Source organism: Phaseolus vulgaris, chromosome 10 (genome assembly GCF_000499845.2).
Source record: "Phaseolus vulgaris cultivar G19833 chromosome 10, P. vulgaris v2.0, whole genome shotgun sequence".
NCBI classification, from domain to species: Eukaryota; Viridiplantae; Streptophyta; class Magnoliopsida; order Fabales; family Fabaceae; genus Phaseolus; species Phaseolus vulgaris.
In genome coordinates this window covers 36034619-36089918 of record NC_023750.2, presented here as the reverse complement: position 1 = coordinate 36089918, position 55300 = coordinate 36034619, and the positions used below count along the sequence as shown (strand labels likewise).

The following is a 55300-nucleotide window of genomic DNA, read 5'->3' as shown; positions in this document are numbered from 1 at the left end:
AATTTTTTTCTTATATTATTTATATATGTCTCTTCTACAGTAATTATTAATAATTCATGAAATCCCAATAAAAAAAATGAGAAAGAGAAGAAAGTAATTAGAAAACGGTGGGTTTGCCGTGTGTGGTTTTACCATTGTTGTGTCGGTAATTACACAACAAGACTGTGATGGCTTGCGTCACTTGTGTTTTTTCTCACATCCATCTCTTAGATCTTATCAAGTTTAATTATATAATTAAATATTTTTTTTTTACTTTTAAAATCCAGAGTTTTAAAAAAGATTTAGGTTTCAAAATTAATATTTTTATTATATTATATCAATTTGATTTAGTAGAAATCTAAATCATTAGTTAAGATGCTTCACGTCAAAATTGGGTTTATTTTAGGTCGAAAGAGTGTTATTTGCCGAAGAAATGGCAGCAAAATGATTACTGATCTACTCTAATTGCAAAACACAAACAAACACTTTAGCTAATTTGTCTAAACCTTTTATCTTTTGGATCTTTTATAACGTGTTATTGGTCGAATCACATAATTAATCTCCTACCATCTATTAAAGTTATGGAAAAGGTTTTACTCCTATCAATCATTTTTTTAACAAGCTGAATGCAACTAAGAAATACTTTATAATTACAATATTACTTTTAAATTTAAGCAAAATAAACTCTATTATTTTCAAGTTTATTGATATTGTTATTATAAAAGTTGAAATGATTCAAACAATATATTATATAACTGAGATTAGTTGATTTTCGACAATCTAAAAATTAAGATATCTTAAAGTTAGATTTATAAAAGATGATTTGAATAATATAAGGATTAACGGTAGTATTCGTGTTAATCTAAACCAACTAATTTAGAAGATCAATATATTTTTATGATTAGGTTGACGTTAAGATAAAGTATACATCTAATAATATGTATTATCTTCATCCATCGAACACTGACTTAAGCGTTCAAAAACTTTTTACAAATACTCCTTACATTCTAACCGAGAGACCTATTAGGAGTAGATGTCAAAAAGTGAAAGTGTACGAGTAACAATAAAGACAAAACATTCTCGATCCATACAAAAATATTTAGAATATTATTCACTTTAATATTCAATAATTTCATTACAACTTATCCATGTTTTTTATGGATTAAAAACGAAAAATCTTATAAATTATTTATAATTTTAGTTCTTAAATTAGATACAATTTTTTTAGATACTAAAATACATCACTTTAACAAATGAAAATAATTTTTATTTAAATTCAATTTTGTTAAAATATATGATTGTTAGTATGAATAACTTTTTTTCTCTTAGTTTTTGTACATGTTTTTTAAAAACAAAACATTAAACCTTAAACATAATTGATTTCAAAACATTCACACCATTTGTAAGTAAACAAAATTACAGACAATTTTTCTATCTTAATCTTCCAGTGTAAATTTGTTTCAATAATGCTAAAAGTTCTCATATTACCAAGGAGTGAAGGTAAAAAATTGTTTATAAACACTCTTCTTTCTTAACTACTAAACTATTTTTTTTTAAATGTGACTAAAATACTAAACTTAAACAATACTTCAAACATTGTGATTGAATGAAATTAATAATATTTGAGAATTAATTATAACAGAGTTGGTTGTGTGAGTTGAAAGTGAAGAATTGGTTGTGCCAACTGGTTTAGTGAAGATAGACAGGTATGAAAGTTTGATTCTTAAGGCTTTTCTCTCCTTTTGGGGAAGAAGAAGAATGTTATTAAGCTGTAATAGTTCCATTTTTCTTTTTGTTTTTTGCATTATTCCCATGGAAGGTGGTTCCTTTGTGATAAGTTACGTGCAAGCACTAATTATTGATAATTGATGTTGACCAGGCAAAAGAAAAGAGAAAGTAGCAGTAATGTGGTTGGAGACAGAAAAATTGCGTTGGAAAAATGTGGAATTATTAGATTCGAGGAGTGTTTTGTTTCAGTTCCCACCTGTTTCGCCGTGTGTTCTTGTCTTTATTATAAACTACAAACACAAGTTTCCCTGCGTGCCCTGCATGATCATCACCTCTCAGTTTTCGTTTCAAATTTAATTATGCTCACATAGTATTATGATAGTAATATTAAGGTCAAATTGTTGTATCTGAAATATTATTTACTTCAAAATTTAGAATTCTATTAATTATTTATAATTTAGATTTATAAAGAATGTGAAACTATTAGAAATATTTGAAACATATTTTATTTTAAAAAAAAATTAGTCAACAAAAACAACATTTTTATTCATAATATGAAAACAATATGATACACATAGACAATCCATTTTTGGATGCATGTTTTTTTTTTTTTAAATTATAGTCTTACTATAATATATACAATCACAATAATTTATTAAAAAGAATTAACTTCATTATTAAGATTTCTTTTACTTGCAAGAAGTCTAAACACTACCTTTTTATTTCGGCAATAAATTAATAAAATAAAATGAGACACTTTAGGGGTGTCTCAACCCATTATACATAAGTCATACCTGGTTAAAACTTTCAACACACCAAGACAAAGAAAATAGATGCTCCACTTACACAAAGAGCATAAGCTTTGAGCCGCCCCTACCCATAACAACACTCTTACACAAAGAACCTTGTCTTTCAGAAAACAGCCCCCGCCCATAACAGAATTGGTTCTACAAAAAACCAGCTGAACACAAAACTTAAAAGTTACAAACATAATGACTAAGTGAGACTCTATCCCTGATGTCCTTTTACATCCTTGGTCTCTTAACACTTTGGCCTGCTTCCAAAATAACCTGCAACATTTAAAGCTTAACAAAAAGATTCCTAGCATATGATGTAAGGTTAGCTATTAGAAATTTAGCAAGCTAACAACAAAGTGTTTAAATGCTTCCTCCCTTCTTTCAACTATGAGTGATGCTTGCTTCCAATAACTCCATTCCACTCCCTCGTAAAACTTTGTTGGTGGGCAAGCTACAGTAAAGCATAGTCCTTCCATTCTGATTTTAGTCTTGATTACCTGCACCAAAAGAGCATACCTTTCACGACTCGCAGCCATCACAAAGACTAAAATATGATTGTACCACTAAGTGATCAAAACACAAGAGGGAAAAAAAACAAGGCAAACAAGATCGTGTAAGGTAAATCATGCTTTCAAACCGAAAAAGTTACCTAGTTGCCATATTAATGCAAGTTTGCGGGGATAAAATCCAATCAGAAAAGGAGAAGTTTACATTCCTTATTTTATGTTTCATCCATGCCTAGGATTGTACCTGTGCCAGGGTGAAGATTTCATCTGCATCACTCTTTGCTTGGTTAAAAATAACTCTATTCCTATGCTTCCAAATGCACCATATCACGGATTTCCACAGACTTCTCCACAACTTATTACCCTCTTTGTTAAAGCACGAACAAAAGAATTGGTCAAAGTGGTTTTCCAGGACATTGTGGTTCACCGTACTAATCCCAAGCCAATTACTGCACATGTTCCATACTGAATTTGATACCTTACACGTAATGAGGATGTGTGAGGTTGACTCTTCCTCCCTCCCGCATAGGGGACAATATGTATCACTCATTACTATCCCTTTTTTGTGAAGATTCTGCTTCGTAGCTATCCTATCCAACATGGCCCTCCAAATGTAGAACTGAGATGAGGGCATTACTTTTAGATTCCAGAGATCAGCGAAACGACCATTTGTATTCCTATTCCCATTATATGCTAACTTTGAGTATGCTGATTTTACCGAGAAGTTGTCAGAGGATAAATCATTCCATAGCCATGAGTCCTCCTTGTCTGAATGAAGGGATACATGTGCTATACTTGTCATGAAATCTTCTACCATAGGTTTTTCCCACTCAAACCACGCTCTTCTCCAGCTGAAATCCCACTCCCAAACCTCTGAAGACCATTTTCCGAAACTGACAATTGGTTTATCATTTAACAAGGAGTTTTTGTAGATTCTAGGATATCTCTCTTTGAGTTGAGTATTGTCTAACCACTTATCTTCCCAGAATTTAAACTTTGATCCATCTCCCACTTGCCAAATCATATTTGATTCGAACCAACTATTGTCCTGATCGAAGATGCTTACTTTGGATAAATCCGTCCACCATCTAGATTTGTGCTTATTTCGAGCCGGTATATTTAAGTTTAACGTCCTCCAAGATCCATACTTTGATTCTAAAACATCCTTCCACAAGCCAACCTCTGGGGACCTCAGTTTCCATAGCCATTTTGCTAGGAGGGCCTTATTAAAAAGGTCAATGCGTTTAATACCAAGGCCACCTTCCTCTTTTGGTTTACATATGTTCTCCCAACTACACCAAGCAATTTTCCTCCCTTCTGCTCCCCAGTCCCACAAGAAATTCCTTTGTAGCTTAATAATTTCCTTGCACACCCCAACCGGTGCTTTAAAGAATGACAAGAAGAATAATGGTATGGCATTGATAACGGATTTTATGAGACAAACTCTTCCCGCGAAGGATAAGTTTTTGCCTTTCCAAGCCGACAATCTCTTTCTTATCTTTGATAACACTGGTTCCCTAAAGGAGCATTTAGATGGATTGCCTCCTACAAGTAGACCTAGATAGGTGAAGGGTAGTTCCATTATGCTACAATGGAGGATTTCAGAGTACATTTTGACCAAGTTCCTATCCACTCCAACTGCGCCTATTTTACTTTTGTGGAAATTTACTTTAAGGCCAGAACCTAACTCAAAACATCTTAGCATAGCCTTAATAGTCAAAATGTTTTGCATACTTGATTCACAGACGAATAAGGTATCATCAGCAAATTGGAGCAGATTCACCTCGACATTTTTGTCTCCAACTTTAATTCCCGAGAATAAATTTCTTCTGGTTGCTTGATTTACCAATCCGGATAGGCCTTGGGCCACAATTAGGAACAAGAAAGGTGCCATAGGATCCCCCTGTCTTAAACCTCTCGAGGGTTTGAATTCTTTTGTTGGACTACCATTTACCAGTACTGAGATAGTAGCAGATTCAAGACATTCCCTAATCCACTGAATCCATTTCTCACAGAATCCTAATTTGCCCATCATATAGAATAGAAACTCCCAGTTGACCGAGTCATAAGCTTTTTCGAAATCCAGCTTCATAATTACCCCACTCCTCCTTTTTCTCTTTAATTCATCCACAACCTCATTGGCGACAAGGACACTGTCTAAAAGCCCTCTATTTGATAAAAAAGCCGATTGTGACACTTCTATGATCTTCTCAATGATTTTCTTAATCCTTATTGATAACACTTTTGTCAATATTTTGTATAAGCATCCGACTAAAGAAATGGGTTTGTACTCCTCTAAGGATTGAGGGTTCTCGGATTTTGGAATCAACGTTATGAATGAGGCATTACATCCTTTCGGTATTTTTCCTTCTTTATGAAAATATTGTACTGCACCAATAACGTCATTTTCTAATAATTCCCAGTACTTCTTTATAAAGCTGAAAGATACACCGTCTGGACCAGGGCTTTTACTGCTATCACAGTTCCATATGGCTTCCTTAATTTCTTCCTCCTTAAAAGGTTCAATCAGCAATTGATTATCTGCTTCTGTTAAAGCTTTGAATTCAACATTATCCAATCTGACCCCGATGTCCTCTTGTGCTGACTTCTTTGTTTTGTAAAAATCCTTGACTATTTCCTTTACCTTAATCGGGTCTTCCTCCCAGGATCCCGAGATCAAACTATGTGCACCTTTAATCTCATTTCTCATCCTCCTCCATTTAATAGACGCATGAAAATATTTGGAGTTTGAATCACCCTGTTTGAACCATGTTGCCCTTGATTTTTGTTGTAAAAGAGATTCATTTCTCATGTTAATAACCTGTAATTGGCTCAAAAGTTCCCTTCTTTCCATAATCTTATTATCATCCAGGTTATCTACATCATCCAAAGAATCTAACTCTTGTATTCTATTAGTGAGCTCAAGCTTAAGCTTGTCTGTATAACCAAACACCTCTTTGTTCCACCATTTTAGATCACTCTTTAGCATTCTCAACTTGTCCATTATCATTTGGATATTATTTCCATGAACTCTATAGTTTTCCCACTTCTTTTTTACAAAGCTATCAAAATCCTTATCTTCTTGCCACATATCTAAAAATCTGAATGGTTTTGGCCCCCAATCCAATACCTTAGATTTTAAAATCAAAGTACAGTGATCAGAAATATTTCTATCCATAACATATAGTTTGCAGCCCGGCCAATGTTGTAGCCAATCAAAAGAGGTTAAAAACCTATCAAGCCTACTCTTTGCCTTTCCATTAGGTCTATACCATGTGTATTTTCTACCAATACTAGGAATGTCAACCAGCTCCATACTATCAATAAAGTTATTAAAAGCTTGCATTTCTTTCTTATTACTTCTGCCACAGTTAATCCCTTTCCTTTCATCAACCTTCCTTATTGAATTAAAATCCCCCAATATGCACCATGAGTTGCAGGCTTCCCTTAGTCTTATAACTTTCAATTCATCCCACATTTGAATTTTCTTAATTGTTTGCGTTCTTCACGCTTGATGTGTTTGCTTGATGCCACGTAGGTAAGTTAGGGTTTTCGAATACCTTCTTTTGTGAAAGAAGATTTCTCTGGAAGAAACTTTCTTCATTCACGCAATCACTACCTGCCCTATACGCTACAGTAGCCTTTTCCTTTGCCATATTTGTGCTGCCTACGAGCCTAGATGTAGAAAGTGACCGTTTCTTGTCACCATCTCCAACGGCTCCAACAAGGATGTTCACCGATGGTTGTTCAATAGTGTTTTCCGGTGAGATAACGGTTGCGTCCTCCGATTTGGGTTTTTCATTAGCCACTATTCTCCCCATTTGTTCTGAGCATTCTGATTGCGATGACAATTCCTCCATGGGATCCCTTATGGAAAGTGAATTTGTGACTGAGGAATTAACGTTTCCGCAACGGCACAAACACGGGCTTTCTTGGTTCACCTCTTCTCGGATTACCACGTGATAAATGATGACATTGATCCTAACCTCTTGTATGAAATCAATTTTGTGTCCTATTATTGTTCTCATTTGGACCCTTACATATTCAAGATTGATTCTGGATGTAGCGTTTTGGTCAATTGAGATGAACATTCCATTGGTGGACGCGATTTTTCGAAGGCAGTCTTCGTTCCATAATGAAATAGGGAGACCCCAACATCTAGCCCATACCACTCTGTTGTGCGGATATTCGCCTTCTAACCATGGTGTTATCGAATCAAAAACGGTTTCGAGCCATGCTCTGTTATCTTCAACGATCTTTTCAAAGTCGCATTCTTCGTCACTAGAGATAAGCACCACATTGTCGCCCAGATAATTCGTTTTTAGAGTGCCCATACCTTCCAAGATCATATTTTCTTGCAGATTGACCAAATAACTATATTCACTTACTTTGCCCACCAAGCATTTGTCTAACCATTCCTTATTACTTACCTCAGAGGTTATATCCATACCCTTCCAGAAAACCCCCGAATCTGCTCTTTGATTCTGTTTCTTAACCACTTGTGCATACATTTGTGTTGGTTCTTTTCTACGCCATACTTTCGACACCCTGTTCACTGTTGGAATTTGTTGAGCCCTCATTTGAATTGTGTTTCCTTCCATATTCACGTGGATTTTTTGATTTCCGATGGTGACGGCGTCTAGTTCTTTTTGAAGTCTCTCTGCGTTTCCCACATCAAAGAAGCGAACAAAACCTAACCTTCTACCTCTTCGGTCAATCTTCCTAGGGATGAAAACTTTTTTAACTCTTCCCCATTTGTGAAAGATCCTCCACATCTCAGATTCACCATAATTGTTTGGGAAGTTTGTGAAGAATAAGGGTGTTTCGTTCTTATCGTTATGCTCAAAAAATCTTCTAGCATTCATGGTTGCCGAGACAGTTTTCACGGCCGGAGATGACGGTTATGTCTAGACACTACCTGTTACTGGTTGGATAATTGATTTTTCTTTCTCGACATGCTTTCCTTCTTCTCGTGTTCAGGCTTCAACTCTCAGTTAAGTACACTTGTAAAAGGTTTTTCGATACTCAAGTGAGTATTTAATATTTGGTTGCGGTTAATGTTGTAACAAATATTTGTTTTGTCTAATGTGTTGTTTATACCATTTGTATGGGTTGTATCATTGATGAATTGTATTTAATGTGTATGTCATAAAAATGGAACTACCTGATTTGTCACGTATCTCTTTTTACCATTAGGTATCTATACTAGCCGATCGAATGACCTTCGATATTGAGTATTACCTGATCGTCTGACCTCGGTAAATTTCTAAATGGGGTTATTACTAATTTTTTTCATGTGTAGTATTATTTGTTGTAAAAAATAGTCCATACACCACAATAAATAGTTGTTATTCAACCTAAAAGAGTTGGTGTGTTTTTGGAAAAAAATTCCATAACCTAATAATATATTTTCCTTATATTAATTCCTATAAAATCTTATTTTTAGTTTATGGAGAATTTTTTTTGTCTTTTTTCTCTCCTAGAAATATTTTGTGGATTTTTTTTATTAAAATACGTGTAAGCATTTGTTAAAAAGTATTCACGGATTTTATCAATCTATGTTTGTATTTATGATAGTTAGTTAAAATAAAAGCTTAAAAGTGAACAAAACTGAAGCCAAAAGTAAATTATTTTTTCACTGAAAATAAAATCATTGATGTATTTTTTTTTTTACACAATTTTTTGATAAAATATTAAATATATATATATATATTTTATTTTATTTTGTTGAGTCTATTATGTTGGACCTGTATGTAATCTGTTTTACTCATAGGCCAGTTAGTTTTTACTTTCTCTGCAACCCTCTTCTATATAAGACACAACTTTACTCTTTCATTATTCATTGAATAAGATTCAGCTTTCACACGAACGTTTCCTCTCCTCTCTTCTCTATTCTACTCTGCTTCACTACTTCCTTCTGAATCACCAAAGTTTCCTTTTCCCTTTTCTGTAATTGCCACTGATTTCCTATAATATGGTATCAGAGCTCTTCATCGTGAAGAGCTTTGTTGCATTTACTCTAATCTCTCATTCATTCTTGATATTTTGTTCTTCCGCAATTTTTTTTGGATCTTTTTCTCCTTCTATTGACTAACGAGTTTTTCTTTTGCAATTTTGAAGCTCTGGTTTCAATGGCTACGGAAAACCCCGATCAAAACGAAAACCCTAACCCTAACCAGAATAAAAATCCCGCTCAGGGTGACAATCTTGCTCAAAACTTCTTATACTTGCACCCGAGTGAAAACCCTGTGACTCCTCTCGTATCTCTAGTTCTTGATTCGAAAAATTACCACTCTTAGAGCCCCTCATTTATCACTGCGTTAAGTGCAAAGAACAAGTTAGAAATTATCAAAGGTGTGATACCTGAACCCTCTGAATCTGATCCCACCTTTGCATCCTGGATGCGCTGCAATAACATGGTAACGTCTTGGCTTGTGCATTCGGTTTCTGTCCCCATACGTAAATGTATCATATGGATGGAAAAAGCATTGGATGTCTAGAATGACCTTAAAGCTCGCTTCTCACAAGGTGATTTGTCTCGTATTTCTGACCTTCAAATGGAGACATCTTCTCTCAATCAAGGTGATCTTTCTGTTACTAGTTATTTCACCAAACTTAGGGTTATCTAGGATGAATTAGATAATTTTAGACTCGATCATGTTTGCAACTGTAATGATTTTTCTGTTATTGCCCAAAGTAAAAGAGAGGAGCAAGCCATGCATTTTTTACGTGGCCTTAATGATTAGTACAATAACATAATGCCCATGTTCTTCTCATGGAGCCTATCCCTGCTATTACTAAGATTTTTTCTCTGGTTGTTCAGCAAGAGGTTCAATTTAAGAATAGTGTTTTAGTTGCTCATGTAAAAAACAATAATTCTATTATTCATACCAATGTCAATTATGTGACCTGTTCTTTCTGTGGAAAACTGGGTCACAATGAAACTGTATGTTTTAAGAAAAATGGCTATCCTAACCAAGATGGTAAGGGGTTAAGATCTGACAACAATAATAAAAATTTTTGTACCTACTGTAACAAGAATGGGCACACTGTAGATTTTTGTTATAAGAAGCATGGATACCTTCTGGGTATAGATCTCAATATGGTAATTTTTCTCATGCCAACAATGTTGTTGCTCAACTGTTGGTGGTCAAGATCAGAATAAAAATAATGGTAGTGGTGACATCCGTATTACCCAAAGTCAGTTCCAAATTCTTTCAAATTTTTTGAAGAATGTAAGTGTCTCAAATAGTCAAACACAAGTGAACCAGGTTGGTACTATTTCTGTCGATCCTCAGGATCAAAATTCTGTTGGGACAGGTAATCTTAATGGATTTCGAAATGTTATCTTCAATAAGCATGCTTGGATTCTAGATTCTGGTGCACCAGATCATGTTTGTTTTGACCTATCTAATTTTGCATCATATAATCCTATTAAACCCATTATTATTAAACTTCCTAATGAAAATTTTGTTATTGCTTCCTACTTTGGTACAGTCTTTTTCAATGATAAATTTGTTCTGAAAAATGTCTTATATGTGCCAAACTTTTTTTTTTAATTTGATTTCCATATCTTAATTGACTACATCTCTTAAATGTGAGCTTATTTTCTCTTTTGCTAAGTGTTTAATACAACATTCCATAACCAAAGACAAGATTTGTAGAGTTGATGTTGTGGTTGGTTTATATGTCTTCAACAAAGCTGACAGAAATATTCTAAGCTGTGCTACAAAACAAACAAATATCTGGCACCTCAGAATGTGTCATCCTTTAGAATAAAGGTTAAAAGTTTTACAAACCTATTATCCTAATATTCATATTGATAAAGACTTCATTTGTGATGCTTGTCATCAAGCAAAACAAAGAAAACTTTATTTTTCCCTAAGTGATACTAGAACTACTCAGTCTTTTGAATTACTTCATATTGACATTTGGGGTCCTTGTTCGGTTGTTTCTATGCTTGGTCATAAATTTTTTCTTACTATAGTAGATGATTTTACTAGGTATACTTGGATTTTTCCCATGCATAATAAGTTTGAAGTCAAGACTAATGTTACCTGATAAGTGCCTAATTTTAGTAATATTTCATATTAAAATATAGGCACTTATGAGAGTTTATTGCTAATTTACATATAAAATAATCCTTAATTTATGAATTTATACATTTTTTACAATTTTTATGATCTTTATTTGAATAAGAGCATTTTATTCCCAAATTTGGTGTTAATTGTAGGTTTCTGGGGAGGATTGAAGATTTGGAGTAAAGGGGAATGATTTGAGCTAAAAAGAGAAAGTTGGAAGGTCCCAAAATGGAGAAAAGCGTCGAAAAAGCCAATTTTGCAACAGGAGTATCTTGCTTGAGCGAGAATGCTCCAGAATTATTTTCGGAAATCAACGTCTTTCTCGCTCAAGCGAGAATTCTTTGCTTGAGCGAGAATGTGTTAGGCAAATTGGGCCTTTTTATGTTTTATCACTTAAGCCATCAACGCGACACAGGAAGCGACTTAACCCTAAAAAATTAGGTTAAATAGGGGGTTAAAGGCTCAACCATAGGGTACGAGATTGGGAGGAAAACACCATAGAGTGAATTGTAACCCAATTGGGAGAATGAAATGTGCTAGAAGTATGCGTGGCTAATTCTACCCTTTGGAATTGGGAGTAATCTACTCGAACTCTTATGTATTAAGGTGATATTTATATTATAATATTTAGTTCTTGATTGTTTATTGGTATTGTTGTTTTACTTCTAAATTCCTGTGACAAATTGAGAATCTTAAATCTGATTAGAAATTATTTTTAGGGTTCTGACCTAAACAATAATACTTAACATATTTGAGTGTTAGGAATAGACTTGAAATGTTAATTGCCATTAATGTCTGAGTTTGATTATAAGTTGTTCTTATAATTATGAGAGAGATCGATAGTTAGGAAACATTGTTAAGGATTTTATATGCGAGGAATCAATATAAATGACTTTTATTCGGGCATCAATTTCAATCAAAGAACTTAATATTAACATGCTAATAAAAATATGAGAGTGAGAGAGATGAAACCTAATCCCTATTTTTCCAACTTGAAGCAACTAATTCTTTGTCTGTTTTCTTATTGATCATTACCAACACAATCACTTCAACACTCTTTTTAATTGTTTTGTTTTATATTTAACGATTATTTTACTCGATAATTCACTGTTCCTTGTGGGATTGATATTCGTCCTTAGGGACAATTATTACTTCTGACAACGCGGTGCACATGTCGTAGAGAGTCATCATTACTAATTTTATAACCTATGCTGAAAATTAGTTTTCTACCAAAGTTAAAATCATTCGCACTGACAATGACATTGAATTTTCCATGAATGATTTCTTTTCATCCAAAGGCATTATCCATCAAACTACTTGTATTGAGACACCTGAGAAAAATGGCATTGTCAAGAGAAAACATCAACACCTCTTGAATGTTACTTGTGCTTTACTTTTTCAATCTAGTCTTCCTACTATTTTTTGGTGTTTTGTTGTGCAACATGCTGCTTTTCTTATTAATTGTATAATGTTACTCCCTATGAAAAAATTTACAAAAAATTGTGTGATAATTTCTCATCTGCGTGTTTTTGGATGTTTGTGCTACTCTTCTACCATTCTTGCTCATAGAAAAAAAACTGGATAATCGTGTTGTTCCTGGTGTTTTCCTTGGTTTTAAGCCTAATACAAAAGGTTTCCTCTTTTTAAACCTCAAAAAACACAAAATAGATTTATCAATAAATTTTATTTTTCATGAGAATTGTTTCCTTATTACTCCAAGCATGTACAAAAACAATGATTCCAATAGTCTCTCTTTGCCTATTTCCGGTCATTATGCCCAAACTTATGATGATCTTGACATGCAATCTGGAAATAATGTTCATGATGTTTTACTTGATAATACTATTGAAACTAATGTTGAGATTGAACAAAGTGAGAATGTTACTGCTTCTCCTAGAAGATCAACTCGCAACAAAAGAATGCCAGCTTATTTACAAGACTTTGAGGTATCCAATATCAGTAACAATACGATAAGTACTAAATGCCCAATTAATTCCTTTTTAAATTACAATGCTTTGTATGATAATTTCAAACATAGAATCATGTTGATTTCATCTACCGAGGAGCCTCAAAATTATGAGGAAGTTATCATGCACCCATCTTGGGTCCAAGCAATGAAGGAAGAACTTAAGGCACTTGAAGATAACAAAATCTGGTTTATAAACGAGCTCCCTCTAGGGAAAATTGCCACTGGATGTCGTTGGGTGTATAAAGTTAAACACAAAGTAGATGACTTTATTGAACGTTACGAAGCCCACCTAGTAGCAAAGGGCTACACCCAAATCGAAGGTCTTGATTTTCTAGATACTTTTGCTCCTGTAGCAAAGTTAACTACCCTTCGGTTGCTTCTTGCCTTGGCAACAACTAACAACTGGACACTAAAGCAACTTGATGTTAACAATGTTTTTCTGCATGGGGAGTTAGATGAAGAAGTATACATGGTTCTGCCTCCAGGACTTCACTCTTCATCTGCCAACCTGGTTAGTTGCCTCAGGAAGTCACTTTATGGCCTCAAACAAGAAGAAAGGCAATTGTATGCTAAGCTTTCAAATTTTCTAATTTCTCTCAAATATAATATTTCCATTGCTGATCATTCTTTGTTTTAGAAACATGATGGCAAATACACTACGACAATTATGGTCTATGTGGATGACATTGTCCTCACTGGAAACAACCTCATGGAGATATCTAATATAACAAAATTGTTGAATAGTTTCTTCCACATAAAAAATCGGGGTGACTTGACCCATTTTCTAGGCATTGAAGTAGCACCCAACGTCACTAGCATCCACTTAAGTCAAAGAAAGTACGCCCTGGATTTACTCAAAGACGCTGGAATGCTTGGTTGTGCCTCTATACCTACACTTATGCTTCACACATCAAAACTATCAGCAACCAAAGGTGTCCCTCTTGATGACAAGGAAGCCACTGTATATAGGCATCTCATTGGATGTCTCATCTATCTAACAAATACCCGCCTGATATAGCTTTCTCAGTAAATCACCTCAGCCAGTTCATCTCTAAACCTACAAATGAGCATCATCAGGCAGCCATGCATATTCTTCGATATTTGAAGAATGCTCCTGGAACTGGTATAATTTTTTATAGCCAAACTCCTATTCAATTAAAAGCCTATAGTGATTCTGATTGGGCAACTTGTTCCGAAACTAGAAAATCTATAACTAGTTTTTCTGTTTATTTGGGAGAATCTCTTATCTTTTGGAAAACCAAGAAACAACAAACTATATCAAGAAGTTCATTTGAAGTTGAGTATCGCACCCTAGCTGCCACTACTTGTGAGATCCAGTAGATCACATACCTACTAGCTGATCTTCACATCAAGCATCTGCAACCAGCTTTGCTCTATTGTGATAATCAAGCTGCAATTCAAATTGCAAACAACCAAGTGTTCCACGAAAGGACAAAGCATATCGAAATCGATTGTCATGTGGTGAGGGAGAAACTCAATGTTGGACTTATTAAAGTTCTTCCAATATCATCCTCTCTTCAAGCTGCATATTTCTTCAGCAAACCTCTTCCTACAACCCAATTCAACATTCTGCTTTCCAAGATGGGAATGAGAAACATATACTCCCAGCTAGAGGGGGGCTGATAAAATATTAAATATTGTTTTTTTATTTTTTTCTATTGGACTTGTATGTAATTTGTTTTTACTCATAGGCTAGTTAGTTTTTACTTTCTATGTACCCCCATGTATATAAGGCACAACTTTACTCTTTCATTATTTATTGAATAAGATTCAGCTTTCAGAAAAACGTTTCCTCTCCTCTCTTCTCTGTTCTTCTCTGCTTCACTGCTTCCTTATGAATCACCAAAGTTTCCTTTTTCCTTTTCTGTAATTGCCACTGATTTCCTATAATAATTTTCATAAGAAGTAGTTATGTGTAGGTTAATTCCAGACTTAATAAGGGACACCATGGAAGTAGTTGAGAAGCAGCTCATATGTTCAATGGTGAGTGACAAACAAAGTAGAAAACAAAAAAAGAGAGAATGAGCAAATATTTATGAGTAGTTTCTATTTTTTTGTTTTTTTATAATTTTTTATATATTTTTCAAATTTTATATTAATTATCCATCAAACAATTTTGAAAACATCAATTGACAATGAGAGTTTGCTGAAGCAAAAGTCAATCAAGCAATTTTTGTTTTCTTTCCAAAATCAAGTTTCAAATTTTGCTTACTTTTTAAAGCTAAAAAAGATCCACGAACCTTTAGAATTTATGCAATTACATTTTCAAGTTTGTGATTTGTGATTTTGATAATATGGTTTAGGAAGAATTATGTGAACCTCCAATCATTCAACTCAAGGTTTTTTACTTAATACAACTCCCAACTTTTAACATCCTCCCCATAAATTTCAAAATGACTATTTTACCCTTGTAACTTTTAGATTAACTATTTTAAAAATTTGTTTAGAATGCACTTTTTGAAATTCATGAAATACATTTTGGAACAAAAATTTTATAATAAAATTTTTAATACGTATGAAAAAAATTTCATAACAATTTTTTTAAAATGTGTATAATATTTTTAGAATACATTTCTTGAAATGAATTTTTTAGAACAAGATGGGGCGCAATGTGGGAGAAATAGACAGAACAATTTGGTCATTTTACCGATTTAGGGGGGTGCAATTTAAAAAATATGGAAATGCAGAAAGTAAAAGCCTAAACTCAATTGGGTTACTTATTTAGCCCAAACGGAGAAGAGGATATTATTGTTGGGTTTGAAGAAAAATAAATGGCTACCTAGTTTCTACTCAACAAGCAAAAGGAAGATTTTGACTAAATTGCCCCTCTATTATTTTATGATGAGATAAAAAGAAACTTATTATAATGTTCCAGTTAATGACAATCAAATCAATAGTTGAATTTTTAAAGTACACTATTTCGAAGGTTTAAGTCAAATATACTGAAAAATTTAAGTAAGAGTTTTAGTAATAATTATAAAACTTAATATGAGTCAGTGTTATTACTTGAGATTTTTTTTTGGGAATTTTAGTACTGTTTTTTATTATATTTTTAAATATACGAATTTTGATATATTAATGTTTTTAATATATTTTAAAATATTAAAGTTGATGTAACTTCGAGCTAGAGTAAAAGTAATAATAAAAAAGTTCAATTTTCATCTTTCTGAACAGAATTTCAAAGTGATTAATAGAGTGTTATTATAAAAGAGGATTAAAATAAATAATTCATTTACAAGAGGCTAGATTTTAAAGTCCAATTGTTATTTTTTACACTAATTATTTTAAAAATTAATTTGTGTACTATCGCATTACATAAGTTTTGTATACATTTTCTTTTAAAAAATCGTAATTAATTAACATTAACATTTCATTTAATAATTAATAAAAAACGGAGGTTTAAACCAGAGTTGTCGGGTTTTCTTCTCCGATTTGTCACCACACAGAGTACAGAGTCACACTGCATTGGGTTGGTGAACCTCAACCATGTCTATGGCGGCTTCAGTTTCATCTTCTGAGGAGAGTAATTGGGGCCAAAGGGTATCCGAAAAGGTTCTTTCTTTCTACGCTTCTCTTCCCAAAAAGGGCAAACCTCAAGGCCGTGAAGTCACTGTTTTGGCTGCTTTCCTTCTCTCTTCTCCTTCCAATGGTTATCTTCTTCCTCTTTCCATCATAGCAATCACCCACTAACCAAGTTTCACTTTTTTTTTTTATTTCTCTCAAAAATAGAAGAAAAACAAGCCGCTTCGGGTTAAAGAATTCACTTATTCATTTTTTTTCTCCCTAGACTTGAAGGTTGTTGCAATTGGAACGGGAACAAAGTGCATTGGGCGTTCTCTCTTGCGAACTTGCGGTGATGTTGTTCATGATTCGCATGCTGAAGTCATTGCTCGAAGAGCTTTGATCAGGTTTCATTCCTATATTTTTTGAAATTGCTGTTTTTTTTAAGAGCTTTTTTTTTTCTCTCTCTTTTGTATCATAACTATGCAGCATTTTATATCAATTAATGTGTCAGTTTTGCATACCGATAGTGGAGATTTGTCTTTGTGTCATGTTCACTGGTACATGCTATTGCAGTACATTTTACTTAAGTTTTGTAAAATTGTAATGCTGGTTACTACTACTCTTTACGATGAATTATAAGGTCAAAACTTAAATACAATTCCTTAGGTTGTTTGTAATGTTCTCTAATTAGAATTGAATTTTTGTCTTGAATATTTGCGGAATAAAGGTTTGCATTACCGAATTATGTGGATTATTGTGATGAAACTCTAATTATGATTGGAGAGTATGCAAACTATACCAGTAAAAATGTATATAATTTTTGTCCTTAATATAGTGTCTTGCTATGTGAGGAGATGTTGTTTCATTTGTTTCTATTCACACCAGGTTCTTCTATACACAGATTCAACATCTTACTGAAACTAGTGGTAAGCACGCACCTACCAATGGAGGCAAACGGTTCAAATTTGATGATGGAAACTTGCCGTTTGAGTTGGATGCAGGGTGTCTTAATAAAGGAAAATATACTTTGAGAAAGGATTGGAAATTACATATGTACATATCACAGTTACCATGTAATTTATCTCTCTGTCCCTGTCTTTTATTCATCAATGTTCCTCTATCTGTGACTGTATGTTGGTTTAGTTCAAGGGTAATTGTCATTTGTGTTCCAATTTGTAGGTGGAGATGCTTCATTGAGTTCACTTGTCTCTCCTTTGGAAACTGTTCCTTTAAGAGAAAGAGATTCAACTTCACATTTGGGTAAGCTATTTGATTCCATGGTTAAGTTTTACAACATTATCATTTTATGTGAAAATTATAAAATGGCCAAGGCCTAGAGGATCCTTAAAGACAGATGAGATCGAGAAAAGTTTAAAACACCTAAGAACTTTTTTAATAGAAAATATATTTTCTGAACTCTCTTTCCTTCTACACTTCAATTACCGGTGTATGATCACCATTCTTATCAAATTTTGATGTGTGGTGATTTTTTATATTTCATGGATATTTATCATTGAAAGATTGCTGCTGTTTATTTTGGTCTAACTGTCTGAAGAAAAAGATTTTCCTCATTAATTCCAGACAACGGTTTAAACCAACAGGGGGTGGTCCAGAGGAAGCCAGGTCGTGGTGATACAACACTGTCGGTTAGTTGCTCCGACAAGATAGCTCGTTGGAATGTTGTTGGTGTTCAAGGTTAGATATGCTTAAACCATGGATGTTTACATGTTGGTAGTTCTTGCTTGAAATTTAGTTGTGATGTGATATTTTCGTACACCTGTTCTACAACGACAATTTAATACAGCAAATGGAACATCATGGAAATTGACGTTTTTATTGTTTGTATACTTGTAAATATTCAGCATCAACTATACTTGGCTTATGATTTTGACACTTGTTTTATATTTACTTGTCTGTTTTCCATAAATCTTGCACTTATATTGCTAGGGCCTAGATGTCTAGTTTGATTGTAAACACAATATTGAGGTTTCATGTATATGAATTTAGTCAATTTTGCAAACATGAAAATTAGAGTTTCTGGTTAGTGTGATAGTGTTAGATATGTGGGTATGACGTGAACTAGAATAGTGTGGTTTGATTGTGTTTCTGTCGTGTCAGTGACATTGTTCCTCTTAGTGCAGGAGCATTGCTTTCGTACTTTCTTCAACCTGTATATCTTTCTTCAATCACTGTTGGTCTTCCCCTTAACATTCCTGAGAATTTTCATTTTGAGGATAACTTGAGAAGAGCTTTGTATGAACGTATACCGCCCTTATCGAGTGAACTGACATCTCCATTTCTGGTGAACCAGGTCTGTGGAATATTTGGTATCTTAGAAAGAAAACTGCATTGTAGGATGCTGACTTTTATGTCTTTTTTCATTTCATAGCCGATATTTCACGCCGCACCAGTACCGCCAAAGGACTTTCAGCAATCTGAGAGTGCTGCCAACACTTTAACATGCGGGTACCTATGCCAAATGTTGGACAATTGTAAAGTTAATGCAGCTTTATGGATGGATGTTGCATTTAATTGAATGATTAACTTTGCAGATATTCTATATGTTGGAATGAATGTGGGTTGCACGAAGTCATCCTGGGAACCACTGGAAGAAAGCAGGGCACCTCTGCAAAAGGGGCACTCTACCCATCTACACAGCCATCTATATGCAAGTGAGTGCTGCTGACATGTATGTGGTGGAAATTTTACTTGTGAAGCACTGATAATATTACACTTAGTAAGTTAGTACTACCTCCAAACCTATATAAATAAACAAGTAACTAATTTACCAAGACCAATACAAATGGTTAAGTTAATTGGAATTGGTAAAAGATCAGAACTGGTAATAAATTTATTATTTTTCCAGACACAGGCTGCTGAAGGTTTTCTTGGCACTGAGAGGGGAAATTTCGACCAGTTCTCTGGCCAATGGGATTACCTACCGAGAACTTAAGGTATTCTTGATGTTCTTCACATTCTCTTTTTCATTTTGATGGTGTAAGTTGTCTTGTTTGATAGGCCTTGGGAAGTTTATGTGAGAAGTTCTTTGGGTGGTGGTCATGGATCTGAATTATTATTTGTGTGCAATGTTTGTCTTTATGTAGTTATAGAATGATGTGAGAACCAGTGCATGATGCTTGATGTGTATGGTATTTTGTAAAATTGTCTGTGTCTTGTACCATAATTTGTTCCTAAAGCCAATTTTTTTCAGTAATAAATACACAACTAATTGTGCTAACTCTTGAGTTTAACACACTCTGCAGCAAATAGAGTGTTGAGATGTTTATGATGTGTCATGTCCTAACTTGTTTTGCATGATTAATCATTTGCAGGATGGAACTGAAGAATATAAATTGGCTTCTAAAATTTTTAAAGGGAAGGCACCTTTTAACAGGTGGTTCTTGAAACCCTTAGATTGTGAGGCATTCCCTATTTCAGAATAATACTTCTGATTATATCTCTAAAGTCCATCTTTGGTTATGTCATCCAACTTCTGTAATCTGAGAATGTAGCCCAATTGGACATTGTTGCACATCCAAAGAGACAGAGTGGTAGAATAGAAGTTTATTAAGAAAAAAAAGCGGTGGGAAGGTGAAAAGTGGAGGGGGGGGTGTTGAGAGTATTTGCCGAGTGTAAGAGACATGTATCTCACCCTGGGCCTATTTTTGAAGTCTGTATTTTTGGGCCAACAAGGACCATGATTGCCTTTTTCTTTCATGGCAATTGCTTCCTGCACCCAATTAATTTTGACTCGCACCCAATGAAAATTTTAAAACTCCATTATGCCATTTTCACACATTTGCTTACGGATTTCAATATCTGGAAGTCATTTTTATACATTTTGGATTTCGAAATCCGGAAAGTCATTTTCATATTTCATTTAAGTTTCTGGATGGTCATATCCAGAAGTGAGTTATGAGTTTTGGATTTTCATATCTGGAATGGTGTGCTGTAAATGTTGTTGAGGATTGAGATCCGGAACTCATTTATGTTTGCCTACAGATCTTGACATCCGGATGGTCATTTATGCTATCCAAATAAACTTTAGAATGGTAAAATCCGAAAGTGACATATTAGTTATGGATTTGTATATCCAGAATTTTGTAATTTGACTTACGGATATGAATATATGGAAGAATGGACAAAATCATTAAGGACAAAATGGACATTTCATTTCATGTAAGTGTGTTGGGTGCAGAACTGAATTGATATGGTGCAGGACGAATCAACCTTCTTTCATTATTACCATACAAATATGAGTCACTCCTATAATAAACTTTTGGGGTATTTCTTTTAGCATCTCCATATCTTCCCTTCAACTCCATACCTTCTTCTTAACACTGTTCAAATTATCCATTGAAAATATTTTGGATTATATAATTTGAAAACTTATCCTAAATTATGTAAATATCAGATTACATAATCTAGAATATCTAGAATACATTTATGTAAGAGAATAGTTCATAAAATTCACTAGATCGTCTATTAACATAAATGAGTAATAGACAATAACAAAGAACTTGCAAGAACAATTAAGAAACATATAGAAATTTAACTTAGTCTAACTAAAGTATAAATTAACTTTCCACAAATTGAAACAGATATTACAAATTTATATTTTTTTTTTCAGAGTGAACTTTTAACTCGGTTGATTACAACAAATTTATAAAAGGTCCTATTTATACATAAAATTATTATCAATATTAATTTATGTAAATCATCTTAGTGGTTGAAGAAGATACATGAATGGTATTTAACTTTTAAGTTCAAAAAGTTAAACCAAGCGGACTCGAATATTAGATGAAGAAGTTATAAGTGATGTAAAATAAATGGTTTGATATCCCTAATGCTCTAAAGATAGATGTATGGAGAAGACAAATAATCTAATTAAGACAAATGATATTGTACATGCTCTTAAACTATCAAATGATCTACTCATACTAATGATATAAAATCTACAATTAATTTTTTATTAAACCAATCTTCACAATATTGTTAGGATTTCAGGTGAGTTTGATTTCATATTGGGTATGAATGATTTTGAAGAGTAGAATATAAGAAAGACCATATCTTCAATGACTTAAGGTTTTGAGTTGGAGGTGATGTCTTGATTTGCTTATATGACATGGTCAAACCTTTTCAGTGTCGAAAATCTCTAGTGTTTTCCCTTAGAAGAACTTGACAAATGGTGTGGTGAACATGAAACGAACACGTGAGTGGTTGAATCTTGCATTATTAGTATTCTTTGTATCAAAAGTTTTTATGACAAGGGATTTCAGGCAAGCTTGTCTCGTGCCAAGTACATATAAGTGTTAGAATTTCAAATGAGTTTTTAAATTGCATAATTTAAAAATTCATTATGATTTATATAATTTTAAATGTATTTTCATATTACATACTTTGAAAATATATTTTGGATTATACAATTTAAAATACTCTTTTTATTATATAATTTAAAAATCCAAAAATGTATTTCATATTACATAATTTGAAAAATATTTTTAGATTATGAAATTTAGAATTATATTTTTGATTATATAATCTGAAAATACATTCTAGATAATGTAATCCATAAATCTGTAAATATAAAATTACACAATTGTATTTTCGGTAAATTGTTTATGTAATTTGGAGCATGTTTCTTATTTCTAAAAATCCAAGAAGGAGTATTGTAGACCTTTCCAACACTTTTATGGATGTATAGAAAGAAATTATGTGGCTGAAACAAAGCAATTGCGAACTCTTGGTTAAAAGCCATGGAAAATTTACATGGACCAGGACCATCTCGTACGAAAACGTTCTTGCAACGTTGGGAAAATGGCACATGGACTCTGCATTGATGTTGATGTCCAAAAATTAAAGTCTATTTGTCGTTTGCATTATTTTCCTTTTAGTTTGGTGCACGTTACTGTCTAGTTACTCTGCATTTCAACTCAATCAACAAATTAAAAAAAATAAAATTCCAAAACATGATGTGATCTCATCTATCCCCAATCTGATGAGTTAGTGTATGTTTGACTTAAAATCTGGAAACTCAAAAGTTAAATATATTTTTACTAGATTTAGTTTTTTTGATGAAGTTTTAACGTGTAAACGTATTTTTGAAGGCAATTAAATTCGTTACAAAATAAAGTCTACCCTTAGATTAAGAGCACTCTAAATAAAAAATAAAACAAAATTGAAGTTATTGAATAAGGTGTAAAATTAACGTACAGAAAATTCAAAAACTTTGGTGGAATGCATAATTAAGTAGCCTAACTATTGAATGAATCCTTATTATGTTTCTTTTGTGTACATGGACTTTGCATAAACTAAGTTATATTTGCATGAACTTGGCATTGGAACTTGAATTGAATGTTTAGTTGCTTAACGCTGAAAATAAGTGAGCACGTGATGGTCTAATATGCTATGCTATAATTGCCTCTTAATTTGCCCCACTTTGAAGTAATTGACCACTTAGAAGTAATTAACTACTGGAATTTGCTACCTAGTTTGGTATTCTTCCTCTCTCACATTACTTGCTGACTTTTCATTCTTCTCTCTCATTTTCTTCCCACTGTAATGTGGGTCTGTGTTCACGGAGAAAGTGGACTCAAAACAAAGCAATATCTACATTTTCTTCTCTCTCATATATATATATATATTGAGTGTGATATTGTCAATTTTTGTTAAAAAATTATTGATTATTTTTATAAGTTATATCTTTATTATTGTGTGTATTTACCAGACTTCTTGTAGCCGGTTCTTAACAAGTCTTGATTGGTTAAAAAAAATGATATATGCGAAAGATCGTTTGATGCTTAAGTCAGTCCGTTTGTTATTTAGTGGTTGATGATAATAAATACTATTAAAATGTATACTTTAGTTTGACATTGATGAACCTATTTACATATGTGTTGGGTTCTTGTGGTGATGCACTCAACTTAACATGAATATCACAATTAATTTTTGTCACTACAAGAAAATCATGAAATAAAAATTAATTTTAGAGACAAAAAGTAACTAGTTGCTATAGTGACTAAATTAGAGACCATTTTAGAGACTAAATAAAGTTTTGGTTTCTAAATTAGTTTATATTATTGTTAAATTGATATCTAATTAGCAACCAAAGTTTTTGCTACCAAATTTAGAATCTAAATAATTGGTAGTTAAAACTTTAGTTGTTAATTAAATACCAATTTAAAAATTATTTAACAATAATAGAAACTAATTTAGAAACAATTTTTTTAGTTTCTAAAATGGTCTCTAATTTAGTTACTATTGTAACTAATTATTTTGGTCTCTAAAAATTAGTTTTTATTTTATAATTTTCTTGTAGTGTGTATAGGTATGATACCAAATACAAATTCTCTCTAAAATTCATGTTTAAGTGACTTTTACCTTGCATAAACCCTAGTAGTTTCATTCAGAGAGTCTATAATTTATATATATTATTTAAAAATAAGTGAGATTGTGAATTTCTATATGGTAGACTTATTTTGAGGTTCAAAGTGAGAGTGTTAGAGTCTTATAAGTCCATTTGAAACGTTGGAAAATTACCTGATTAAGATTGAAGAACAAATGAGGGGCATGAACGTGGAATAGCCTTTACAAACAAGTTATAGCATAACACCAACACCACATGTTATTTCTTTCTATTTCTAAACTCATCAATTATAAACAACTCTTTCATACCAGATTCTCTTCATTCTTTTACTTCCTATTTAAGATTAAGAATGATAATTTATTAACCCTAATATTAAATTTAGAAAATAATAACCTTTACCTTCTTGATGTTTCTTTCCAGATTTTAACCTAATAATGATTTAAAATATTCCATATCTCATCTTTTCCATTACAATATATATTTTTTGAATTTAAGGATAAGATAAATTAAATGCTATTAGCTTTTTTTTATCTTTAAAATTGATTTTTATTTAATAATTTTATTATAGTATAAAATAGAATCTTCAGTGGAAAGTTTTTTAATGGAAAGTTTTTATGATTTATATCAACAACTATTATAATAATAACAACAACAAAAAAGATAACATTGTATTTATTACATTCAATAAGTATACTTTTTTTCATAAATATATTATTTATTAATATTATTTAAAATTAATTATTATTTCGTTGTTATATAATAGTCATGGTTACTCTATGGCTTATAATTAAAACTTTTATTCGTTATGTATGTATATTTTTTTTATCAGTTTGTCATTTAAAATATAACCATGCTTAAATTTATGTGTATTGTAAAAAACTTGGAACTATATTTTAATCAATAATTAAATAACAATTATTATAGACGCGTATTTATTATATAAATACTGTGTTGAATAGAAGAAGAAATAGTGATGTATAATACAAATTATTTGGTAGTATATTTGGAAATAGTTTTGAGTAAAAATACAAATTATTTATGATGGGTCCAAAACACTATTTAAATATCAAAATATATTGATTATAATTTTAATCCTATAAGATAAATATTATCTATAAAGGCTAAGATAAATGTTTAACATAATTCGTGATATCATATTTCCATATATAAGACTTTAATATTTCCTTTCTTATAGATAATTAATTTCCTCAATTTGTTGATTAGATAATAAAAAATCCTAATTTATAATTATAAGAAAAAAAACGATATATAAACTTTACAGAAAAGCTTAAGTATCTTAATATTAATTGTAGCATTTATTTAATCATCAAATTCAAACTTTGACTACTTGAAGGAAGTGTTTCAATTTCAAAATACATGTTCCTCTTCTCTTTTAACACACCATCTCTCTCTCTCTCTCTATCAAGCATAGCTGCTGAAACCAACCAACACAGTTTGTGAGAAGAAACACCATTCAAAATCCATGATACAACTTCATCTAGGGTTATGATTCTGAGGTGAACACACAGAGAACTCCAAAAGCTAGGAAAATTTGAAGGGTTTTTGAAGTTGATTGAAGCAGTGTTTCAACATGGAGAAGGACAACGAGGCATATCTGAAACTCTTCTGGGGGCGTTCGAATCATCACAAACTGGGTTTGTTATCGAAGAAGGGAAAATCAAGAACAATGGTGATTGTCATGGTTTGCTTTGCAGCCACTTTCCTTGTTTTCACTGTCTGCAACATCACTGTGAGTCATGCAAATTCAAATATTCAACATTGCAAATTGATGTTCTATTCTTCAAATTGAAAAACTATTTCTGTTTTTTTTTTCTTGTCACTTGCATGGAGATATATGCAGCTATTTTTTTTTTTTTATATATATGTAATTCTTATTTCTTGAATAAGTTTCAAGTATGGAATCTAAACTCAATTATTTACATGTATTAGAATCTAGGTTAGTGTTGTTAATTTCAAGGTTGATATTGAACCACATGTCATCATACCATATGGTTGTTAATATGAATGTTTTCTAGTGATAATTAAAATTATTTTAAATATGTTTTTTTGTCTTTATCTATAAGAAAAAATAATTTTTTTCTTAGTTAAACTTTATATTTGAGTATTTATATTAATAAATTATTGAAATGAATCATTACATTTTATAAAAAATTAATTTTTTTCCTAATTCAAACTTTAAATTTAAATACTTACATTAAAAAATGATTGAAATATGTAAATAATAGTGCAATACATATTTTAACATTTAATCCATAAAAAAAATTGACTGTCATAAAAAAAACTGATAAAATTTATTTGAATACTTTTTTTTAGTATAAGTATTTAAAAGTAGAAGATAGTAAAAATATAAGAAAAACACATATTTAACCCTTTACATACAAATTAATCATAGTTTGTAGAATTTTAATCGAAGAACACCAACACATAAAATCTTGATTTAGAATAATAATCTAATGAACTCCAACTCACCGGAATCACCCATTATCACTTCACTGATTTTGATAATTATGATTCTTAGAAAACCATATATGGTTGATAAATTTTTTAAAATGGCTAGTACTCTAACATGGTGATTTTTTTTTTTGTTGAAGTCCACATTTTCTCCAGGTATAGGTATTTCCATTCTAACGAAGAAGAAACTCCCCCCCATGGCAAAACAAGAGTTCCCACTTAGGTGCACGCTACCACACGTGCCACAAAGCTGCCCTAGAGACTACCCCACGTCACAGAAGCCCACGGGCCCGGCCCGCACGTGCCCCTCATACTTCCAATGGATCCATGAGGACCTAAAGGCATGGAGAGGGAAAGGGATCACGAGGGAAATGGTGGAGGGGGCAAGGAGAACGGCGCACTTCAGGGTAGTGATCGTGGACGGGAAGATGTACGTGGAGAATTATAAGAAGTCCATCCAGACCAGAGATGCGTTCACTTTGTGGGGCCTGATGCAACTGTTGAGGGTGTATCCCGGTAAAGTTCCTGATCTGGAGCTGTTGTTTGATTGTGATGACAGGCCCGTTATACCAAAGGGAAGGTTTGAAGGCCCAGATGCTGCGACTCCACCCTTGTTTCGGTATTGCTCTGACCAGTGGAGTTATGATATTGTCTTCCCTGATTGGTCCTTTTGGGGATGGTAAGTGCCAAAATCCAACTTCTCTTTCTCTCTTTTTATTTTAATTAAAATTGATAGAAAAAGATATGTTAAACCTTTATTTTTTTAAATTTTAAATCTTCAAATTTTAAAAGTGGTGTCTTTTTATTAGGTCTGTTTGTTTTTTTTTTAAGGAAAAAAGCTTTTTTTAGATTGTTTGAATGAATTCTTTTGTATTCCGAAATTGTTTTTTTAATGAGATTTTTGTTTTTCACTTTTATTCTAAAATTTCATTTCTTGGACCAAAATTCTGTTTTAGATTTTCTCTTTTAGAATATATTTTTTAATTCTGAATTTTTAATTTCAAAATAAAGAAATTTTTTGAAAATTCAAAAGTTGATTTGGAGGAGGTAATCAATTATTGGGTGGAGGAAGTGATTACCTAATTAATTCTTGATAAGTAGTTTAAATACACTTTATATCATTACAAAACAAGAAGTGATAACAACACAATTTAATATATGTTTTTTTAATAATATTATACAATCTGTTAGAATTTTATAAATATTACAAAATTATAATAGGAATTGATTTTAATCCAACATCTTTATCCAACAATTATAAGAATTGTAATGTTGATTTTCTTATAACAGGGCAGAGATAAACATAAAGCCATGGAAATATGTGCTAGAGGATATTAAAAATGGGAACCAGAAGACAAAGTGGGAAGACAGAGTGCCCTATGCCTACTGGAAGGGAAACCCTTTGGTGACTCCAACAAGGAAAGACCTTATGAGATGCAATGTCACAGAGAAAGATGACTGGAACACTCACCTATACATACAGGTTTTTTTCATTTTTTTACCATTTTTTCGCTCTGCAATTCACCTCAGAAAGGAAGACTTGTGTTTAGATTACATGTTTTTTTGGTCACAGGATTGGAAACAGGAATCCCATGAAGGGTTCAAGAAATCCAACTTGGGAGACCAATGCACCCATAGGTAAGATTGAAGTACAAATCAATTCATACAACAGTTTTTTGTATTTGTATCTCGCTGTGACATTATGATAGAATTGTTGTGTGAAATCTACATTGAATGTTGTGTATAATGGTGGTGACACAGGTATAAAATATATGTAGAAGGTTGGGCTTGGTCTGTGAGTGAAAAGTACATTTTGGCATGCGATTCTACAAACCTATATGTTAGGTCTCGGTTCCATGATTTTTTTATACGAGGCATGGTTCCATTGGAGCATTATTGGCCCATTAGAGACAATAGCAAGTGCACTTCTCTTAAGTTTGCAGTGGAATGGGGCAACAACCACACTGATAAGGTACTTTCTTACTCTCACAGTTCTTTTTATCAGCAAAAAATAGTTTATATTGACATAACATGAGTTGATAAACTATAGTATAAGTAGATGTAAATTCTAGCTCTGATTTTGTAAAGTTAAGTTAGACTTAAAATTTATTTTTCAAGATAGTATTAGAGTTATTTAGATCATATCCTAACGAATTAGACTTAGTGTATTATATGCTATTAGGTTGTTATCGGATCATTCATAAATTTATAGTTTCACTTAAATCATCATTTCCAAATGAGATAACCTTGTGATAATGGAACAGGATATGGCAAGATGTTCTTTGACCTCTAGATAGAATATGGAATGATGGAAATTTTCTCATTGTACTGTGCACAAAATTATGTGTCTTGACATCACTCAAACTTGCAGGCCAAAGCAATAGGGGAGGCTGCAAGAAAATTCATTCATGAGGGCATGGACATGGACTATGTATATGATTACATGTTTCACCTGCTAAATGAATATGCAAAGCTCCTAAGGTTCAAACCAGTTATACCTCCAAAAGCTGTGGAGTATTGTCCTGAAACAATGGCATGTGCTTTAAGTGGAACAGAGAGAAGGTTCATGGAAGATTCAATGGTGAAGGTTCCTAGTGATTCAAATCCATGCACTATTCCTCCTCCATATGATGCTACAAGCCTACAACAGTTTCTAGACAAAAAAGCTAATTCAACAAGACAGGTAGAAATTTGGGAAGATGAATATTGGGAGAGTAAAAAGAAGGCACAGTAGTACACACAAAATGTTTGATTTTATTTCTTGTTGTGATAAATGATCCTCCTTACCTTCCAAGTACACACACAAGTGATGTTGTCTCTTACCACATTCATGTTTATTCACATTCTTCTTCTTTGGTTTCCTTCTGAACCTAAAGCTTGATGATTAATGTAATTATAATTGTCTCCAATTTATCAAAACAGATTAGTTTGATTTAAAGCACTAAATGAAATAACTTAATGTTCTTTTTGCTCCTATGTCTTACTGTTTTGGCATGGTGAAAAAGTGAAATAAGAGTAAAGCTTGAAATTTGAATTGAAGTGAAAGAGAAATAAATGAGGCTTTAAATACGAACAAAATTGATTTTTCGATGTGTAAGCGATCACTGTCCGTAAGTACTTATCCGCAGTGTATTGCGCAAGTTCCTCAGGATACAACAGGAACTTCTCAGGAATTTTTGAGGATCCGAACTAACAAGTTACTCTTAAAAGAGTAAATACCCAATAGAACCCAGAAAAATATTAATTTAAAATAAAAGAATAAAAGTAAGAGGGAAAGAGATGAATAGTGCACAGAGAGTGGAGAGTGATGGGAAAGATGAAGAAAAGAGAAGGTGCGCAGTGAATGAGCGAGTTTGAGCATTCTCGTGCCTCATATTTATAGGCAAGTAGAGAAGCTCAAAAACCCACGAAAAGAGGAGAGGGAGAGTGTTGTTCTGGTGGTACGGAGGTGACGCCGGAGACGTGCTAGAATTGGTGGGAGATCACCTCAACAAAAAGAAGAATGTGGAACAAGTCTTGCAACGTTCCAAAGGTCCTTTCCAATCTCAAAGGCACGAATTTGAAAGTGCAAACGGGTGGAGAAACAGATTGCCGAAAAAAACGGAGGAGATTGGACTGCAACAATTCGTTTTCTTCTTCAACGGCATTGAAAATTAGGGTTTTCTCGCATACTCTGTTTTCGTTTGTAATATTTTCATAGGTTTTACAACAATAACTGTAACAATAATAATAATAGTAATGGTAACAGTAATGATAACTGTAATAATAACGATAACCATAACAATAATGGTAACAGTATAACAATAATGATAACCATAACAATAATGGTAACAGTATAACAATAATGATAACAACAACATGAACAATAACAGTAATAACAACAGGAACAATAACGGTAATAACAACAATAATGGTAACAGTATAACAATAATGATAACAACAACATGAACAATAACAGTAATAACAACAGGAACAATAATGGTAATAACAACAATAATGATAACGACAATAGTAATTGTAACAGTAACGAGAATGCTAATGACAACAATAATGGTAATGACAACAAAGGATGACAAAACAGATGGACTAGTCACACTTTTAAAGAAAAATCTTATGTTTTTTAGAATAAAAATTGGTGATGGTCAATATTTTATATATAACTTTATTTACATTTTTTTTTTATGGATGAGTTATTATTTCAAGTCCATACAACCTTGGCGAGCAAGTGTGTCCCATCTTGCTTTTGGCGGGCCAACGACGAGTTGGGTGAAAACGGGTTAGACTGACCCGTTTTGCCACCTCTAATTGTTGAACCAAGTGGTGTTCAAGCTTTGAAGAATCCAAATCCTTTGAAGGATGTTGAAGCCTCTGCTGTGCTTGATGTTGTTATGCTGGTTTAAGCTTTGTTCTGGGGTAGTTTATATGTTGTAATCCACCCTATGATTAAATCTTAAGCATTAGCATTCTCAATCTTTGTGAAAACAAAATGATTTCAAACTAAGTAAAAACAACCGATTGTTTTGTCGAAACAACCGATTGTTTGTACTTAGGTGTTTTGAGAAAAAGTTTGAAAACTGTTTTGAATGGTTAAACTGTTAAGTACCAAAACAACCGATTGATTCGAGGAAACAACCGATTGTTTGTTTTGGGACCATAACAAAAAAACTGTTAATTTGTTATTAAACTATTTCTTATAAAATTTGAAGGTTCCTTTTAAGTGATCATCCCTTTATATTGAGACAATGATTTAACAAGACATACAGTTAATTTTATATTTTGTGAGCGCATGAAATACGAGAATCAATCTCATTAAAAAAAAAACTTTCTCTATTAAGTAACTGGTATAGACATATACATAAATTTTATATCCTGAATCCTTTGTTGCGTTTGTTCTAAGTTTGGTTTCATGAACATTGATTTCCAACCTCTCAGTAGGATTAGACAATAAACTTCTAAAAAGAATATAATAAATCATTAATTTTGAAATATTTTTTTTTTCTTTTAGATGTTTCTGCAACACTTAATTGTTTTTTCTTCTATGTTAAAAAAAAAAAAAAACGGGCTGGCCCGCAAGCCCGCGGGCCAACCCGCATGCGGGGCGGGTCATGAAAACCAACCCGCATTTTGTATGCGGGGCGGGCCAACCCGGTCCGCATTTTGCGGGCCTAAGCGGGGCGGGCCTATGCGGCGCGGGTTGGCCCGCTTTGCCACCCCTATTTAAGAGTTTGTTAAGATTTGATAACAAACTACATATTTGAATATATTCAGAAAAACATATTTAAGAATTAAGAATCTTTGACAAAGTTTTTCTAAGAGAGTTTTTCAAAGTGTTGAGATTGCTAAGTTGTTTGTGATTGATAAAAGTGCTGGAATAGGATTCTGCTTGTATTGATTTCAGATTATCTTCTGTAACAAGTGTAATCCTTGTACTCTGTTGAACAATTTCGTTTCTGTATTTACTGAGATTGGCTATGTGTTCTTGAGGTGTTCAAGATCAGCAATCTTAGTGTTGGCCAAGGAGAGTGTGTTTCTTGAGGTGTTCAAGGTCATTCTCTTGGTTGTTGTGTAAGTGATCAAGTGGTGATTGCTTAAGTGGATATCCTCAGGGTTTCTGAGAAGACTGGATGTAGCTCTGGATTTGGAGTGAACCAGTATAAACAACTGTGTACAATTTCTCTATCCCTATCTCTTTAAATTCAGTTTTGTTAATTAAAAACTGGTATAAACAACCGATTGTTTCGGTAAAACAACCGATTATTTTTCCAGTATTGTGCTTTTGCTTTATGTTTTGAAAAACTGAATTCTTAATCAAGGTTTTCTTGAAGTATTTTTCATTCTAGGCTTAAAAGTTTACGAAAATCCTTCTTAAACAATTCACCCCCTCTCGTTTAAGGCCATATATTCTAACACTAATGACAATAGTAGTGGTAACGATAACAATAACGATAGAGTCAATGGTAACGGTATTGGTAACGACAACAAAAACGAGGTAGTTTCTTCCTGCATCCCTATATTTTTCTTCCTGCACCCCCACACCCCCACAATGTTATGCAAAGACAAAATTGTCCCTATTATTTTTTAAAAACCCTAAAATGCACTTAACAGACTCCATTCCTAAAAGTCCCAGAACTATCACTATTATTTCATCTTCCCACAGATTGCACAACCACACTTCAGGAATCCATTCCTCTCTCAGCGGCGCCATTCCATCTCATGTTTCTATTGATGGTTTAGGGTGGTGTCTTGGCAACTTGGTGGGAGAAGGGTGGTTTCTCTTGACGGTTCCTTGAAGGTAAGTAATTTTTTTGGTTTTTGGATCTGTAGTTCCATTTTTTCTTCGGATTTTCGTTTCCACAGTTCCTATGTATTATTCTAGACAATGTAGTCCAATAGTTTTACAAAATATAGAGTTCGTATTTGTTTTTTCGAATTCTGGATTATGGAATCTGCAAAACTCCCGGGGAATTAGTAAATCTACCAGATTGATGTTTCCAGTAACAATTTCGGATTGGTGCTTCTAGTAACATTCTAGATTGGTGCTTCCAGTAACATTCCGGATTGGTGCTTCCCATAACTGTGTTTTGAATCAAACTTTTATTTTTCTTAATCATGTAGATTCGCTATCAAGTTATTTTAAGGTTATAAGGGTATTTAAGCAAATTAACCTTTTGTTGCCCAGGATTTAATGAGATGAACTAGTTAACCTAATCATCCCTTGATTCACTTTGCGTATATCGAGGACTAGCAACTGTTGAGACTCGTCATTGTCGGGGTGGACATGTGTGTCTAAGCTGGTTGAGGGAGATGTATGAGGACGCATGTACCAGGAGACAGTGGACCGTGGCTGCACAAGCATATTTGCTACACCTAGTAGGTTGCACCATCTTTGCAAATAAGAGTGCTACGTCGATTAATGTATCTTACTTGGGATTATTTGTAGATTTGAGGCACACCAGAAGATACTCGTGGGCAACAATTGCTTTGACCCACATGTATGAGTAGTTGGGAGATGGTTGCTATGCGAATACTAGATAGTTAGTTGGGTATGCCACGTTATTGACATCGTGGATATACGAGCACTTTCCAATTGTTGGACACAAACATCTTAGGGATGACTATGTTGAGGATGAGTCGCGGTGTATGAAATATGTGGTCGAGAGTAGATTGTCCACACTCGCATATGTTCAGATGCAATTAGATAACATATATATAGGTGTTGTTCACTGGATACCTTATGAAGAGCACAAAGCAATGCGTCCTTTCAAGTGAATTACATTATTTTCAGGGTACATTCGGTTGAGGGATTGTAGGCAGATGCATTTGCCTGAATGTGTACTCAACATTTTGGATATATATAGTGTATCCCTAGTCACTCAACCACCGTTCATCAAGGCGATCCCTCCACATCTGAGATTGATCGCTAATGGTTAAATTTTAATGCTAATCTCGTACAAGATGTTATTTTAGCAGCTAATGTTGGAGCCTGTGTTCCTGCATATATGGAGTGGTTTCGGTCTATTTCACACCCATATATCATTCAGATAGTTGTGGATAATCGACCTTCGGTGATTACTCTGATGGACGACGGCAGGACGGGAACGATACTATCTCTGAGCATCCCGTAGTGGTAAGAACTTATTATTTGTTTATTTAAATAATACATGCTCAGTTGTAATTAATATAATTTGTTTATCATTGTAGGATATTTGTAGAACAATAGCATCCACATTGCAGTTGATTATAGATGATGGTCATTTAACCAAGGATTCACTTGCATGGTAAAAGACACAAACAACCTTAATGCTAGCCCGATCAACCATCGAGGACATGTCTGTGTGTGCCCGCAGACGACGACACGGACGACGATGATGATCATTTTAGTTGTTGCTATGTTTTGTAATTTCATGATGAAACATTTAGTTTACATTTTTTTTTTTGAATTTGATGAAAGAACACTTTGGTTATGAAATTAGAGATTCTTCTTCCACATTTCTAGTGATTCCTAAAATTCATTAAGAATGAAGTTCAACAAACCTGGACAAAATGATTTCTATGAACATGTCCAATACAAATGATGCGATGATGATTAAAATCTGTTGGAGGTTGAGATCTTAGTGGAAAAATAGTCAATGATTGTTTAAGAGATAAACACATAATAATAATAATAATAACAACAACAACAACAATAATAATAAAAATAATAATAATAATAATAATAATAATAATAATAATAATAATAATAATAATAATAATAATAATAATAATAATAATAATAATAATAATAATAATAATAATAATAATAATAATAATAATAATAATAATAATAATAACTATAGTAATAATGATAATAATAATAACTATAATAATAATGATATATGAAGCTTGAGTTGCTAATGAATATCCTTTCTTATTTCACACATAAATAAGCAAAGAAGTGTGACGGTAACGATAACCTAAAAAAATAAGATAATAGTTTACAAGGTTAGTTGTAAATTAATTTTACCCTAATTTTTTTCAAGACTGATTGTAAAAGTTGACTGAATCAATCAAGTATTTTAATTTGTTGTTTCTTAGGTATATACAATTTATAAAACCTATATTATTTAGCGAATGTTGTACGGCCAAAAAAAAAAATTATTTTTAAGATTTAAATATATATATATATATATATATATTTTTTAAATTTTGTTAACCTATAAATTAAAAAGAGAGAATGAGATGTTTACCTTTTTAACGTATAATTTTTTTTAACTTTAACATATAAGAAATCATCTTTTAAATTTGTATTGATATATTTAATTTATTTGAAATATATTTTATGAAACATATAATTAAAAATAGAAGCATTTTAAATGTATATTTAAGTTAAAAAAACTCCAATAATGTATCTAAAATAATAATTAAACATAAAATAAATAAGATATTATATTTTTTTTTTCAATTTATATGCATTATATACATATATTTTTCTTTTTCATTTCAAAATATTTTCTTATAAGGTAATTTTATTTATAATAATGATTAGAAATAATAGTTTAGAGTGTATATTTAACTATTAAAAATTTCACAATGTTTACTCTATCTTTTAAGAATTCGACAACTTAATTTATTAAATATATTATATTTAATAAATCTGCTTTTCATATTTTTTAAAAGTTATTATTGTATTCAAAACTATTGTATTGTAAATTCACTTGTATATATGTTTTATTAAAATTATTTTTTCCCAAATTCAATCTTATCCAAACATGCTGGCAAAGTTTTATTAAAATATGATTCGTTGTTTATTTGTCTATTCAAGCACGGAACCATCGTAACATTACCTAGACTAGTTAAGGTTCACCAGTGCATTTCAATCTTGTTCGGTTCCCTTTCTCATACCCACCAATCCTTTTCTTCATATTTTGGCATTGTTGAGTGGGTTTTGCACAATCAATATCAATTTTTCCTTCATTTGTAAGTGGACATGTGATTGTGAACTTATGTATATGCTGAATCTGAGCTACATGAAAAATGTCTCGTCTGCATGTTGTGATTTAATTATTTCATCCCACATTTTCTGTCATTGAACTGGAAATAGTATGCTAAGTTGCTTGTAGCTCTGTGTCTTGATGTCATCTCTCTGTGGGGTTGTGGTTAGTACAAGTTTTCATTTCAATCAATGGTTCAAGTGTCAAGTTTGATTTTTTTTATTCTTCATGCTATCCTTGCAGTGGGATATGAGTACAGTACTCTTGTGAAGGTTGAAAAAATATTCTTAATTTGATGTATGGTGTATCAATACGGTAGTCCACTGTTAATTATATTTTGGTTTGAATTTAAGGTGTTTGATGAATAGTTCACACCCTTCTTTTTCAAGTTCAAACGCGCCAACTTCTCACACTTGTATTTGAAATGTCTCTTTGGACTTTTTTGTATTGCATTTTATTTAGATTCTTTCTCCGGGCTCTTGAATTCATTTCTTTTTCATTTGGTTAGACTTTTTTTCTAGCAGAATCAGGGATGCAAGAGGAAGTTGTAGTGATGGAACCCCAGGATGAAGAAGAGATCCATAACTCTTTAATCAAGCTGGTTGTCTTATTGTTCCCTACCTTATCTTATCTTTTTGGTTACTGTTTCAAATGCAGCATCGTAGCTAGTGAGGTAACTAACTGTGTTGATATTGCATTACAGAGAAGTAACCCCCAAAGGCGAAGGGATAAGGTTTACGTTGGCTGTGGAGCAGGGTTTGGTGGTGACAGGCCTTTGGCTGCTCTTAAGCTTCTTCAAAGAGTTCAAGAACTGAATTATCTGGTTCTGGAATGCCTGGCTGAGCGGACTCTCGTTGATCGTTATCAAATCATGATGTCTGGTGGTGATGGTTATGATTCTCAGAGTAGGTGTTTCCTGTTCAAATAAATTGTTAAGTTTTATTATTTGGTCTATATCTACTAACTAAGTCTCAATTTGCACTATCTAGGGTGCTATAATCCAATTCTTAAGTTTTTTTTAAGGTGTGTAATTCACATGTAGGTATAATTTCTCAGTTATGTTTTAGACTGGAATCTTAAATTTACATTTATTCGAAAACATGTTACCCATTTAATCATTTTAAAGTATTTCATATTGAAGCCATAAGTTTGTTTCCTGGTCTTGTGTTTTTTCCAATCTTATTCTAAGTTTGATATTTGTAAATTGTTTCTGCAGTTTCTAGCTGGATGAGTATGCTGCTGCCTCTGGCTTTGGAAAGAGGAACTTGCATAATTACCAATATGGGTGCAAGTAAGTATTTTCTGATGCTGCATCTATTGTAATGAATCACAATAACTATTGATTATCCAAAGATATCGTATGTTCAACAAAGTTTTTAGTATTGATATATATGACTTCTCACTTTTTTTTTTCCTAACTTCGTTGTTCACTCTTTGCTTTTGACAGTGGATCCTCTGGGTGCTCAACGCAAGGTCTTGGAAATTGCTGACAGCTTGGGTCTCAATGTTTCTGTTGCTGTGGCTCACGAGGTGTCTGTCACTAATATAGGTATTTGGATTTTCCTGTAAACTTTCCTTTAGCCTATTTTATAGTCAAATTTTAAATGAATGTTTGAATTTCAATTGTTCAATTTATTTGTCTCATACATTTGTTTTTACTTACCTTACAATTTCTACTTCTCATTCTGTTTGAAGTATGTTTGGGTGATCTCACCTTTGGTAAAGGTTCTTCGCATAGAAAGATTGATTTGCAGTAATTGGATGACATCGAGAATGCTACTTCTATCTAATGTATAAACAAACAATAGGAGTGTTCTAATAAGGAGATTTTTATGGTTAACAGAATGATAGTTATTAACATTATGAGCTCTATATTTATTTACTCTTTAATTAAGATTAAAAAGGCATATGTTTTTACTTTCCAATTTTTTTTCCTAGTCTTATCTCTCTGCCATGCCAGGTGCTTTTCTGAAATTGTTGATGCATCTGGTTGTACTATTCTTCCACCTTTTAATATATTTTTATATAAAAAAATAAATTAAATTTTGGGATTTTTTAATTTAATTAGTCTTTATACTTTAGTTTCACAACTTATATATACGTACACAATCTTTCAGGTTCAGGATTTTCACCAGCAAAATCATATTTCATGGATGGAGTAAGAATATTTTCACATGAGGCTGTTTGTGTTCACATATAAAGTCATTCTCTAATCATCTGTTTTTATTTATTTTTTTAATGTATTTCCAACCAATTTGTGGGAAACCATTCACCAACCAACCACCAACCTGCACCAAATGTGACAAGTTCAGCTTTTAACCCTTTTTTGGCTATCTATTTAGGGTGTGCTTGGATTCCCATTCAAACAACCCAAATAAACTATTGAAAGGATTACTTGGAATTGTGTTGTGTGGAATATTCTTATTTATAATGAAGAAGAGATATAATAATAAGGAACAAAATCAGTAATTAATAATGAGAAATATTTGTTGAGATATTTCCCTACTTAATATAATAAAGTCATACCTTTGACACTCTCCTCAAGCCAAAACATATGTGTTGTTAGAAATATCATTATTAAGAAAGTGAAATTTAAGTCTAACTCATCCTTATAAAATTGGCTTATAGCGAGGCTTGCACCCACTTATATATTATAATTTTATCATATCCCTAGTCGATGTAAGATCTCTAACACACCCTCTCACGTTGAGGACTGAACAGTGAGTTTGACTCATGCTTCATTGTTGTTGAATCTTCTCCTGTGAATCCTTCCTTGAAAGACCAATAGTGGTATCAAATCCGATAATTCGTTTTGGTGATTGGCTCGGAAGAGTGCGATATAAGAGTGGACCTTACGTCAAAAGTCTTCTTGGCAGAGGTTTCAGGCAAGTGTGTCCCGTCATGATGAACGACAGTACAATTAAGGGTCTTTAGTACTAGTGAGGTACTTGTGGTTAGAAATATTTTTGCTCAAGGAATACTTGTAACTGTGTGTTGTGTACACGAGTATGATTGTGTTTTTATGAATAAGAGATAAGGAACAAAATCAATAATTAACAATGAGAAATATTTGGTAAGATAATTTAATGTAACAAGATCATATCATATTTCCTAATGTAATCAAATCATATATTTGACCCAAACTTTCATCTCAACTTATACTCTCACATACTTCTCCACTTAATTTACTTTGAATGCATGCAAGCCATAAACCAAACACACTTATTTGTTGTCATAACCTGGCTACAAAACCACCCATGAGCATTAACTCAAAAGCTTAAGCTTTAAGGATAGTTGGATATTGTTCATTGACATTGTATTAGTCTCTATGTGTGGGTTATTCAAGGGGAAATACTGGGAGATTCAGTACTAATGAGTCATGAATAAACACATACAAGAGATCAAAGGTAGCACCTTCAACCCAAACTTTAGGCAATAAGTTTGTGGGTCTTTCTCCTTATATATTGCTCATTTCTATCCATGAAAACTTTCAATACAAGGAATCTACAAACCTAGGATTTCATCACCTGCCTGTATCTGAGTCAGTCATCAAGACGAATCTGGCTCTGATACCACTTGTGGGTTCTTTGAAGGGAAACATCGAGAAGATTCAGTACTAATGTATCATGAACAAATCCATATAAGAGACCAAGAAACCAAGAAACCACCTCTAATCCAACACCTTAAGGTAGTGAGTTTGTGCGTTTTCTCGTTGTTGCTTATCTTGCTCATTTATATCCAATGTGAGATTTCCTTTGAATTCCTAATAGTATGATAAAGTAGTCAATATCATAGGATACCGGGACAACACTGTGCAAAACTTTGCCTCTTCTATTTTAAATAATTTCTGGCTTCTTGTGTTCTTTCATTATTGTATTCTCTGTTATAAGTAGTACATTCTCAATTACAACTCTCACTGACAATTTAGTATAATGCCTGATTTGTATAAGCTAAAAAATGGAAATGTAATAATATACAATTATTAGGCAGATTCTATTAATCAAATGAAAGGAAATAATAGTAATAATAGCAAATCTTGATCGGATCCCTAACAAACAGTCAAGAGTTTTATTCTTGCCACCTGCATCATTTTAAACAAGAGAAAGTTCAATTTCATAATAAGGCAGGATAGGGCATTTTCATGGTTTAAATCCAAAGAGGGTTGCATGAAAGGGCGGTCAAGATAAAATCTTTCGTGTATTCACTTTAAGCTTTTCGGAGAGTTGGTTTTTGATATTACCAATTCCTTCAATAATTCTTCTTCAGTTCTAGACCTATAAGGCTGTATTCTGATTTACTTATTGAACTATGTAAAGGGACCACTATATTTCACTTTGCCTTTCTGTTTATAATACTTTAATGAGCATAATCTGATGAAATTTAGTTATACACTCATCTTTTATTTACTTTGCCACACTTCAGTTAATCTGGATGTTAAATTTGGCTGTAATTTGCGAAGGGTATCAGCACATACTTGGGAGCTGCTCCCATTGTTCGTTGCCTTGAAAAGTATCAACCAAATGTAATAATTACTTCGAGAATTGCAGATGCTGCTTTATTCTTAGCACCTATGGTATGATCTGTTCTTTCCTTCATATTCCCCATCTGAATCAATACTTGCTTTTTAGTGACTGAATTCGTTCTTCATTATGGACAATATTGTTTTCAACAAGTTATAGGGAAACTTATAAAGTTTAATTTGATACTTGATTCTTTATTTTAAGGAGGTCAATAGGGTTAGATAACTCCATTAACTTCTGTATACTTAGGATAACTCTTCAAAAAGTACTTTGCTCATTCTCTTAGAGTGTGATCCTAATGATGAATCACAGCACATGGAGTCATCTCCTCATCTTTCTTTCAATAAAAGAGATAGCATGATGTAGATGGAAATGACTTGAACACTTTTTTTCTCATTTTTATTCTTTTTAGTGGAACCAAAATATACATCCTTTTAATCTCATGTGTTTTTTTTAAAAAAAAAAATACCAAACATAAAGTAAAACTCATCTGTTCTGTTTGTTCTAATATATCTATTAAACATCTCCCACAATTTTTTTCCTTGAAAGATTAGGAGATAACTTTGTTGATAATGATTCATTTATTGAACTATATTTAAGTCATTAAAGAACTATTCATAGAATGTGATTTTCATCAATTTAGACTGAATCAAGAGTAACTATGAACTTTCTGAGTAACATGCATAGCTGACTAAAACTATTTATGCTCAATAACTGAAGCTATTGATAGAGTTCACAATTTGCACGGTATCAAATCATATATGACCTAGTGTTATTTAGTGATCAATCTTTGCCACTCCCATTCTTCAATATAAAAGTTGAATTTTAGCACAAGGCAAGATTGATTGTCCATGTTTGATTCCCTAAACATACTTGTGAGAGGTGACATGCTAGACCTTAAAACTATTCATATTCCATCACCTGACAACATACATTTTGAAAATTTGGTATATGACAGGTGGATTTTATTGAAGTAGCTAAAGACACTCATAAAAAAAGTAACACAGTGAGAGAGAGAAAAGTAGCTTATTTCCTGTTATTTAAAATTTTCACATTAATTAATATTTTATTTCAGAAAAGTTCTAGACTTTTTTTACAGATCTTGTTACATTTTTTTTATTATGTGACAAATATTATACAATAACAAACAAAGGAGCATAGTATTCTATTATTAAAGATATTGTATTGGCTATTGATTCTCAATCTCTCACTCTTTTCAATTATATTATTCAGTTATTTGTAACTTAGTATGGGCCATGATTCTGAAGGATTAAGCTGTTGTATGTATGGGTAGGTTTATGAACTAGGATGGAACTGGGATGAATTAGAACATCTAGCTCAAGGTTCTCTGGCTGGCCATCTTCTAGAGTGTGGTTGCCAACTCACAGGAGGATATTTCATGCATCCAGGTTTGCTAATATAGCTTATCTCTACCCTTGGTTTGAGATAAAACATGTGTGGATAGGTTGTGTGAATCAGATGATACTCTTTAAGCTCTATCTTTTTTGGTTTAGGAGACCAGTACCGAGATATGTCCTTCCTGCAACTACTGGATTTATCACTTCCATTTGCTGAAATCTGTTTTGATGGTCAAGTATGTGTAGCAAAGGCCGAAGGCAGTGGGGGAGTTTTAAATTTGAGTACATGTGCTGAACAATTATTGTATGAGGTTGGAGACCCAGCGGCTTATGTAACCCCTGATGTGGTAAGCTAAATGTTAGTTGTGAAGCATTGGACATTTATATCACTAGATGGTAGAATATAAAACAAAAAAGAAACAAAAAACTCACTGTGTTCTTCAACAGGTGATTAATTTTCAGGATGTTTCTTTCAGTCCATTATCAAGCTCTAGAGTTCTCTGTCTTGGGGCAAAACCATCTACTGTATCAGTTCCAGATCAACTTTTGCAGCTGGTTCCACTGGTACATATCTGAATCCTTCTCTGTTGATTCACTGAATCTACCTTTACATTGCTGCTTTAAATACTTTTTACAGGATTGTGGATGGAAAGGATGGGGAGAGATATCTTACGGAGGTTATGAATGTGTTAAACGTGCTAAAGCAGCAGAATATCTGGTATCGTTTAAAAACTTATAAGGAACACTTAGATCAGTAATCTAGTTTCATTTTTTTTTATAATTTGTGTTGATTTTACTGCTTGATAAGACTTAGAGGTTCATCTAGATTACTATCAATTAATATTGGTCTCTTCACATGCTTAATTAGGTTAGATCATGGATGGAAGAAATATTTCCTGGTCTTAATCACCGTATACTTTCTTATATAATTGGGTTTGATAGTCTTAAAGCTACCAGCAGCAATGGAAATGAGCATTCACAAATAACTAGCGAAGATATCAGGCTACGCATGGATGGCCTTTTTGAGCAGAAAGAACAAGCCCTCCAATTTACCAGAGAATTTATAGCATTGTATACAAATGGACCAGCTGGTGGTGGTGGTATCAGGTCAATGTTACTTCAAATTTGCCTCAGCATTCATTTCATTAAAATTATTAATGGCGAATTTTTGTAGTGTAGAATTATGACTCTGTTGAATTGACAACCAATGTCCTTCTAATTTGATGATTGCTGCTGAAATTGTAATTTTATAAAAATTGTTCTTCTTGCTGCTTTGGATTATCTGAGTCTGCACTTTGTATTAGAATTACAATGTTATAAAACAATCTTGATATTCAGGACTTGGAAAACACCAATTGTGAATGGAGTCGTAACAAAAAGTTGAAACTAGGTTGTTAAAATTTGAAGAGCTAGCTATGTTGTAGTTGTTATCTGCATATTGGTTCTTCATTTTGTTTTGAATGCTGTTATATTTGAGACACAGTATTGCTTCTGCAGTAGATCTTTAGTGATGTTGACATATCTTTTATTTAAATGCAGTACTGGATATAAGAAGGAGAATCTTCTACAAAAAAATTTGGTATACACTCCTCCCCATTCCTCTCTCTTGGATTTACCCACAGTGGTGTATATGCATGTACTAGGACTATACTTAAACACATGAACCCGTTAGACTCCAGTGGGCTATATCAAACACCAAATTTTGAGTAGAATAATTTGTAGAAAAGTCTTTTTGAATGGAATAAGGCTTAGTTGTTCAATCAACATTATACCTTAAGAAATGAGAACTAGGAAATTATTTCTCAAAATGGTAATGAGAAATGTAGCATTTCATTTTACTGAAGTGTTCCTTCTGTGCTGAATCAGACAATAAACTTGAACGTTCAATTAAACTTGTTATGTCTTGAAGACTTTTATTGTAATTGCAGTGCTAGTGATTTAAGTCTTACTGCAAAATTCATTAACCATTTTGCCAGAACTATTCATCATAGCTAGATCTATTTTCAGGTTAAGCGCGAAGAAGTTTTCTGGCGAACGGGGGTAAAGAGAAACACAGTGAGTCAGTCAAATAAAGTAGTTAATCCTGAATACAATCCGAGGCACACATTGACACAGGCAGCAAAACTACAGTCTGAAATTGACAAATCCTCTTCAGAATTTGCTGTCCTTGGTAGTAGTTGCTCACATTCACCTGCTCCATCAGGCCAGAAGATTCCACTTTACAAGGTAGCACACAGCAGAGCTGGAGATAAAGGAAATGACATAAATTTTTCCCTCATCCCACATTTCCCTCTTGATTATACGAGGTTGAAACTAATTGTTACACCTCAGTGGGTAAAATCAGTGGTCTCCCATCTTCTGGATTTGTCTCTTTCTTCTGATCTAGATGCAAAAAATCAAACAGACAAAAGGGTCAATGAAAATGTTATAGTGGAGATATATGAAGTCAAAGGAATCCAGTCATTGAACATTGTTGTCAGGAACATCCTGGATGGCGGTGTCAACTGTTCTCGAAGAATTGATAGGCATGGAAAGACCATTTCAGATCTCATACTGTGTCAACAGGTTGTGCTGCCTCCTTGATTGTGTGAATTACTACTATGTGGTGGTAATGGTCTCATCTCATCATTGGAGTGGAATTGAACATTGCAAAACAAGAGTGGTAAAATTTATTGAAGCTTGGAACTGCTTTAATTGAAGCAGGGCTCTAATTTTTCCATACGTAGATGAATCATAATAAATGGCAAAGTTTATGTGGGAAGCCTTTTGGTCCTTACATTAGGTTGATGATACCTTTTTCTTTGTAATATAGTACATAACTAGCTTCGTGTCAAATGACATCGTATGATCCACACAACCGACTTTATCAAGTAGAATAAGATTGTTGTTGTTGAATACTGCATGTCTAGCTTCTATTCTATTTAAACAATGTCCTGTCATCTAGTCATTTCAGTTTTTCTTTTCTTGTTTACAGATAGCAGCTAAGCAAATTTATCATATGAACTTTTTATGCAGAATTAATGGTATGTTTGATTTAGGAAAACAAGTCTGAAGAAACAAAAGCAGTAGAAAAGTAAATAATTTTTTAAGTTGTTTGCTAGAAGAAAATATAAAAAAGAGAAGACATTTATTTTTCTCCAATGTTTGTTTGTAAAGAAAGAAAAAGAAAAGAATTAAGGATAGTTTTCTATCTAGTTCATAAATGATTGAAAATATTACTGCTGAATTTGAAAATACAATTCATGTAAGAGGATAAAACACCGGAAAAAATATTTTGGACAAAGTAGAAATTTGAAAAACTAGAGAAAAGTTGGAGAAAGGATAGCAAGGTGCACTGAGAAGAGCACCTGCACAAGTTATATTAACTAGCAAATTACACTTGAGCTAATAAGATTAACACACAAGCTATGCTTAAATACATCAATAATTACTTTCGTGCAAAAACTAATTTTAAATATCAAAATAATTATTTAGACTAAATTAAAAATTATTTAGTAAACTAAAAAAAGTCATTAATATCTAAAATAATTTATATTAATAAAAATTTATAAAATACTTTCTAAATTGATATCTAATCCATAGCTATCAAATACTTACTATTTTATATTCTAAATTAATTTTTATTAGTCTTTTAGAAACTAAATTAAAATCTAAAATATTAGTAACTAAAGCTTTGACAACTAATTTAGATATCAATTTAAAAATTATTATATAATTTTTTATTAATAATAAAAACTACTTTACATACCAATATTTTTTTAGTTTCTAAAATAATATCTAATTTAATTAATATAGTGACTAATTATTATTTTTATAATTATTATTTAATAATTTTCTTTTTCAACAAAATCAACCTTCTAAACAAGTTTCTACACAGAAATATAAGAAACCCTTACTTTAATGACCTGGTTAAGAGACATAATATCAATAAGAACAAATTAATTAAATATTTAAAATGCACAAAAGAATTCACAAATACTTTACATTTTACTATTTTTTCCTAAAAGTTATATTCCTATATAATTAAATGATAAGCATGGTTAAGAAAGAAGTTTAAATATCACATTTGAGAGAGTTAAAAAAGAAATAATGAAAATCAAAATGTTATTTTATGATAAGTTGCTCGAGTTCATTCATACTTAATGTCCTTAATAAATTCCACTTAAAATACCTAGGAAGCATGAGCATGGCTATGCACAAATAGAGAAATTGTATAAGAAATTATTAATGATTGTTTTTTTATTTTTATTATTTAAGGAATTATGGAACAATTTTACTTCTAAGAATTTATATGTTTGGACTCTCTAATTATATGACTTGTACAATTTTACTACATACCCAGTTATATAATTTTTTAATGGATATAATTTACACAGTATCACTAAAAGCTTATGATAAAAAACAAATTTATAGAAGTGGAACGTGACTTTTGCTAATCAAAATTTATTTTAACCTAGCTCTATAGTTAATTCACAGATTCTATAATTATTTTTTAATAAATAAATTTTAGTTTAAATTACTGTTTACTAGGGAGGAGGAACTATTTTCTTGTTTCAAGATTCAAGATTGGAGGAGAAGAAGTAGGAGCCTGATGAATAACATGCTAAAGATAAAAAAGTCTCTTAATTTACAAAGGTCAATAAGGTTAACATTTTTTTTAACTTGCTTTATTAACCTCTTAATTATGAAATAGGAATCTTTCTTAGAAATCAGAAGAAAATGTTTCCTTATAATCAATCATTTTGAGTAAAACCTTTGACAATAAGTCGGGTCTTATAACGTTCGATATTTTCATGAGAGTCACATTTAGTCTTAAAGACCCATTTGCACCCAACTCTCTTACATCCTATTGGCAATTCCATAAGGTCACATATATCATTATGTGCCATTGATTTAAGCTCATCTTTCATGGCATCTAATCACTTATCAAAATTACCACTATTGATGGCTTCTGAAAATGAAACTGGGTCATTATCAATGCCTAAGTCATTTTTTGACTCTTGTAGATAAACCACACAATCATTTGAAATAACAGACTTTTTTTTTTCTTTGAGATCTTCTTAATATTATTTCTTGTGGTTGTTCTACTACAAGTTCATTGTTAGTCTTTTGATCATTAATTTGTTGTTCTTCTTTATCGTTGGGCGGTTCAACTACATTAGGAAAAACAATACTTGAAGTAGAGATACTAGTTAAAGGAACTTGTACTCTAACTTCCTTAATCTCAACATTTCATGAAGCTTCACTCCCACTAGTTTTACCATTTTCAATGAACCGTGCATTTCCAGTTTCAACAATTCTTGTACTATGGGTAGGACAGTAAAACATATATCCTCTTGCCTTTGTTGGATAACCAATGAAATATCCACTGATTGTTAATTGCATCCAATTTCTTTTCTTATGGATTGTATATTTTAATTTCTGTCTGACATGCCCAAACATGCAGGTGTCTCAAACTGGGTTTCTTACCTGCCCACAATTCAAAAAGTGTCTTTTGAACTGTTACTAGGAACCCTGTTCAACAGATACATGACAATTTTTAAAGCATACATCCATAATAATACAGGTAAAGATGAATTACTTAACATACTCCTAACCATATCCATTAAGGTTCGATTACGCCTTTCTGACATACCATTTTATTGTGGTGTACTTGACATTGTGTATTGAGCACAAATACCACGTTTCTTAAAGAAATTAGCTAATGAACCGGGGTGTTGTCCACTTTCATCATACTTTCCATAATATTCACCACCTCTATCTGATCTGACAATTTTCACCTTTATATCTAATTGTCTTTCCACTTCATTTATATAAACTTCCAAGGTATTCACTGCTTGAGATTTTTCATTAAGTAAATAGACATAACCATAACGCGAAAATCATCAATAAATGTGATAAAATACTTTTCTTTATTGAAAGAATTTATATCAAAAGGTTCACATATATCAGTGTGTATAATTTCAAGAAGTTGAGTGCTTCTTGTGGCTCCCTTCTTTGTGTGTTTTGTTTGTTTCCCTTTAATACAATCCACACATACATTCAAATCAGTAAACTCTAAATTTAGAAGTATTTCATTCTTTACTAATCTTTCCATCCTTTCTTTGGAAATATGTCTCAAACGTTTATGCCACAAGAAAGCATAACATTCATTCACTGAACTACGTTTAGTGCCAACATTATGATGCAAGGTCATAAGAGTTTTGACATATAAATTATTAAGATTCAATTTATATAAACCATCATAAAGAGTACTAGATCCAATCAAACAAGTACGCTTATACAAACTGAAACAATCATTCCCAAATTTAAAAGAGTATCCAACATTATCAAGTTTAGACAAAGAAACTAAATTCCTAGAGATATTGTACATAAAAAGTATCCATCAAGTCTAAATAAAATCCAGTGTCAAGGATTAAACGATAAGTCCCGACAGCTTCCACTGGAACCTTCACTCTATTCCCCATAAAGACAAACTTATCATTTGGTTTTATGGTTCGAGTTGAAAGGAATCCCTACATCATATCAGAAACATGAGTTGTGCATCCAGAATCAACCCACCAAGAATTATGTGGAACTTCAGTTAAGTTTGATTCAAAACATACATAATAAGCATTATGCTTACCTTTCTTTTCAAACCAAGCCTTACGTTTCAGACAATCCTTTTAGAAATGTCAAAATTTCCCACAAAAATGACATTTGCCATTTTTCTTCTGGATGTTAGTAGAGGACTCATTTATTTTTAATGGTCCTTTAGCCTTTTCATGTTTCTTGTAAACTTTCTTTCCAACTCCCTGATTGTTCACATAATTAATGGAGTGGTTTCCTTGATTCTTAACTCTGGTCTCTTCTTGAACTAACATATTGTGTAATTCATGCACATTCCATTTTTCTTTCATGGTATTAGAGTTCAATTGGAAAGGACCATACTCAGATGGTAATGAGTTCAAGATGAACTGCACAAGAAAATTCTCATCCACTTCCATTCCAAGTGACTTAAGTCTTGCTACAATATTTTTCATTTCAATGACATGTTCATGCATAGTACGAGAACCATCAAATTTCATGGTGATTAAGGTACTCATTAATGTCCCAACAAGAGACTTATCAACAGTTTGGGAGTGATCTTCCACAAATTCTTTTGCATTATCGATTTTGGGGAGAGCGGACTTGATATTACTTGTTATGCTTATTTGCATAAACATTGGGCTAAGTCTGTTTGACTTGTTATGATTGTAATGATTAAAAAGAAAACAAGTGAAAGAGTTTGTTGTTTCAATTGAAAAAATAGGGATTGGAGTTTTCTCACTCTTTTGTATTTTGATTAGCATGGCAATAGTGTATCCTTTGATTGATATTGATGCCATTTCCCCCAACCTAGAATCTTGCTTGTCCTCAAGCAAAGTAATTGAATCCCAAAAAAATATGAGTTCATTTTTCCCCAAAATCCTTAGAAATCAAATCTATAGTTCAATATCATAACAACTTCATGAAAAGAGCACAAAATAATTAAACAAAAAATTATGGTGTTTCCTATCAATTCAAACCAAGACAGGATAAGAATGTATTCAATTTCCAAGGTAAACAATTGTTACTCTTCACTGAGAATCAAACTAAGGAATTTCTCTCTTCATTCCTCACCGGTGAGTGTTTTCCCTCTCTTTTCACCGATTTCCAAGCTAATTTAAGGTTGCCCTTCATTTCCTGTTGATTACAAACACTTTCACAAACATAGATCTTGAGGTCTTTTTTAGGTTGTAATGAGGCTGGGTTACAAAGAAAATTTGGTTTTTCCAGGATAACAAAATGCACACTTAACAAAAGATTAGCATATTTGCAATTCAATTTCCAATTGTGTTATCCATTATGCCTTCCATAAGATTCATCCATATTGCTTCTTTTTCTATTCTTGTAATCCCTTTTGCTTTTCTTTTTCTTTCTTTTTTTTTTAGAAAAGAGAATGAGAATTTGGATAATTTTTTCATTCCCTTTTTTTTTTTTTTCATTCCCAAAATCCCAGCAGCCACACCAAAGGCAATTCTTTTAATTATAGAAATTTGAATTGCACCTATGCTCTCCTTTTGTTAGCATACCACAAGGTAGGACAATATATGTATATCAGAAGCTAGGGTGCAATAAAACAAATTTCAGCTAAAAAAGGGTTATTTTTCTGCACATTTCATCATATATTGCAAATGTTAGCTGTTTGGCTCTGAGTTTTCTCACCTCCAACTCTATTAAACATGTCTCAATCATCTCCATGTTTGGTTTTGTGATGCAATTGACTAGAAAATTAGGCAACCTCAATTAACTCTTCACTAGTGAAAGTCTCTCAAACTGTTTAAAGGTTTCACACTTTCACTTGGTTGTCTAATTTCAATTCCTCATTTGTTCTCAGACATTGCTTTCAACTATTTACCTTGTTCCAAATTTTACACATTACTATCCTTTCTCAGTTTGAGTGATGTTTCCAGCCACAAATTCTTTTTCAAATTAAGTCTCTGATCAATCCATTTGGTTGTTCTAATTTAGAACTATGGTTTGATTTCTTTTTCCAAAAAATTATACCATCATCTATTTATATACAAGATTTCACAAAATATGCAAACATCAGCAATTATACTAACTTAAGCTTGCCATCAACAAAAGCTAAAGTAAGAAATATTAAACTAAACTGCTAAAGTCAACTTACTAAATTAAACTACTTAAACTAAATTAATACTGAAATTAAAGTTAAACAAAAAAGATAAAACCAGTTTTCTGTTCATTGTGCATGAGAAGTATCAATCTCCTCTTGTGATTTTGTTCCGCTCTGTGCCAACATCATCATTCTGAACTTGGTTTGGATCTTCATCTTCTGTTGCTCCAGATGGTCCAGTTCCCATTTCTTGTGCATCCTTTGTATAGAAGCTAGTAACATCTTCCTTTCCAGCTCTTATTTCAGATTCATCTCCAACTTTATTCCCAACTTCAGACGCTCCTGCTTCCCCTGAAAAATTGTGCCTGTCCCCAGGCCAAGATAAATAATTATTAAATTCTGCGGGTGTCATCCATTGATTATTTTGACTTTGAGATGAACCATGGTAAAGGCCTTGTTGAATATACAAAATGCCCTTATGGTTGGAGGCATTCTGCAGTTGGATGTGCTATGCTGAGGCTCTGATATATTCCATGATATGTTCCATTGTGATTGGAGTTGCAGAATGTTGTGCTGAAGGAACCGTAGAAGGTTGATCTTCAACATGAGCTGGATGTGGAGGATGTGGTTGTTGATGATGAGCTTCTTCAAGATTGATACAATTCTGATCAATGATTTTTTTGTCAATGGCAGGTCTGATTTTTATTGTTGGATTCACTGTCACCCCTTGACTTGCACATAGAGCTGTAATGAGTGCTGGAAACCCCAATGAACCTTTAGCTTTTTCATTATTTTTATTTATTTTTAGTAGATGGAATGATGTAGAAGAGAAATTCCTACATAGATTCTTCCCACTCTCTCAATATATCAAGGCTAAGTCTGATATCACCACATTCAAGCAAGGGCCAGATGAACCTTTTTGTGAAGCTTGGGAACATTTTAAAGTGATGTTAAGAAGGTTTCCTAATCATGGCTTTGAGGATATTGCTTAGTTGAACATATTCCACAATGGTTTGAGGCCTGATACTAAAATGATCTTGGATGTTGCAGCAGGAGGTACAATGATGACTGTTGATGCAAAACAAGCTACAAGAATCATTGATGTCTTAGCCTCAACAGATTACCAAGCTCAACATGATAGATATACAATGCAAAAGAAAGTGGTGTTGGATCTTAGTACTTCAGATGCAATTTTAGCACAAAATAAGATTTAGACTCAGCAAATTGAGGCATTAACCAAGCAAATGTCAAAACTGCCTCAACAATTACATGCAGTAAATTCTCCTTCAATTCAGAATCAAGCTTTGAAGTGTGATTTTTGTGGGGGAGATCATCTTAGTGACCAATGCTTTTATCAAAATCCATCAGAGGAAGAGGTTCAGTATATGAATAATCAAGGAAGGCAAAGTGGCTTTTCATCTAGTTATCCACATAACATGGTTCATGGGTGGAGGAATAATCCTAATCAAGGTTTTGGGTGGAAGCAAGAGGCTGGATCATCTAACATGCAAGCTCCTTATCAGCAGCAACCACATTATCCTTCTATTCATGAGAGAACATCCATTTCTAAAGATTTGGTGGCAGAAGGTATGACTATGCTGGAGAAATGCCTTGGTCCTTGTTGCATAGCATAGTCTCCCAATGTCCTTCTAAGTGGATTTTGTCTATTTTCAACCATTTGGAACTCTGTTTGATTGTGTGAGTTGAGAGTGTTGGAAGATTCTCCTTTTGCTTGTCCTTGCTTCTTCTTTTCTTCTCTCTTCTTGCTCTGATTTTTTCTAGCTGTCTTCTCAATTTCTGGATCAAATTTCAATTGATCTTCAGGAACCGGTCCTCTTCATAGCATGTATCTGAGACAACTCAAGCAAGGATTAGCACAGGATAAAAGAATAAGATCTAAACAAGTGTCTATTCACAAAGAAAACAAACTATTCACAATACTTAATAAGTTATACTTCAGAAATTCCTAAAAGAAATTGTTTCCCGACAACGGCGCCAAAAACTTGTTGATTTTTTCTCGGCAAGTGTACCAAATCAACTGTAATATAGTACTCTTTAAAGTACGAATGTCGAACCCACAGAGAACAATTCTAATTAAGATGTTTTGTTATAAAACTCATTAAGTATAGAAAATAATTTTGAGAACATGTTCATAACCAAATTAAAGATTTCACAAGTAACTCAAAGATTTAGGGTTTGATTCAACCAAAACCAAAACTAACTTATCAAATATAGATAAAGATATTTGGGATTGAATTGCGTCTATCTCAATCATCTGTATTTTGAATAATACAATATATAATACTCAAAACTACTTATTCTTGATGCTTAATTTAAAGTCATTCACCTTGATTCCTCACAAATGAAATTCATAAGATAATTTCTCAAATACTGATTCCTCAGATATCTAACAAATCATCCAGCTTTATGAATAGAATTATGATGCAATTAATAACCTAGAATCTATTCCTAGCATTACAAGTTATCAAGTAATTTCGTCTATTTCAGATCCTTAAAGGTACTTTCCAGTTAAATTTAAGGATCAAAATCAAGACTCCATTGATCAGATAGAATCAAGCAATAAGCATGAAACGAAAATACCAAGAACGAGTAGAAAAGATAATATTATATATATATATATATATATATATATATATATATATATATATCTCCAAGAATACATTTGATCAAAGTAGATTACATTCAATCCCAAGTTAGAAAGCACTTAGCCATTCATGGCAGCTCCTCCAATCTTCATTCTTGATCTGGATTGCATAAGAAGGGTTGATCTGAGCACGTTCTTCTCCTAAGAAGAGAGGTCTCTTCTTCTTCTCTCACTAATCTCTCTCTATAAAAATCCAATCTTTTTCCCACTGCTTCTGTTTTCACTTTGTTCCAAAATTTATATATTGAACTTCAGCTCAAACGAGCCAATTTAGCTTAAGCTAGATCTTTCAGTGCATTTTTAGTTTGAGCTAGCAATTCTTGCATGGGCTAGATTAGTACTGCACCTTTAATCAACTCTGGATAGTTTTAGCTTGAGCTAGCAATTCTAGCCTAGGCTAGATTAGTACTGCACCTTTAATCAACTCTAGACAGATTTAGCTTGAGCTAAATCTTCTAGCTTAAAAGCTAAATCTTCTTGTGATCCAATTAAGTTTTTGCTTTCTTTCTTTCAATGCTTGATATTCATCTGCAATTTACACAAAAATTGAGATTAAATTTCTTCATTTGTTTCTTGGTTCAAAATATATAATCAGATTCAATAATTCTCAGATTAGGGTAATTTTCTTACATTAAGCAACAATTAAGTTCCAAAGTGTTCAATTTTCTCACTCATAAAAACTACACATTGACACTTATCACCGTATAAAAATCATTTATATCGATTCCTCACATATAAAACTATTAAGATGCCTCCTAAATATCGATTCCTTGCATATTTATAAAAAAATTCTTATCATTAAGATCACACATTGATATCAATTAATATTTTAAATCTATTCCTAACATTCAAATATGTTAAACATTATCATTTGTATCAGAAACTTAGAAGTACTTTTCATTCAAATCAATATTTCGAGATCATGGTAAACCAAACATTACAAACAAAGTAACAATACCAATCATCAATCAAGAATAAAATATTATGTTTAAATATCACCTTAATACATAAGAGTTTGAACAAATTACTCCAAATCCCAAAGGATAGAATTAGCCACACATGTTGGTTGTTAGAAGCATGAAGAGCAATAAAAGAAGATTCATAATATTTCTCCTTCACGACTGCTTCCTTTAGGGTTTCTAACACCTTCTATTCTCCCAATTGGATTCCAAACCACTTTATGATTGTGATCCTCTAAATCAATGACTCTAGGGTTTCTATTACCTTCTATTCTCCCAATTGGATTCCAATTCACTCAATGTGTTTTTCTCTCGATCACTAATTCCTAGGGTTGTGCCTCAAGCCCCATATTTAACCTAGTTGAGCTTGGAGTAAGTGAATTCTCGTCTGGGCATGATTGGGCTCGCTTGGGCGAGTTTCTATGGGGACTTCTGGCTTAGGCGAGTTTGGGTGAGTGCTGGTATGTTCCAACTTTCCCTTTTTAGCTTTATATATTCTCTTTTTGCCCAATCACCTCCATTCTTCCTTAAAATCCTGAAATTAATACAAATTTGGGAATAAATTGTTCTTATTCAAATTAAAATCACAAAATATGTAAAAAGGTATAAATTAGGATTATATTATAGTTATTTTATCAATTAATATCTATAAGTGTTTGTATTTTAATATGCAATATTACTGAAATTTGACACTTATCAGTATCCCTGAGGACGATGAAGTGGTTCAAGGTTTTTCTGGGGATGACGTGGTTAAAAGATAGGATGATATCTCAAATGATGATGAGCTTTCACCCGAAACACAATCTGATAACAATAGGCAAAGGTTGGAAGACATGGCACTGTCTGATTATCTGAATGATAATGAGAATGGACAATTAAGCTTAGACTCTTCCAAAGAAGCTGAAGTTGAAATAGAGAAGTCAAAGAATGTAGTTCAAACAAAAAAACAGGAAACCCAAAATTTCACTAGAGATAATTCATCATTTGCTCCCAAGACATTATTGAACAAATCTTCCTGATTTTTTCCTGCATCATTCTTCTCTTTTACTGCCGATGAGACTGATAACACACCTGCATTGATTTTCCTTAGTCTTATTGAGTCTGCACAGAAGCAAATACCCAAGCTAATTGTGGGGTTATTGTTCATTGGAGCAGGGTGTGTATGACCTCTGTTGATCTAGATCCTGTTTTTGCTGTTAATTTTATTTCAACCTTTCCAGAAACAAACTTGAAATATATAAATCATATGACTGACAAATATTTATGG

At 32.5% G+C, this 55300-nt stretch overlaps 5 protein-coding genes and 1 pseudogene across 9 annotated transcripts; 3 read left to right on the top strand and 3 right to left on the bottom strand.

Annotated features, from left to right (window-relative positions):
- Positions 1-6498: 6498 nt before the first annotated feature.
- LOC137817992 (uncharacterized) lies at positions 6499-7875 on the bottom strand. Its single transcript, XM_068621218.1, has one exon. The coding sequence runs from the start codon at positions 7873-7875 to the stop codon at positions 6499-6501; it is 1377 nt and encodes a 458-aa protein (XP_068477319.1).
- An 8589-nt stretch (positions 7876-16464) lies between these two features.
- Positions 16465-20391, top strand: LOC137819334 (tRNA-specific adenosine deaminase TAD1). 3 transcript variants are annotated; one of them, XM_068623141.1, is made up of 10 exons: positions 16465-16730; positions 16869-16989; positions 17471-17658; positions 17765-17845; positions 18167-18280; positions 18727-18896; positions 18975-19051; positions 19138-19257; positions 19452-19539; positions 19918-20391. In XM_068623141.1, the coding sequence occupies exons 1-10, from the start codon at positions 16568-16570 to the stop codon at positions 20026-20028; spliced, it is 1233 nt and encodes a 410-aa protein (XP_068479242.1). In that variant the 5' UTR covers positions 16465-16567; the 3' UTR covers positions 20029-20391. The 3 variants fall into 3 exon arrangements, 1 of the variants encoding a protein (XP_068479242.1); XR_011082270.1 differs by having other exon boundaries at positions 16493-16730; positions 19138-19322; XR_011082271.1 differs by having other exon boundaries at positions 16493-16730; positions 19138-19274; positions 19918-19941.
- Positions 20392-25301: 4910 nt separating this feature from the next.
- LOC137819239 (uncharacterized) lies at positions 25302-29399 on the top strand. The gene is made up of 6 exons (XM_068623026.1): positions 25302-25701; positions 26564-27102; positions 27714-27906; positions 27997-28061; positions 28185-28395; positions 28795-29399. The coding sequence occupies exons 1-6, from the start codon at positions 25543-25545 to the stop codon at positions 29155-29157; spliced, it is 1530 nt and encodes a 509-aa protein (XP_068479127.1). The 5' UTR covers positions 25302-25542; the 3' UTR covers positions 29158-29399.
- A 6318-nt stretch (positions 29400-35717) lies between these two features.
- On the top strand, positions 35718-44668 carry LOC137818637 (uncharacterized). 3 transcript variants are annotated; one of them, XM_068622171.1, is made up of 14 exons: positions 35718-35879; positions 36418-36494; positions 36597-36798; positions 37110-37184; positions 37341-37442; positions 38011-38051; positions 40353-40466; positions 41708-41822; positions 41928-42118; positions 42219-42335; positions 42409-42489; positions 42640-42878; positions 43311-43350; positions 43779-44668. In XM_068622171.1, the coding sequence occupies exons 2-14, from the start codon at positions 36426-36428 to the stop codon at positions 44352-44354; spliced, it is 1962 nt and encodes a 653-aa protein (XP_068478272.1). In that variant the 5' UTR covers positions 35718-35879; positions 36418-36425; the 3' UTR covers positions 44355-44668. The 3 variants fall into 3 exon arrangements, with proteins under 3 accessions (XP_068478272.1, XP_068478273.1, XP_068478274.1); XM_068622172.1 differs by having other exon boundaries at positions 36402-36494; XM_068622173.1 differs by lacking the exon at positions 35718-35879 and adding an exon at positions 36040-36058.
- Positions 44669-48445: 3777 nt separating this feature from the next.
- Positions 48446-48976, bottom strand: LOC137817991 (uncharacterized). Its single transcript, XM_068621217.1, has one exon. It carries the CDS (start codon positions 48974-48976, stop codon positions 48446-48448), a length of 531 nt encoding a protein of 176 aa, XP_068477318.1.
- A 2303-nt stretch (positions 48977-51279) lies between these two features.
- Positions 51280-51385, bottom strand: LOC137819924 (small nucleolar RNA R71; annotated as a pseudogene).
- Between the last annotated feature and the right edge of the window lie 3915 nt (positions 51386-55300).

Bases quoted from the DNA above. Each gene is read 5' to 3' on its own strand.
- LOC137818637 (XM_068622171.1), top strand. From the start codon at position 36,426: ATGCAAGAGGAAGTTGTAGTGATGGAACCCCAGGATGAAGAAGAGATC. The intron at 36,799-37,109 runs GTAGGTGTTTCC...TTGTTTCTGCAG, and splicing joins TGATGGTTATGATTCTCAGA to TTTCTAGCTGGATGAGTATG. The intron at 42,879-43,310 runs GTCAATGTTACT...ATTTAAATGCAG, and splicing joins GCTGGTGGTGGTGGTATCAG to TACTGGATATAAGAAGGAGA.
- LOC137817991 (XM_068621217.1), bottom strand. From the start codon at position 48,976: ATGTTTATGCAAATAAGCATAACAAGTAATATCAAGTCCGCTCTCCCC.
- LOC137817992 (XM_068621218.1), bottom strand. From the start codon at position 7,875: ATGAATGCTAGAAGATTTTTTGAGCATAACGATAAGAACGAAACACCC.
- LOC137819239 (XM_068623026.1), top strand. From the start codon at position 25,543: ATGGAGAAGGACAACGAGGCATATCTGAAACTCTTCTGGGGGCGTTCG. The intron at 27,907-27,996 runs GTTTTTTTCATT...TTTTGGTCACAG, and splicing joins ACACTCACCTATACATACAG to GATTGGAAACAGGAATCCCA. The intron at 28,396-28,794 runs GTACTTTCTTAC...TCAAACTTGCAG, and splicing joins GCAACAACCACACTGATAAG to GCCAAAGCAATAGGGGAGGC.
- LOC137819334 (XM_068623141.1), top strand. From the start codon at position 16,568: ATGTCTATGGCGGCTTCAGTTTCATCTTCTGAGGAGAGTAATTGGGGC. The intron at 16,990-17,470 runs GTTTCATTCCTA...TATTCACACCAG, and splicing joins GCTCGAAGAGCTTTGATCAG to GTTCTTCTATACACAGATTC. The intron at 19,258-19,451 runs GTGAGTGCTGCT...TTATTTTTCCAG, and splicing joins ACACAGCCATCTATATGCAA to ACACAGGCTGCTGAAGGTTT.